This window comes from Penaeus monodon, chromosome 14, assembly GCF_015228065.2.
Source record: "Penaeus monodon isolate SGIC_2016 chromosome 14, NSTDA_Pmon_1, whole genome shotgun sequence".
NCBI lineage: Eukaryota > Metazoa > Arthropoda > Malacostraca > Decapoda > Penaeidae > Penaeus > Penaeus monodon.
In genome coordinates, this window is record NC_051399.1 from 44,560,428 (window position 1) to 44,618,563 (window position 58,136).

Here is a 58,136-nt window from a genome sequence, read left to right on the forward strand (position 1 = left end):
GGAAAACAAACAAATTACGAAGCTACGTAAGGAAAGCATTCAATATAACGATTTTTCGACTACTGCCATTGTTATGTAAATACCATTATTTACAACTATAAGTGTAATGTGTCCATTAACACACACAAGAAACTATAAAATATTCACCGTTATTTGTACAGTAAAAATACAAAGTGCTAATAAAACAAAGGGTTATGTGATACTTACCTTTTCTGTCGGACGTTTTGCCATAATTTCTTCTATATGGGTGTGGGTGACACAATTCTTTTGACAGCTTTCGACAACTTTTATTTCATATCACTTGCTCCTCATGCAATACTTCTCTACACAAAACACTGAAAGCCATACACACTGGGCATACCCGTACTAATAACGAAAATTGACTGTATACACTGCATGAAAATAAAGAATATATAAGCACTTTCTCACAACTTTTGTGATTTTAGAAGCATTTACTTTTGAGAAACCAACTATACTCCTTTTATATGTATTGTCACTTCTCGCGAACATATCACACAAGGCCTCGAAAATCACTACTTTACTCTTTTCTTTCTCAAGGACGACTGGCAAATTTTTCGTTGTAAAAATTGAAAGAAACATTGTGATTGGTAACTCGTGACTTCGACTCTCATTGGCTAGCGTGTGTAAACACTGTCGCAGAGAAACAGGGCGATAGTATCCGCTGTTGTGATTGGTAGACTCGTGATATCATTTATGAACCGCTCTCTCATTACAAAATTCATTAAGTGTTAAAACTTATACATTATCTCTTCTCATGCATAAAACTTTAAAACTGTCTATTATTAAAGAATATGCACTTACATGCAAGGATTAATTACTGCCTCTCCCTTTAATGAATAAAGGGATGTGGGAGTTTGTCACCACAACTCCTTCACTCCCCTCCAATAATTAATAAAATGCAGGTTGCCCTGTGTGTGTCATCAATTAGGATTACCTAAAACGGACTCTTTAACGTATTCCAGTACTGTAGTAGCTTAAAGATACTGAGTTCTATTCCTCGATATTACTAAAGTACTCTTGAGAGACATCAAACCTTGTGTAGGTTTAATTCAGAACAAACTGCAGAGAAAACCAAGTCGACTTAGAAAATGCCTACTGCATAGTCCTCGTATGCTTCTCTATCCTCCGTTTTTTTTTTTTTTTTCATGCTTTTCACCCCTACACACGAGCGTCAAATCACAAACAAATATTTAGAATGTCCGCGTCGCCGTGTGGTGGTGGTCACAATGCCATGAATGCCGCAACTTCACATTTGCAGAGATCCGAATATATTGCTTACGAAAATCAGGATTTTACAACTATATATTGAATTCGTTTTCTGTTATCTGTTATACAATGGTAATACGAAATTAACATGCCATATATATCTTTTATAAGATTAAGAAGCTGACAAGGCTCAGGATTTTTTTTTTCATTTTACACTTGACCTTCCTTATTGCTCACTTGCTTTGTTATATTTCTAAAAAAAAGACTAACATAGTCGTGAAGGACTATAAAAGATAACAAGTGAACGTCACTGGCGTAAAAATAATAATGAGCCATTCTTGCGAAGTAAATGTTTAATGGACTATCTTTTCGTGCCTATCATATTGCACTGCAACTGCTTGTAAAATAGATATTTGATAACAACATACAGCCTGCAATCTAAACAAGTTTTAGTAACTGACAACTCCCTCCGTGCACTGGTGTGCACAAGGAAAGAGCTGATTTATGTGTGATGCCCTTGGCCTTTTTTTTTTTTTTTCGTGCGACCTGTGTATGGAAGATTTGCTTTGGAATTTTTTAAGCTTTAGGGTACTTACTACATGCAAAATATTCCTTATAGTATCTGTATGATACGTTTATGAAGTGTTACCATGGCCATCACCAAGACTTAGCATGTCTAATTGGGTGATTAGTCCCATTATACCCTCTCTCTGTTATCTACTGACAGCCCTCATTTTGCTCAAAATGTTGTGTTTAGTGAGACAGGAGCGAGCGCAAGCGAGGAAGAGTGTGAGATCAATGCCCGCTCGGCATGTGGCGTTTTGTGTATGTGTCTGTGTTTATTTATGTGTGGTAACACCTGTTTGTGAGCGCGTGCGCGTGTGTGATTATTTATGTGTCGAGTTTGTGTCTGTGTTTTTGTTTTTTCTTTCTTGAGTGTATGTGTGTGATTATATGTCTGTATGTGTTTGTTTGAGTGTGCGTTTGTTTGTACCGGCGAGTTTGTGTGTGTTTATGTGATTGTAGGTGTATGGGTTTGAACGCGTGCGCGCAGCCTATGCGATTTGGTGTGTGTGCGTGTGATCGTCCGTGTGAGTGCGTGCTTGTAAAATAATTTTATATCGGCCCCACTCTTCGACTCGGTCCAGAAATTCTGATCTGGTTTGTGGCAACGAATAAGTTATCAAATTGGCAGATTAAGTTCAAAGTGAAAAATATTTTAGTCCAAGGAAGTACTGAAACATATGTTTGTTTTTTTGTCAGATATTAAATATTCGGCTATGGAGAATTTCTCCTTCTTTCAAACAAGCATTGCGGCACAACAATATACTAGTGTAATCTGCTATGAGTATCATTGTGAATAAGATGGCCACAGTCACCATGATTGTTATTTCTTACCATGATTACTAACATTAATTTCATTGAAATTTAAAAAGTTCCTAATCATCATCGTTTTGGTAGGATAATCATTATCATTACCAACATTAATACTGTTTACATTTCGTTTAAATTGTCATCAGTAACATTATCACCAGTATCTTTGATATGATGCTAATAATGATTTACATTAATCATAATAGCAGCAGTATTATTACCATGGCCATGACAACAACAACTATGTTGACGGCACTAATTATAGACTAATAACAATAATAATGATAGTGAGAATATAATGAAAATAATAATAATCATAAAATAGAAATACAACTAAAATACTCATAACAATAGCGGTAAAAGTGTATATTAAAGCACTCAAGATTGAATAATAATCGCCATTACTGCTTATGGTTAGCTATATCATTTAACTCTGTGCAAGAAATAATAAAATAATGCACAAAAATAAAATAGGTTATAGTGATGGAGATAATTATTATATAAATCTATTGTTTACCTTTATTAATTTTTATATCTTCACACACTGGTCACAGCTAGAATGCAATAGTATTAAGTTTAACGCACAAACAAAAGATACTTATATGCATGAAAAACGACAGAAATGTGTTTAATGTTCATCTTCCTCTGCCAACCATCATAAAACGTTGAAAGCACCGCTTCTTCGTCCGATCAGCGAAGCTAAGCAACGTTGGGTGTGGTCAGTACTTGGATGAATGATCGCCTGGGAACACCAGATGCTGTTGGCATTTTGTTATATATGCATGTATGTTTGGGATATTTAGTGGTCAGTGGTGTTTTCAATGTATTCTTCGACATACTGCTTAATAAGAAAAGTTCATACTACATTATTTGAGATTTAAAAACAAACCCAAAAAATAGACTGATGGACGTATTAATAATAACAGAAACTTATGTTTCAATAAAACAGTAAAAGTAAATTTACCGCTGCAAAAGATCGGGAAGGGTAGACCAGAAAACAGATGGAAACAATTTTAGTGGTAAATAATAATAAAAATAATAATAATAAATAATAATAATAATTAATAATAATAATAATAATAAACGATATCTGCAAAAGAAAAATAAACATAAATGATAAAATGGATATCAGTCTCCAGGAAAAAACGATTAAATTTACCAACATTCGAAGCAATATTTTTATCAAGTGCAATATTAAAGTTTAAGATCCAATGAGCAAAGTTAAGCAACTTTGATTTTGGTCAGTACTCGCATGGGTAACCACCTGAAAAACAGATGGTATTTTCATTTTACTATTATTAATGCACGCTCTTTTACTTATTCCTTTTCTTGCACTAGTGTAGTATATGTTACCCCAAGCGGCGGTTCACTGAGGCCATCTTGGTTCTGATTAATTAACTCGTGGTAGGTCGGGTCATTTATAGAAAACAGATTTACTTTTTTTCGGTGGATGGGTAGAAAGCAATACAATATATTTACAGGATAACCACTAATAGAAGCACACAGTATATCTGAGCCAGATAAAACAGATTTAGAAACTCTGTATTTTGAAACTAGTTCAAAAAAACATAGACAACAGGAAACTACATATAAGTGAAAAATCTCGAAAACATGTCCACGGCCTTGTAGCTTAATAATCTATTCGTCATCCCTATCGGCAAATGATTTTGCTATAATTATCATCCTGATCATAGAAATCTTAATTATTTTTTATCATTAAGATGCTTGTGATCACAATTACTATCATGTTTTCTTCTTTACATGATCGCTATCATTTATTTTATCTGATTATTGATTTACTAATTCTCATTGGTAGTACGATTATAACCACTATTATCAACATTATTTCTATTAAATTTTTATTTAAATTATCATCAATATTAATACCAGTATCATAAATATGATCATTATGATTTACTTTTATCATTATAGTAGCATCATTATGATATCATCGTCGTCGGAGAGAATTATGCATTCTAAACTTTTATTAAAATTCTGATACTAAACAGATTTTTGCGGCAGTTTTTACAAAGAAAAAATAAGTTAAGTTGTAATAATGATATTAATTGTGTTAACAATAACCTTATCGGTAATGATATCTATGAAAGAACAATCGGTATAAAATGGTTGTAGTAAAGAAATCAGTCTAATGAAGAAAAATAATTAATATATACATATCACGATTAGTTTTTTAGCAATATATTTTGGCATCAATTTAGATGTCTTTGCTCTGTAGGTCGGGTGATTTTCAGAAAACACATTTATTTCACTTTCGGTAGATGAATGTTATGATTTATGTGTAATGGCACATATATAAAATACATTTGCTTACAGAGTAAATTATACATGCCAGTAGATTGGAGATACTAATCCGTCCACGCCTGACCATTGTGCTTATAGTTAGCTATATCATTTAGCTCTGTGCAGGAGATACTATTGCATGTGTACACATTAAAAATCATAAAAATATTATACTAATCAATATCTTGAGCATTGCTGGTACAACCTTCCATGTATATTTACATTATCATCACCTGCTGCTATCAACATTATCATTATCATCATATGATGTAGTCATGATGACTACTATAGTGGAAGAATGTATATCATAATGATGACCATATCAATGATACTACACATAAGTAGGCTTTAAATAACATTTATAACAATTACCATGAGTATAGTGATCGGACGAAAAGCGGTGCTTTCAACGTGGTATGATCGTTTCCAGAAATATTAGCCAGCTTTCTGTCAGTAACTCATAGTTTATATATATATATATATATATATATAATTATATATTATATACTATATATATATATATATAATTTCATATAGTGTATTTTTTTCCTTTTGCAACAAACTTCATTACCATGATATTCCAGTCACATCACTGAGATCTGCTCCATATTATATGCATTAATAACAATCGACCACTATCGGTCATATAGCTAATTCTACTCAAATGAAATTAAAGAGAATGATTATGATAATAAATAAACTAACATGGTGACCATGATCATAATGACAAACATAGTAAAACCAATTACGGATATGGATAACTAGTTTATTGTGCCTTACCGCCACGGGCCACTCGTGTTTAAGCTTTTGCAGAGTCGGACCTCTTTTTAAACGCAGTAAACAAACAAACTAGAAAGTCCTTGTGCCACAAGAGTTACCCTGGAGCCCGGGGCCTCTCGTCTCGCTTGACATTGTTGTTCCTGAATTTGTCTTAACGTAAATTAAAGTAAAGTAAAATCTTGTAATTACACATCATTTATAGTGCTTTGCCAGCACCTCAGTGCTCTGTTTTTGCAGGTGACACGAGACTACAGTAGGCGTAGTCAGCACCCCCCTCAGACTCGCAGGTCTCTTTCTACACCAGGGTAGCCCTTTGGGCTTTGACCCCTGGGTAGGAGGCCAGTAGTCTGGGGCGTCCTTTGGGCGCACTTTTTTCCCTCTAATTTTTCCTCCTAATGTGACTTTCCTGAGCCTGCCGGAGTTCCTCGTGAGCTCCCGTATTCGCTTGAGGGTGGGCATCTACTTACCGTCCTTTCGCCTAGGCAAGTTCGCGGTAGGGCAGTGTCCCTACACATGCTCGTCCCTCTGTGGTACTGGCGAACGCAACCAGGCTTCCACTGGGGGGGGGGGGGGTAGAGGACGAAAAACTGCCTTACTCTCTTAGCTATTGTTGTTAGGTTCATACCAAAAGTTAATGAGTTTTGGATCCTTCAGGACAACAATTTTAAGCAAAGGGGGTCGGACCTGGTCCGATGCCCAGTATGGATGCTACCCGGCTACCCCTTCTCCTCCTCAAGGAGGAGGGCGACTAACGACCGTCCTAAGACAAATTCGACCCTGAACAACGGAACCCCTACTAATGACAAATCTTGAAGACCACTATTCAAAATCCCTACCGAGAATGCAAGGTTTCGCGAATGTAAAATGCGTAAATGAAAATCAATCGCTTTTGAACGTGAAAACCCCTTTATTCATCAAAAAGGTCCTTGATGGTCAAGTGGACGGCGATTTTGATTTTGTCAAAAAATTGCGAGATGGAAGCCTCCTTGTTAAAGTACAATACAACTCCCAGATTAAGGATTTACTAAAGCTGACGCAAATTCATGATCTTCGAGTTAAAGTAACTATCCTATTGGCCCAAATACCTGTAAGGGAGTAATCTTTCACAGGGATTTGAGGACGATGGAAGAAAGTGAAATTCTTGAGAGCATGAAGGACCAAGACGTAGTGGACGTTAATTGTATGACCAAGAAGGACGGGAATGTGCGAACGAAAACTGGACTGTTTTTTTACCTTTGCTTTGAATAAAATTCCAGAGTATGTCAATGTCGTTATGAACGTGTTCAAGTAAGACCTTATGTCCAAAAGCCAATGCATTGTAATAGATGCCAAAAATTCGGACACACCTCATTAAGATGCATTGATAAAGACTCAAATAAATTGGTTCTGCCGTAAATGTGCTGAAGCCCATGACACCATCACTTGTACTAGCCAAATCTCCAAATGTGCTAATTGTGGAGGTCCCCAACAGTCAGGATCTGCTGATGCAACATCCTGAAGAAGGAGACCGAGACATTAGCATATATGAGGAAGCATGAAGTTAGTTTATACTGAAGCTAATAGGAAAGTGGAAAGTTTGACACACAAACCCGATACTTCCTATGCCGAAGCAGTAACAAACATCACCCCTAATGCTAGTAATGTCAGTCAACACCTTGCAGCTAAGGATAAAGAAATTGCCGACCTGAAACAAACCGTTAAAGAATTAAATATTAAAGTTTATCATTTGACTAAATTGGTCGATCAAATGGCTGCATCAACCCAGCATAAAAATCCTAAGGAGGCTGTACCGAATCACAGTCCGAGCGCACCTTCCCGTCGGGCTACTCCTGTGAGGACTTCGTCTGGCTCGCGATCGGCTTCTCGGGGAGAGAAGCAGATCGCAATCTGTCAAGTCGTCTCTCTCGCCAGGAGGTGCAGGACATGGAGCCTTCTGTCTCCAAACCATCCCGAGAGAGGTCCCGGGAAGCGAGGGAGAGGAGGTGTCTCCCTCCCCCCCCAAAAAAGAAGAAAAAAAAATGGTGGACAAGGCACTTCCAAACCCCATAAAAGGTAATCTTCGCGTCGACCATTATACAATAGAACTGTCGAAGTTTTATATCTAAAGTAAATGACCTTAAATTATTAGCCTCGTCCTATGCTCTCGATATTATAGTTCTCCAAGAAACGCACTTAGCAAACCTCGTCTCTGACGAGGTCGTTTCGCTGAGGAACTACCATTTATGTCGAGAGGATCGTGAGGGTAGGGGTGGAGGTGGAGTCGCCATGTACATCCACCAAAGCCTCCCTTTTACAGAAGTGACTATTGATTCTACTTTGGAATTTGTCGCATGCAAAGTAAAAATTAATGGCACGTATCTGGCTATATTGTTCACTTATTGTCCACCTGATGCAGTGATAGCCTATGATGAGCTCTTTGCTCTTCAGGAACGTCTGCCACAAAATAAAGTAATTTTAGCTGATTTTAATGCTCATCATACGTTAGGGGTTCCCTGTAGGTGGATGGTAGAGGTGAGCAAGTAGTTAAGTTGATTAATGAGTCAGATTTAATCCTGAATGATGGTAATCCGACGCGGGTGGACGATAATACCGGTAATTTGAGCTTTATTGACTTATCACTGGTCTTTTCATCAATAGCAGCCAAGTGCCTGTGGCACACCATTGACGACTCGTTGGAAGCGATCATCTTCCTATTTTGATTAAATATTCATGCGACACAGTGAGAACGAATTCAGCGCCTAAATTTAACGTAAAACGAGCAGACTGGGTCGCCTTCACAAGGAGCGTCAAGCTCGAACTTGTTGGAGAAAACCATTGATGATAAAGTAAACAATATTCAGAATTCGATTATAGAAGCAGCATTGCCATCATTCCTAAAACTTCGACAGATAGCGTTAAGCATAGAGTTCCATGGTGGACACCAATTGCCGCAGGGCACTGTGCCGACGCAATTCAACGCTTTTCAAAAATAACATCACTAATGAGAACTTTTGCAATTACAAACTAGCAAGAGCTAGGCCTCGTAGAATAATAAGACAAGAAAAAAGAGACTCCTGCCGGAGCTTTGTCTCTAAATAAATAGCAATACAAAACATCAGAGGTTTGGTCCACTATTATAAAAAAAAAATCTTTTAAATTAACATCATCACTGAAGAGGGCACTAATTTCGATTCACCTTGAGACATTGCTAATGCACTCGCCAGCAGTTATCTCATACAAGCAGCTCAGCTAATTACATCCTACCTTCCTGACCATCAAAGAAGAGGCTGAGCTGCAACCAATTCACTTTGCCACAGGAGATGACTTTGATTACAATAAAGTCTTACAATGGATGAGCTTGTCCGAGCCCTAGAAGCCTGTAGAGGAACATCCCCAGGCCCCGATGAGATTCGATATGAGATGATGAAGCATCTTAATCATGATGACATGATTAAGTTGCTAGAAGTGTACAATGAAATTTGGAAAGCCACCACTTTTCCAAACTCATGGCACTTCGCCCACATCATTCCCATATTGAAAGGAGGGGGTAATCCCAGACTTGCCATCTCCTACCGCCCTATTGCGTCATGGAACGAATTGTTAACAGTAAGCTATTGCATTTTTTAAATTCCAGTAATTTACTAGTTGACGAGCAGTGCGGCTTCCGCAAGGGACGCCAAACTCTCGATCAGCTAGTAAAGCTGGACAGTCATATTCAAGAGGCCATTGCCAAAAAAAGATTTTTTGATTTCAGTATTTTTAGATATAGAAAAAGCCTACGACATGACATGGCGATATGGCCTACTTAGAAAACTTTATGCTTTTGGATTACGTGGAACTTGCCTTGTTTTATTCAAGATTTCATTTTCTGACAGAACTTTTGCTGTCAAATTATTTTCCGACAATGTCACTTTTTGGACAATTTTGTCCAGGCAAGGAAGGAAGTGTCTTTGTCACCAACATTATTTCTATGTATGATTAATGAACATCTTACCAACTCCTCCTCGGAATCTTAATAACTCACTGTACGCTGATGATTGTGCATTATGGCATTCCAGCAATAATGCAGAATTCTCAGCAAATCGCATCCAATTGGCACTGGATATGATTCATAACTGGGCCTCCAGTGGGGTTTTAAGTTTTCCACTAGAAAGAGTATTGGGATATTTTTTTTTTTCACATAGGAGGAAGCCAAACATAAGGCTAACCTTAGACAACCACCCAATACCTATTCAAAATTCTGCTACATTTTTAGGTCTATTTGTTTGATAGTAGACTAAATTGGAAAGACCACATTGGTCAGTTAAAAAATAAATGTCAAAGAGCACTAAATTTATTAAAGTATAGTTTCTGGTAATAAATGGGGAGCTCATAGACAGTCTTTGCTAATGGTATATAAAGCCTGATTAGGTCTAAAGTAGATTATGGGTCAATCGTGTATGGTTCGGCATCGAGAAACAAGTTTGAAAGGTTTGGATGCTGTGCAGAATGCTTGTTTGCGTGTGTTGTCTTGGAGCCTTGAAGTGCACTCGGATCGAGCGTCTTGAGGTAGAGTCAGGAGTACCTCCCCTCCGACTCAGACGCAGCCAGTTAGCCCTGAACTATGCCGCAAAGGTGGCTCAGACCCGAGCCACCCTAATGGCAATAGTGGCATTAGGACCTTTTGCCACGAGACTCCGACCTCGTCGAGAAAGTCGGTATAGATTTCTCTACCATCGATACCCTGGTTCAGTCAAATATAGCGCCATGGGAAACTCCCAATTTTTCCATCATGGAAGCTTGGCTTCCATCAGCTAAGGCCATGGCGCCGGAGGTGGAGGTGTGCCAGAGGTTCAGAGAGATCCTTATTAAACACCTCCCTTTTCATATATATATACCAACGGCTCCAAGACAGAAGGTGTGTGGGTGCGGGTGTATGGTCGACTGAATGTGAACAAAGTTCAGACTGCGAATCATACATCGATCTTTCTTGCTGAACTTCTTGCCATTGATAAGCCATTGATTTGCACTATCGACGACCCACGATAGAAAAGTATTTTTTTCAGATTCATTAAGTTCACTTAAAGCCATTAAATCATTAGAAACCACCAAAAATGAACTTTTGGTAATATCATCGTAAGCTAAATGGTGCCAACAAATCAATCAAGCTAATATGGGTACCAGGCCACTCTGGTATCCATGGCAATGAGCAGGCTGACAAATTAGCCGGGTCAACTGGTGATCTTGACCTTAGCATAGTCCGTAAGATCTCAGGTGTTTTTGTGTCTCTTATAAAATCAAAATACATCTCCTGTAGCAAAGTGAGTGGACCAGCCTCCAACTCACCAACAAATCAAACCACAATAGAACTGTGGGATACAGCCCACAGGAAAATCAGAAGGGAGGAGGTGGTGTTGGCTCGACTCAGGGTGAATGCCACTAAAATAACACACCTCACTCCCTACATTGAAAAAAGATTCCCCCCACAATGTCACCTCTGGAACATTAGCCTTATCATTCACCACATATTTATAGTCTGCAACAAATACATAATACAAAGGCAAAAAATAAAAAATTATTTCCAACAAAAAAATAAAGATTTTACATTACCAAATATATTATCAGATGACGAAAATATCATCAGTAAAGTAATCACTTTTTAAGGGAGACAAAACTTTATGACCTTATATAGATTGATAGAATAAATAGGATCCATTGGCTTAATAACCTTGGCCACATGCCGCTGGTTGATAGCCAAGAAATCCAACAAAGAAAGAAAGAAAGAAAAGCCACGGACATGTTATTGAGCTTGAGGTCCCTTTTTAAAGATGCACTTTCCTATTGTGCAAGTTTTTGTTCGGAAAATTTTCTATATCTTTCTACGGCACTTAGACTGGACCTAATGTTGTGCTGAATGCTTGCGTTTGTGCTTGTTTGCCGCTTAGGGTAATAAGTTATACTAGCGCACGGAAGGGAAGGCTTGTAGAAAAAACATAGTCCTTTATGCAAACACAATTATACTGCTGAAAACTCTTGAGAAATGCATATATAATAAACGCCAACAGCATCTGGTGTTTCCCAAGCGGTCACCCACCAAGTACTCCCAGACCAACGTTTGTTTCAGTTCGCTGATCGGCCGACAAGCCGTGTTTTCATCGTGGTTTGATCGTTGTCGTACAACTTAAAACATTAACCAGCTTTACGTCAGTGATCACAGATTTTTCATACAAATATAATTTATCTTTGTTGTTGCATCAAACTTCATTAAAATGGCATTCCAGTCTAATCACTCGGATCTGCTCCACAGTGCATCAATCATCACTGTTGGAGTACAGACAATTGTCCACCACTTTAAAGCACCTGTCGTGAGCCCATTTACTCATTTTTGAGCTGTGCAACTATGTAAAAGAAAATGCACGATATACAAGTAATATATTAGATATTGAGTAAAATGATCTTGAATACGGTTATAAATCTGTGTTCACATGCAATCAATTTCGGGCACTTCTTGCTGTTATCGTTTTGGTTTTATGTTGGTATTACAGCTTCAAAATATCAGTTTTCGTAAAATGGTTTTTACTATTTAATTTATCATCATTATCACCATCATTTATCAATCCTTTAGAATGTTATAAAAAATACAACATCATCATTGCTTACTCTTTACATACCATTTGCAAATTTCAAAGCCATGGCATCAGAGTCACATCAATGAGATTCATACAACATCAAAACCCGTCCAACACTTAAGGGAGTAAATCCCAATAATGGTTAATGATTTACCAATTCTGCTAGACTTCTATCAAATCTTTTGTGCCATAATACTCTATAAAGAATTAATGGTTTGCAACTATTACTCAAACACTTGGGGAAAGGCAAAAAGACATTTTTACATTATATATATATATACAAACAAATATACTTTTGTATAACAATCCAATTAATGAAACTACAGCCGCGACTTTTTAAAAAATTTTATTTGCTGTCCTGGATATTGATATTATCTTTATTTCTATCATTTTTTCCACTGTTCTTTTGCAGATATCAGTACTTGTATTTTTACTATTATATTCATGCGATTACTACTAAATTCGTTCTATCCTTCTCCCTCTTTGCAACGGTAAATTTGCTTTTACTGTTTTGCTGTTGACTGAAGCATAATTTTCATTGAGTTCTTTAGGCAAATATGTATGGCTTATATAGCATATATATAATAAATGCCAAAAGTATTCGAATGTATGGGTGACATAAAATAACTATCTACACTGTTGACTTTTTCTCCCTTTTGTTGGAAATTTCTTTACTCTCCATGCAGTACCACATGATCACTAAGGCAAGCAAATCTAATTTAGGGTCACTATTCATTTATGCAAACTGGAACATGCGATGATTACTCATGATGATTCTCTTTTCCGTAAATAAATCTCAGTCATGCTTCTAGAGATATATGATAAAGATCAACTAATCACAGGAATGGTGATTTGGGATTCAAATCCTGTTTGCAATTGTAACTTTAACAATTCTCTAGTCATATTTTTCTCTTTTCATCACCGATTCCTACATAATAAGCGATATAAAACAAATTTCTAATCAGTGTTGCCAACGTAGGTCCAGAATTTTCACTGTGACCTGAGTTTCTGTGTTTGTTAATAGAAATCCATAAATCTAGTATTTTTTACCTCAATTAATCTAGTATGTATTTTTTTTTACTAAGTATGTTGACCATCAACTCGTAACACAGACACGTCTATTAGCACGGTGCATTCGTTCAGTGCATCAGTCGCATCCTAGCTGTTTTTCTACTAGAGCCCTTTCGCATAGCCACTCTTAACTTGCTCACACACGAGGGAAAATAACTTCTGAGGATAAGGAACCCATTGTGGATGGAGAGTCGAGAATACTCCGCCACGAAAAAAAGGCTAAACCACTGTAAAAACAAATGTTCTTATTTGTATGATCTTAACTACATATAAGAGGGCCTAAATGACTTCTTTATGCGGTTAGTATTATCATTTTACCAAGAGACAGTGATATTACCATAATTGCTATATTTCATTTTGTCGAAATATTAATTCACTAATCATCGTTACTGCTCGGGTAATCATTATCAACAATGATACTACATTTTGTTCGAATTATGATCAATAATATTATTACCAGTATCTTTGATATGATGCTAATTATGATTATATTTTACATTTAAGTATCGTTATTACCATTATCATGACAACAACGACTATGTTAATGACAGTAATTATCATAATCTAATAACAATAACGATGATGAGAATAATATATTGAAAATGCTAGTAATAATCATAACGAAACAAATAAAAAAAAAGATAATAACAAGAACAATAGCGGCAAAAATGTTTTATGAAAGCACTCAAAATTTAAGATTCAATAATAATCGGTATTTTTGCTTATGGTTAGCTATATCGTTTATCTCTGTGCAAGAGATGCAGTAGAATGAGTACACATTAAAAATCATATAAAATATCATATTACTCAATTTCTTATCATTACTTCTACATCTTGTATTCTTTACAAAGTTGCACAGCCCAATAATTAGTAAAAGCTTACAGCAGGTGCAAAAAACTGGTGACAATAATTAGAATTGCCAATACTCCCGATAGTAGTCGATTGTGACTGATGTTTACATTATGGAAAAGATCTCAATGTTATGATTGGAATGTCATTGTCATGAAGTTTGATGCAAAACTAAAATATACATTATATTAGGATGTATAAAAATGACGAGCACGACAGAAAAGGTGGCTAACGTTTATCAATACTTTGCCAACGATCATACCACGTTGAAAGCACCGCTTCTCGTCCGATCAGCGAAGTTAAGCAACGTTGGGTCTGGTCAGTACTTGGATGGGTGACCGCCTGGGAACACCAGATGCTGTTGGCATTTTATTACATATGTTAAGTATGTTTGGCACTACTCGGATGGGTGACCACTTGAAACACAAATGTTATCTTCATTTTACTATTTTTCAAGAACGCTCTTTAACTTCTTCATTTTCTTGTACTAGTATGTTATATGTCACCCCAAGCGGCGGTTTACAGAGGCCATCTTAGTTCTGATTAATTAACTCATGGTAGGGCGGGTCATTTATAGAAAACAGATTCTTATTTTTATCATGGTAGGACGGGTGAATTATATAAAATAGATTTATTTCTTTTTTCGGATGGGTGTAGAAAACAATACATCATATTTACGGGATAATCACTATGAGAAACACACAGTATAACGCTGTCTAATATCCGAGCAAGATAAAACAGATTTAGAAACTATATGAAAATATTCAAAAAAGAAAAAAAAGAAAAGAAAAGAAAAAAAAAAAAAAAACATGCACAACAGGAAACTACATATTAAGATAAGTGAAACAGCTCGAAAACATGTCAACGACCTTGTAACGTAATAATTTACTCTTCATCCCTATCGGCAACTGGTTTAGCTATAATTATCATGATCATAGATATCTTAATTATTTGTATCATTAAGATATTTTTGGTCACAATGCTATTGTTTTTTCTAATTATTGGTTTACTAATTCTCATTAGTAGTAGGATTACAGTCATAACCAGTATTATCAACAACACTTTTATTATAACTTTTTAAAAATTATCATTAATATTGTCAGTACCATAACAATAATGCTTTTGAAAGCAAAAATTATCACATGTTTAAAGACTGATTAATGATAGTGATAATGACAAAATTACTAGGAAGAAGAATTATACAAATACAATTACAAATATTGATAATACCAACAAAAGAAGAGACACAGTAATAGCAAGAAGTTATTTTGAAAGCACTCAAGATTCAATAATAATCTGAATTTCTGTTTATTATTATCTATAAAATTTAACTTTTCCTACTAACAGTAACGATTTTGAGAGTTAGGGATGCGTGTGTACACAAATTTATTTATTCAATATATTATGTATTACTTGTGTACCCTGCATTCTTTACAGAATTGCACAAAAAAAAAGGAAGAAGCTTACTAAAGGTGCTTAAAAGTTGTGACAATTGAGTTCAAATTGCCTATACTCCAATAGTGGTGATTAATGCATTGATGACTAGAATGTCATTGTAATGATGTTTGATGCAAAAACAAAGGATACATTATATTAATATTCATTAGAAATGAGTATTGATTAAAGCTGGTTAATGTTAAAACACCACACGCCAACGATCATACCACGTTGAAAGCACCGCTTCTCGTCCGATCAGCGAAGTTAAGCAACGTTGGGTCTGGTCAGTACTTTGATGGGTGACCGCCTGGGAACACCAGATGCTGTTGGCACTTTATTATATAAACTAAATATGCTAAGCATTTCATTACTATTTTAGCAACTCTTCTTACATTTATATAAACAAATCAATTGAAATTATACTTCAGTCCATGGAAATTAGAGTAAAAATCATCGCCGTCGGAGCGAAGAAAACGAATAGAACTCATAGATGTAACAAAAGCAAATGCAATTCTCCATTCTAAACATTTTATTAAGTTTCTGATACTAATATATATATATAATATATATATCACAATTAAATTTTAGCAATATATTTGGCATCAGGTTTGAAGATTTGGTTCTGTAGATCGTTTGATTTTCAGAAAACACATTTATTTCACTTTCGTTAGATGAATGTTGAAATCAATGTATTATATTTACTGGATAACAGTCACAAAGAGAAGCACACAGCACAACATTCTCGTATCTCCGCGCCAGACAAAGCAGATCTAGAAACTGCATATGATAATTTTCTAAACAAAAACTTACACAATAGGAAACTACATATTTAGGACCAGCGTGCACAAAGAAAGAGCTGAACCTAGTTAGAATTGCCTGTACTCCGCCAGTGACGATTGTTACATTGATGGCTTGAACGTCATTGTAATGAAGTTTGATGCAAAAACAAAAGACGCATTGTTTTTATGAAAAGTCAATGAACACTGAAATTAAACTGGTTAATGTCAAAATATATAATCGCCATCGATCATACCACGTGAAAGCCACAGCTTCTCGTCCGATCAGCGAAATAAGCAACGTTGGATCTGGTCAGTACATGGATCGGGTGACCGCCTGGGAACACCAGATGCTGTTGGTATTCTATTGGATATAAGTATGTATATTATTTCAATAAAGTTATAGCAAACTCTTCTTATATTTGTATAGAGAAACAATTGATATTTACTTCAGTCAATCAGCAAAATAGTGAAAAGTTATCGAAAGAGGGAACGAAGAAAACAGAAAATTGTAGAGTATGAATCATAGAGTAACTAAAGTAAATGCAATTCTATTTTAATAAATTTCATATAAACAAAAATTTTGTTTTAGAAAGGACAAAAAAATGATGAAGCTGTAACAAGTATATTAAGTGTATTAGTAAACAATTATATTAGAATGATATATACAAAAGAACAATAAGAATATGATCGAATCAAAGACTAGTCTAAAAAAAGAGCTTTGGTTCGGTCTTCCAGGGCCGAAAAAAATTAAAAAATGACTGAGTTCGTATGCGTATAATCTATGAAATGAAAACTGAAAATGTATGTCCACTGCCAGAAATATACAAACTGCTAATTAATTCGCCAACGATAGTAAGCATTTGGTTGGAAATTACCACACGCTTCTTTTTCGTAGAAAATCAAATAAAATTATATCAAGGTTAACAGCAACAAACACAAGCATACAAACCAACCACTAGGGCCGTCTCCGCGCTAGATAAAATATAAAGAAGATATATGAAATATTCCAAACAAAAAATTGCACAACACGAAAATTGCCACAGAAGTAGTGACAGATAGGAAAGCTCGAAAAATGTCTATATGGAAGGAACAACAAATATTCCCTATTTCTAATTGGTTTCTCATAATTATCATTATGGTTATCATTACCCGTAATTGACGATATCATTAAGCTGGCCATTATTCACGATTATTAAGTATTTTCATGTTAATTTTAATCTAATTAATAATTTATGATTAATACGGACATTTTTGGTAGGATTACAATTTCTAATTTTCTTAAGATAATTATCATCCATACTATAACCAGATCATTGACATGTCAACAGACAGATAAAGCAAATGTAGATATTGGTAAATGAAAATATTCATGCAAAAACTTTCACAATAGGAAAACTACATCATAACGAGAAGTGACAGATAAAACGCTAATAACATGTCCACGACACTGAGGCACAATAAATCTACGTTCTTCCCCATCCGTGATTGGTTTTGTTATAGTTATCATTAAGATCATCGTTATCGTAATTACTGATAGATAAGAAGGCATTATTAACCATTATTACATTTTTGATTCCCATGATCACTATCACTAGTTTTATCTATTTATTTATTTACTAATTATCAGTACTAATGGGTAGGTATTACAAAAAAAAAAATTATGATTATTATCAGTATGCTTTATAACTATCATCAATAATATTATCACAGTATCTCCGATATCATTATGATTTACCATTCATCATTTTAGTTAAGAGATGGCAGTATCGTGATAAACTATATATCGATCGAGGCTTTTGTATTGGTTACCTGTATCCCTTAGCGATTCAATATCTGCATCGTTTTATCGGTATCGCTTGGGGTGTTTTTCTCAAAATGTAACGAAAAAAATGGTACATCGATACATTTAAAATGGCAATTTTTTAAAAGGACGATTCTTTGTATTATATAAATATTATATATATATATATATATATATATAATATACTATATACATATATACATATAATATATATAGGTATATATATAAAGATATTATATATAATATATATATATAAATATATGTATATATATACATATACAGCTTTGCATGTTCACATCTATTTTGTCATGAAATGCAATCAAAAGGCATTGCCTTCCATAAATACCCATAACGGGTTAGCCCCAAAAAAACCTGCATATAGCTGACAGAGTACTAAAAATAATTTGTTAATGCTAGTATGAATTATACCATGATAATGACTGAAATTTTCTGTATTTCTAGTATTTTAACTCGTTACGAAATAAATATATATATAATCGAACAATTATATGTAAAATTTCCAATGGGCTGGTTGTACAAATTAACCAAATATATAGAAGAAAGAGATGACTAGGTTAGTCGCCGACCCGTGAGTTCGCTCATGCGAAGCGAGGAATGCCATGACAGGGCAGCGCGAACCACCGATGGCGCCGGGCGTCCCTTTACCGACCTTTGTCCCCTTCCTCCTCCTGTACGCTATGCCCCAACTTTTACCCCGCATGTTATAGGTTAACCCCCAACTCTTTTCTCTCTTACCTAAATCATCTTCTCGATCCCACCCTTATCCTTCCCCTCTCCCATCTTGTTTCCTACCACCGTCTAAACGGGTCTTTTCTTTTAACTTACTTACTTACTAACTAGACTAGGTGGACAAGGGATCTAATAACACTTTTCCGTTAAAAAATTAAAGGTATAAGGGGGATACGCGGAACGGAGGTCCCCCCGATTACAAAAATTGCGCACACATTTGTTATCGCAAAGGTCAGCGACACCGGAGTGCAATGGTGAGCCTCGTCTTTGGAGAACCGCTTCGTGATTCACGGTATCTCCTGTGCCAAGGTAGAGTATGTAAAACTACCCACCCGCCGACCCACCATCGCTCACACTCGAACCTCACACCAATCTACAATACTTTATAAGATAACAATATTCACCTTTGCTTTTCTAAAGGAAACTCCAAGTGAATGACACAATTACATTTCAAAACTAAGGGTAGAAACAAAAACGTTCACATGCAAGCATTATATGTGAAACTAACCTTTGTACATATCGTAAGGTGAATAAAAAAGTCCTTCGGCAATTAATTATATTCATTCTATATGACATTTACCAAAGTCCGCGTTTTTTCAATGTTCGTACGCAATTACTGATTTGTGCGTACACACACACACATATACACATATATCCATAAATACCGATGGATATACATGTTCGCATCATAAATGTAATTTCAGACGATTAAAGGTACACGGGATATAGCTATTCAGATCTTAATTATATTTATACGTAACACAATATCACTCTGGAAGGTATATTCTAATTAGACTATAAACTATTTTAGATATATTTACCAATTTTCTGAAATCTGGCAAGTGCTATGCATGCTCTCAAATTAGCGCGGAATCAGCCCGGTATTATGCCAGTACCTGCGGGATGGTCCATCCCTCCAGGAAAAGTATTCCAATTTATTAAATCAAATTATTAACTCTGCAGGATACCAAACGTCCCTCTGTAATAGGAGTAGGTGAACGCTTGTACGGCCATTCCTACACTGTTGTCGGAAATCGACAAAGTAATTACAGTAATCCAAAACTGATCATTCCCTCCAACGGGGATTGTTAAATGTTTGGGTTTCCATTTATGTCTGTGCATTGATTTCTGCTCGTCAAAAATTAATAGTGTCAAACTGGGTCCCTACTACATCCGGATTAAATATACTCATAATCAAAATATAACAAATTCATCAGATGCCCTTAGTGCCACAGGTATATTATCTATAATATTACATACTCATATCAAAGTATGTGTCTGTAAAAAAAACTCTTTTTCTACTCGTGCCACCTTGACTCACATTACAGTGCGCATATCAATGTGCAAGATCAGAAAACACATTTTAAAACATTTTCTAAGAAATGCAAAAACAAGGGCTTGAACCACTCTGTCCACAGAACACCAGAACCATAATCTACACTAGCTTCAGAGAATGTACATTGGTAATTGTTTCAGTCTCTTTGAAGAGGATATGAACTAATTGAAAAATTTGTATGCATTTCAATATTTGACATTAGCTGACTTTCTAATAGCTGATATCAAAAAGGCTTCCACAAAAGAGGTGACGCTTTCCAGATTTGTTCCTCGTTGCCGATCGGTGAAATAATGCATTTCAATTTAGGACAATAGTAAACATATTGTGGAGTAACCCCCCCCCCTAAAACACATGATATTAAACGGATTTCTGAGAATGGAGATACTAGGGTCGTCCTTTACCTACACCATGGATCGGGGTATTGCAGTACCTCAATGGTTGATCTACAGTTACTGCCTCTAGGCGCAATTAACATGAAATTGATGAAATAGTTGATATTGTAAAATCAAAAATGTTAGTATCACCTTGAAAATTTGGAGTGTGTGGTGAAAGACCTTACCACTCCATGAGACATCTAAGCCTCCACAAAAACTTCAAGTGCATAACATGAACGTAATGTAGTAATGGATTTTTAATAGGAAATAAGAAATACCCTCAATTACGAAGACTTCAAAACACTGCGTAGTACTCAGAGAACCAAACCACTAGATCACACGATCCTCTAAAACAGAATCGTCAAGCTTGATATGCTATGATTGTACCTAATGTTTCAACATTGAACATTTGACAAGTTTAAGATTTTATATTACTTTGCCTGATTGGAGTTATTAGTATCCATGCTATTTTGTAATGTCTATTAATCTGTTTTACACAATTATTTCGTATTCCAGACGCATGGTATATATATTCGTGTCCGTTGTTAAGCACCGATTTCCGGAATCATCAGACTTCGCGTTACTTCTGCTACCGTAGTCACATATTTACATGAAGTTAAAAGGGGTTACAGAACTCAACGGAAGGTAATTAATAACTGCACATAGTAATACAACAATAACAATGGTAGTGACAATGGCATTACTGATAAAACAATGGCATCAAGAGTAGACAAAACATGTTAAAACAGAAATTTGGCTTAAACACTCAAGTCAGTTCTTGGATTTTGAAATCCGATGAAGAAAGCTTACACCTTTTTTATAATAAGAGTTTCCTCCTGTTCCAGGAGTTGTCAAAAGTTCAGAACACTTTCTTGTGGATTGATGTTAACCAATCAGCTTCTGGGATCCTATCTCAACTATACGGTAAAACCGAGTCAGAAAACGGTTCATCAAAATCTCTTCAAGCAACAAAACTGAGAAACCGCTTCCCGCTAGAGGAGGTACACTAACAGTCCTCATCGTGGGTTTGAACATATTCCGAGAATCTCGGCGAAGAAACCCGGCAACTCGCACTAGAGAAGTGATCCTATAAAGTAGGATCTATGCCTTTAATTAATATACATTCATTCACACACTACATTTTACGAGGGTCTTTGTTCAATACAACGGGTTTTTACGTTTTCGTATCGTTGATGTACTATTGAATGTAATATGTGGACGTAGTTTGCACATAAAAATAATTACATAATCTAACTATTTGATCAACTGGTATACAGTAAAAGTATAGTGGGGAAACTTAATGCATACACTATACATAGTTAAAACAAGACATGCATATCAAAATAACGTGACACAGGGACTAAACTAAAACTATATGAATACTGAAGCTTTTTATTACATATTGTCTATTCCACTGTATCTCCAATGGAAATATTTGCACATTTCTAGGTACTACAAGATAAATCATAATACGAGAATTAAAAGGGTCGTGTATCTTCAAAACCGTTATTCGTATGATGATGATTTAAGGGAAAAATTATTCCTCGTCATAAGCGATCTTTTCAAATTTCATTTTGTTAAGTTCGTTATGTTCAAACTACCTGGACTTATATTTTGGTTAACGAAATATCATAACACATTTACTTTAATGGCGAGCTAATCCTTATTAAGTAAAATAATAGCGCTTTATTCAAGATACGCTTTCTTGCCCTTATACACATCGCTCTACGATCCGCAGTCTACCTTTGTGGTCAATTCGGTTACCATTTATTTGTAACTCTGGTTTCCCTTCAAAACGCATAAATCTTTCCGCCTTGACTAAAGATTCCGTGGAGGGAACAACCAATGAGTCCTTACTCAATTTTTTCTATAGCCCAATCGGGGGGTTCAAACTCAACTTGAACATAAATATATAATGATTAAATAAAACCTATTCTTATAGTAAGGAGAATGTCTTGATCTGCTATATATTCATTATTTTGGTTTTCAATTATTTTGGGTTAATAGGATTTAACCCTTCCATCCTCGGCTATAAAAAATGATTGTTTTTCCATTTTATATAAGTTATACATCATTTGCCCATCAAAAAGCCAACATTTGGTGTTCGACGTAAATCATTAAAGTTACTATATTTTTACACAATTCTCATCATAGTTCACTTCATCCTATTTTTCATTTACTTGGTGGTGAAAAGGATTATCTTTATTATAGAAATAAAATAAAGTGTAACATTAGCTATGGCTTCAAATTGATTTGTGTGCGATTTCGATGTGTGTGAGGCGCGCGCGCGCCGTGCGTTGTGTATGTGGGCATGTGCGTGGCGCGCGTGCGTTGTGTCTGTGTGCTGTGCCTGTGCGTGTGCGTGTGTACGTGTAATACAATAACACGCTATGGGTCTACCTACTATATTTACATTTAGATCTACTCTGAGATACACTCCCACCCTATATTATGTGTGGTGAACATTACAATTTCATTAATCAAATATATGATAATGATAGCATAACCACGCGAGAAAACCGTTTTCATCCGTAACGTTAAAAGCATAGGAAACGACTGACAACCAACAGTTACGACAAATTATGTCCACCTTACTATATAGCGGAAACTGCGTATGGGAAATCGTAATTGTAATTAAAAAATAACTGTTACTTTTTGTGTTCAGAATATTTTTGATGAAATAAAAATCCCTTAAGTGAAGAAAAACATGCACAATTAGATTAATATTGCCAAATGTTGCTACTTGAAGCTAGTCTTCATAAAGTAAACAACATTTAACTCAATGTCGCCAGGAAATACTTTTCGTGACCTATTTTATTATTGTTATTGGTATTGTTATTGTTAGCTATTATTATTTGCTACGCAGTGGGTCTTTCGGAGACTGTCGAAACATGTGTTAACATGAAAGGAACCCTGGGCCAAAACATGACGCGCTGGCTGTGAGCGGAGGAACAAGCCAAGAGACGGAGGTTGGGTTGGATCATCCTGTGAAGACCTCGTGTGTGCACTTGTCTTGTGACCTGATATAACTTTGTGTTGCCCGTTATAAGCAGTATCGTGCAGTGTGTGACATGCTGGTTTCCCCCTGGATTGTGCCTATAGAAAGTGTACGGGTAAATAAGGTAAATAAAGGGAAAGACTGTCATTTGTGTTTACTTCGTGCCATGCCTCGGCCACTGGCGTTTCTCTCCTGGGTTCTGGACGCTGTGGTGTTCGGTGCCTCTTGAGTGTTTCAGTGTCCCGACCCTGTATATAAACCGTTGCCTAGCCTGCTTTGTGTTGGGGCAGAGGACGAGGCGACCGGCGTACAAATGGTGTCAGGAGTGGGGATTTGTGATATTTGATCAGTGACGCGCGATTATCATGTAGTCCAAAGATGGCGGCAGCCATGAGCGAGGAGGAGGCTATGCTGAGGCAGGGCACGAGTGAGGTGGAAGCCGAGCCAGATGGGAACCTGATCACTGCCATGCTGGCCGGTATGAGGGAGGAGGAAATGGCACAAAGGGCAGGAAGAGCAGGCACAGAGGGCACGCGAGCAGGCGCACCATCTCGTCAGATGCAGGCAAGGAAGGCAAGAGGAACGTTTGCCAACTTGTTGAGGTGCTACAGAGAAAAATCTTGCATCTGTGGAAGATGGAAACGCAGCAGTACACCGACAAGGCCTTTGCAACGCCGTGAAGAGTGAAATGATGGAGGAGGTGCAGACTCTGAGGGCGAAGGTCAGGGCCTGAGGGAGGAAGTGAAGGAGATAAGCGGCGTCACGACGGTAGTAACGCTTGCAAGCAGAGAAGGCAGACGAGGTTCTGGCAAAGATGCCAGAGTGTCAGGTTTAATGGGGTCTGCGTGGGGTTCCGTGGAGGAAACCCCCGGCTAGCAGCGTCGTGTCGGAGCAGTGGTCGACTGCAGAATTTTGGGGACCCATCGGAACGCTCCCTTGGATATAGGTGGCGGCAAATCGGACCGGTCAACCCGCCTCGTTTCCTCCTACCCCTTCATCCCCCCCGGGAGTGTTAGTTCACGGCACGCGTCTCCACCCGCAGCCCCTCGGCCTCCAGACATTCTGTGAAGCGTAAGTAGTTGAGTACGACGAAGGTGGGCCTGGGAGGCATATGTCGACCAATTTGAAATACTGGAATTTGCCCAGGGCTGGAGCCAGGAAGAGAAGGCCCTACAAGCTGCGTAACAGCGCTAAGGGGCCCCGCGGTGGGAAGGGTGGGGATCTGCCAGCAATCCCCAACATGCCTCTTACACCAGCGTGGCGGGAGAGGCTTGAAACGCCGTTTCGGGCACCACCACCAGGCGAGGTATATCGGGCCCCCTGAAGAAAGCGGAATCGTTGAGCATGGCGAGACACTGTCCCAGCTGCGCAGGATGTGGAGGGGCGCTGGTAAGGAGGTCGTACCCTGCGGCTGCGGGAAGATATGATCGTGGTCCCTGGACCGCGATTTCTTTGTGACGCTGGCAGGACAAGCAGCTGCAAATCTACATTGAGAGGCACACCCTGAGGAACCTGCAGGTGGCGCTGCAAAAGGGCCTCCTTGGAGTTCGAGGCCTTTCCTGAAGGCAAACCAGTGAGCCTAGGCCCAGCTTGCTCAGCCCCGCCGTGACCTCCGGGCCGGAGGCTAAAGTGGAGAAGGTAGCATTGAGGAAGGTGAGCCCTAGAACCATTCCAAGGCTTGTGTTGGGGCTGCAGTGAGGAAGGGCACCAGACGTAGTCAGTGTCATAGGGAGCGGAGAACACGTCCTACCAACTGGAGGATTCTGATGCCTTCCAGCAGTGCTGCAAGGACGTGGTAGGTATGATTCACATCCGAGTGCATGTCCTAAGGCTAAGGAAGTGGTTACAGGCGGAAAACTCGGACAGGCTGGAGAAGGGGGCCGAAAACCCAGCCGTCCTTCGGTTTCGGGCCCCGACTTGGGTTAAGTGCCGTCGAACCAGCACGGATGCAGGTGGAGGGCTCAATAGATGGGAAGCCCATGCCGCCTGACAGTGGACACTGGGGGCTGAGAAGAACCCTAGTGCGCCGATATGTTGGCACTAGTGCGGACTTCCGACGCACCACAGAGACTGTGTGAATGTCACGGGGCAATTGTGCGCAGCTCAGGGGCAGTTGGAGGCTCGTATTGGCGGGGCAGCACGGTGCAGCGGCTGGCGGTGTAGGTGGCCGATCTGGACGAGCACGCTTGCTAGGGGCCTTACTACCTGACGCAGAGTAAGGGTGTTGTCGACCTGGGATGGAAGCTGGTGAGGTGCACGGTGAAAGATGTGACCTTTGATTCCAGAGGTTTGGCTGTGCAGAGGTAGTTATGGCTGAGCGACTGCACCTGCCCCCAGGACAGAGGTCTATAAATCCGGTGTCGACGGTCAGTAGTGAGCGTGGAGTTAGAGGGCTGTGGAGCCATCCAAAACCATGCAGCTGGCTGTGGCGTAGCGGTTGGGTGGAGCATTGTTGGACCAGGGGAGGGGTTAGTTACAGTTTAAGTAGCTAAATTCGCTGATAAGGGACCTGAAGGTGCCAAGCTCGGTGCAACGCTGGGCACTTGTGTGGAATGGAGCGTCCAAGAAGAGCTCGCGTGAGCGAGGAGTTGGTTGGTGTGGGCATTGCCTGACTTCCTCGAGGGACTTGGCGCACCGGCGGCTGTGGCGTTACCATGGGCCAGGAAGCTAATCAGGGGCCATGGTGAAAAAGAGATGACGTTAGCCCAGTAGCGGCGATTTGAGGGACGTGGGCAGACGCTGAACGAGATAGGGGACGAGCATTGGCCGGTGGAGGGCGATCAGCAGACGTCAAGTGGTGACCATGAGCAAAGGTCTTGGGGCAGAAGAATCCTCTGGGTGCCACTGCCAAATCTACCTCCGCCCACTCCTTCCTCCAGAGGGCGACTCAAGAGAGAGCGAAGAAAGCCGCGCTGGATGAAAGATTTTGTGTTTGAGAACTGATTTATTTAAATTTTCTGTCGTTTGTTCATGTTTTAGGTATGTCAGAGCAGACGGGTGTATGCTTGATAGGGGGGGATAGTGCTACGCCTGTGTTGTCTTTCGGAGACTGTGGCGAACATGTGTCGAACATGAAAGGAACCTGGGCAAACGTGACGCAGCTGGCTGTGAGCGGAGGAACAAGCAAGAGACGGAGTGGGGCTCCTCCTGTGAAGACCTCGTGTGTGCCCTTTGTGACCTGATATAAACTTGTGTTGCCCTGTATAAGCAGTATCGTGCAGTGTGACATGATGGTTTTCACCCCTTGTATTGTGCCTATAGAAAAGTACGGCGTAAATAACTTGTGGTAAATAAGGAAAGGACTGTCATTTTGTGTTTACTTCGTGCCCTGCCCTCGCCACTTGGCGTCCTATCCTGGTGTTCTGGGACGCTGTGGTGTTCGGTGCCTATTGAGCTGTTCAGTGTTCACGACCCTGTGGATGCAGCCGTCGGGCCTAGCCTGCCTTGTGTTGGTGTGAGAGAGACGCGGCGGTCGGCGTAACATATTATTATTATTATTATTGCTCTGTAAGTGTTGTAGCCACAAAGGAGTCTATAGTAGACCTTGCGCCTTACCTATTTCACCTTTGCTTGAATTTGCGGGAAAATGGTTTCTTTACTTAATGCTATGAATATCGATGGTGTTAGTTCTTAGTATTAGACATTATATTATGGTACTGATCTTGGTACGAACATCTAAAATATTTCGAAAAACAGGGAAAAGGGTAAACAGGGACGAATAGGAAGTACTTGCAATTGCCTCATAGTGACTTGTAAAAAGGTAGCCTTCTATGTGTAACAAATATAATAATAATAATATAAAAATACAAAAGAAAGTAAACGCACAGGAGCATGCATGTTATTAAATGCATGCCCATCCGGTTTTGGGAGTAAGTAAATGTAACATTACATTTTTCAAAAACATATTACTGATACTTACCACCCATTATAAGGTCAAATCTGTTTCACTACCCAATTCTTTGTACTTGTATATATAGTGGGATATTTTCTGTTTTGTTACAACCTCCAATGTTCGAATATTCAGTAGCTAATATCGGAATACAAATCATACATTTATGAAATGGGGGTTGCATAATACTTTACCAGCATAAAATAAGAATCGTCAGGCAAGTTTTCTTCTTTGGGGCAAGTTTAAATGAAAGCACTGGGGGGGGGGGGGGGGGAATATATCAAAAAACTGAAAATAATTTAAGGAGCTGGTATACCATCATAATTTTGACTTATACAGGTGGGTTTTCCGAGGAATTCCTTCCGCATAACGATAAGGCAATAAGGGGGATAGCGCGAACGTGGTTGTGGTTGCCATATAATTTACAGGAAGTAAACAGAGGGGGACAGAATTTACAGGTATCTAAAAATTGCTAGTAGTAATATAATATTCACAATAATAAAAGACGTGGCATGCATAATAATATCAACTGTAGATAAAGAAGTCGTATGGTTAATCAGTATGTTAATAGTTCTGCTAGTAGCAAGTATCAGGTGGCTATATTTATATTTCGAACAATAGTTGTTTATAATGAAATTTTCATGTAAACATTTAATCCCAATATTTAGTGAAATGTTGACTTACATTTTCTGTTCAAGTTTTTTCTATAAGTGGCAAGCTCTCAGTTTTGTTAATTATGTTCTTTTTTTGCCTTGGTTAGGAGTTACTATACTTCAGACTTGTGGATTGTATCCTCCTCTGAGCATCGGTAAACCGAGTCAGAACGGTAATCAAATCTCTCAAGCACAACACTGGACAGCGCCGCTCCCGCTCAGAGGATTACACTACAGTTCCTATCGTGGCGCGATAAAAAAAAAAAATTTTTTTTTTTTAACAAAAAACTTTTTTATTTGTCCCCGGGGGGAGCATCTCGGCGAGAAACCGGCAATCGCCACAACTTATAGTCTGTGGTCCTATGAAAGGATGATCATGGTTTCGAGTCGATGTTATTCACAGACTACTTTTTACTAACAACTTCGTTCTACTACACCGGATTTTCACGCGATATGTTGGGTACATGTATGATGCAATATGTGGGCATAGTTTGACCATTTCAAAACTAATAAGCCATAGAGGTGCAAAATAAACTAAACCATATCTACTAGGAAAGCATATTTCTTCATGATATTTCCAACGAAATTTTAGGTGCATATAATATATTAACTACTCCTAGATGATTTTGTTTTTGAATCCAAAGATTCATGAATCTTTAAAAAAAAAATCGATGTTGATTGTTTATGATAGTAACGGTATTCATATGCGAGTTTCAATTTCAAGTGTTTTTATCTAAATTTAAGGGAAATCTGCCTGACAATTATACTTGGTTAATTTGAACATCATGATTAAACATTTGCTTTTAAGTGTGCTAATCCTTGTAAGATAAATATCTATTTACTTCACATAAACCTTTCGGGGCTCTTTATTTATCTTTCAAAGTTTTTCCCCAGCCTCCCTTTTGTGGTTACTGGTGCCCTTTTATACTAACTCTGGTTTCCCTTTCAAAACGCATAAATCTTTCGCTTTTACTAAAGGTTTTTCGGGGGAGGGGAACAACTTAGTGTTCTTATCAATTTATTCTATAGCCCACTCGGTGGGTTCCATTAAAATGATATGTTAAGACTATAAACATTTGATTAATGTATATAGTTCAAGGGATTCAGTTTTTAATAAACTGTTGAATGCCCATTCCATTCAATAGACCCTAAAAATTCATACACTTTCTTCTCATCTAAAACCCACATCTTGAAGTTTTAGGAATGTTAAATTTATATTTTCTGAAGGAAAAAATAAAACAAAATTCTTAAAACAAATATACGCTAAATTGATACGCAAAATTAGCAACTATTTGATCAACAACATTTACTAAAAGGGAAAAAAATCAATGTTTTCTATATATTAGGGTAGTTAAATGAAAAAAAAACTAATAAATAATAATAATAATAATAATAATAAATAAAATAGTTGTCAAGTCTTCGTATTGTATTTTTTTCGCAATGGTATCTCCAATCGTTCATAACGGATAGCTAATAAGGGATTACAAGATCTGTAGTCCGGTATGTAAAAGAAATTACGAGATAAATATACCACTCGACATTTTTTTCTATTGATTTGGTTTATCATATATATGTAATGGGTTTTTTTTTTATTCAAACATAGCTTAAGAGATGCACGCCATTTAAGAATCTTTCCCCTCGCCAAACACTTAAGAAGCTAGTTCTAATGTAATACTTTGTTATAACGATATGTAAAAAGGGGATTAGGGATTTTGTTATAACGATATGAAAAGGGGATAGCGGATATTTGTATAACGATATGTAAAAAGGGGGATAGCGCGAACGCAGTCCCAACTAACAAAAATTGCGCACTCGAGTAACCCCAAAATTTGGGTTAATGCAAAGGGTCGCGCCACGGAGTGCAATGTGAGCCTCGCCTTGGAAAAACCCCCTTAAATGATCACGGTATCTCCTGTCCCAAGTAAGTATGCTAATACAACCCCACCCGCCGACCCACGCTCACACTTATGAGAAAACCCCACGCGCTCTATAACACCTAATACAATATCAAATTGGAATTTCTTTTGCGAAGATTTTACTATGAAACTACAATTATGTTCATATTTTAAAACTGTATTTGGGAACAAAGATGTCAATGATCAACAATCTTATTATTTCCTAAATTATAGTTATATAAGCTTTTTTCAGCTGTACTTCCGTTTATGTACTTTTATCTTTCTCCGTGACATTTTATGGAAATTTTCGTAGGTTGCTATATATATATATATATATATATATATATATATATATATATATATATATATATAAAATATATATAAAATTATATATATAGATTTTCATTTTTGTTTGTTTATATATATATATATATATATATATATTAATATATATTATATAATATTATAATATATATATATAAACCCCCATATGCACACTCACACAATTCATAAAAACCCTTCGTAAATCTATAAATACAGATGGATACACATGTACGAAAATATTTGTAAGAAATGTAATATTAAACATGATATAAATGCAAAAACAGGGATATGCATTTTAAATCTTGGTTATATTACGTTAGACTAATATCAAATATCGCAATATCTCTCTCTCTTCTCCCCTCTCTCTCTCTCTCTCCTCTCTATTATATAATATAATATATATATATATATATATATATATATATATATATTATATATATGCATAATAGTAAACGATAAGAATGTTTACCAAGTATACCCAGAAAAATAATTTTCTTTCGTTAAGGTTTCCATATATATATATATAAAATATATATATTATATATATATATAATATATATATTATGTATATATATATATATATATATAATAATTTTAATATATTTTATATATATACACACATTTTCTTGTATAATGCAAATACAGAATATGTACGAAAGTGTTCGTGTGCGTGCGTGTTAGTGTGTGCGCTTACGTTTTTACGAGTACATACATACACATGGACGTCAGTGTGTGCAGAATATACAGGGTCTAAATATTTATATACAGTAGTAATAGGCCTTGGGCATATATATATATGTGTGTGGTGTGTGTGTGTATGCAGGCAATGTGTCTGTGGGTGTGAAAGTTGTGTTAATAAAGAGGTTTTGTGATAGTTGGCTAAGAAGCTACAAGTATTTGTCCGATAAAGTTATCCTTGTAAATCCCCGCAATAGTTTCTGGGAATTTTCATACAGGAAACATTTTCATATGCCAATCAAGATTTCAATAACTTCCAATGTCATGTCGCTTAAATCCTTATATCTATAAAGAATATCACTAGCAAGTCTTCAGAAACATTTTCTCGGACACGCACACAACCTTGTTTCAGTATCGCTTCTCGGCCTTTTGGCTAAGATCAAAGTGTAGTATCTGTTCTTATCAGCTTATATCTGATACGATCCCCATGTGGGATCTACGATATTAAACTGATTTTTGGAAAATGGCGAAGTGCTAGGGCTTGCTCCCCCTTTTGCCGCGGATCGGCCCGGTATTGCAGTACCTCCGGGATTGTCCACTCCCCCCGGGGGAGGATATCATCTAATTATATTTATTTGCAAGTAATAACAACCATTAAAGATTAACCCTTCTTAACAGATGGTATTACACTAGCTTCAAAAAAATATGACTTCAACGGTTACCTTTCTGCAAATAAAAACGAAATTTAAATGATTTCTGAGAACTGGCCACTTTTTGCAGTACCTCCTAGACTGATCCAATCTCTCTGGGAAGCTATTAATTAATAAAACATTCAACTAGTTGACGAATATCACAGGAAAGGCTACAATCACATCAGCTCCAAGTGTTTTAAAACACCAGTGCCGTCCCACTCCATGTGAACCTTAGTGTAGTAACTTTTGGTATACTAACATGAATTTGTCATTCATTAATTAATCACGATTGCACCTTCACATTCTTTGACTTTGGTGTTACCGTAACATTAAGAAACAAAGGGGGTACGGGAAAACTCGAGTATAATAATTATACATGGTGGCAATACTAAGAATAGTGGCATCAAAAGTAGACAAAGCAATAATGATTATATTAATAGTTTTACTTGTAATAGAAAGCACAAAAGTATCTACATCTGCGAGAAAATTTAATTTGGCTTATTATTTAAAATATGGTTTAAACATTTAAAAACTGATGAAAATTACATTAATAACAAGTACTGACACTTCCTATATTTTACTGGCAACACATTAAAATTGAAAATTTTTGTTCTTAACATTTTTCAAAAGTTTAACCAATCGGCACGGATGGCAAGTTTACATGCCATACCACTGTAATACAAGTTTTATTTATAGTATTACACAGATGGCTCTACAAGTGCTTAATCACCAAGGAGTCAGTCTTTAGTATACCTAGCTCACCTGTTTACCCTTTTCATTGACTTTTAGAAAGGGTCTTTTGCATTATATCAATTGTTTTAAATGTTACCAAGATTCAATAACATTTAATACCATAAACCACCAGTAACAATAATAACAGCATTGATATCAATGTATTAAAAAAAAAAAACCTTTTTCTCGCCATTTAAAGAAATGGGAAAATCGGGATCGGTCACTGGGGCACATGTGGAACCATCGGTATGTTAAAAAAAACTAATGGGGACAGACTTATACATCTTTTGGTGGTTGGGTTAAGATACTTCTTGTGGATTGATATTCAACCGTCACAAACGGTCATCAAAACTCTCAAGCACAACACTTTCGATCCGTTTTAAGCTCATAGGGTTACATTAACAGCCCTCATCAGGGTTTGAATAATTCCGAGGATCTTGGTGAAAAACCCCGGCAATCGCACTTTTGAAGTGATCCTGTAAAGTATGATAATACTAACAATTTCAAAATTCAATGTCACATACATTTAACTTAGGACTTTATTTTACTACACCGAATTTGCACATTTCCTATTGTTATATGAATGACGTAATATGTGAATTTAGTTGCCATATATAAAATGCTTGCATGCTTTTACACAAATATGGTAGGAAATGTAAAGTTTATACTGTACATGGTAAAATAAGTATCAGAGCTTTCTGAAAAAAAAAAATATAATAATAAATAAATATAAAAATAAAAATATAATAATAATATAAAGTACCATGAAGATAGACTAAACTAAAACTATATGTACTATGAATGCATTATTTCTTCAAAGAACAATTTTGGCCCTAAATGCTTAGTTAACAAAACATCATGACTACAACATTTGCTTTAAAGCATGCTGATACTGAGGATACCGCTGATGCTGTCCGTAACATGACTGAAAAGTATAGATGAGTAACCAATGAATCAGTAGGAGACACTCAACATCTCTGTGGGTTTTTGCACACACCAATTCTGGTGGAGAGTCTGGGGCTAAGCAACCCTCCCCTCACTGAGTCCCTAGGCTGTTGTGCCCAGATCGCAGCAAACGAGGGGTAGATTTTTCAATGGAAATTTAAACAAGTGAGATGAGGACTCTGAAGCTTTTCTGCAGAAAATTGTGACAGGGATAAAATTGGCTTGTACCAGTAGGATCCTGAGGATAAAATTCAATCAAAGTAGTGGCTGCCCAGGGGTGGAAGTGGATCAGTCAAAGCAAAAAATCAGAGTGTTCAGAGGAAAGGCCAACTGTCTTCCGAGATGCAGAAGGAGTTTTGCTAGCTGACTTCCTCAAGAGCAAGAAAACAATTACATCTGCTTATTATGAATGTGATTTGAGATAACTGTCACAAAAAAAAAAAAAAAAAAAAAAAAAAAAACAACCTAGAAAGTTACATCAACACATTCTCTTCCACCACAACAATTTCACCGCTCATGGCGTCGGTAGTTAAAAGTTGTGCTACCTGAATTTCAATGGGAAATCGTCTAACATCCACCTTACAGCCCCAATTTAGCCCCATTTCTTTCTGTTTCCAAACTTTAAAAAAATATTTGAAGGTACCAATTTTCCATCGGTTGAAGATGGAAATGAGCTGCTATATCAAAAAATAACAAAAATTAGATTGACCTTAAATGATTAAGGCCATCTAAGCTTAAATGGCCTTAAAGGCTGGTATCAACGTCTGCAGAAGTGTATTGACCTGAACCCAGCATATGTTGAAAAATAAGCATTATAACTGAAACCATTTTTCATGCTGTTCTTTTTTCACAAAACTTTTTGAAGCCCCCCCGTATATATAAACATATGAAAAGCCCAAAAAGAAATTAAAATAAATTGAGACATTTCAAATTTTTTCTCATATAGACAAATACCCTATATATTTTATATATGTTTATATATATATATATTATATATATATATATATATATATATATATATATATATTTATGTATGTGTATGTATATGTATAATATATACATAATATACATATGGCTTTACTTTATTTTTCTATTTGCTTAGTCTGTCAAAATTTGGGGGGGCTGCAAAGAAGTAAAAAATCCCTGAATCAGGCATAAACTTTCTGGGTACCAAGGAATGAGCCAAAAAACCCGGACAAAAACAACTCTTCTTTCGAAGCAGAACACCATCTTGTGAATTATGTAACAGGTTAGTTAAGTGGGCCATCCAGTTACAAAAGCATATGTACTTAATGCTGTAAAGGCCATCCCCCAGGATGGGAAGAATCAATGAAGTGCAAGAGTTTCCCCATACATTTACTGGAATAGAACCAAAACAATAATAGTCCCTTTTCTGAAAAAGATATCTGGAGCTAAAATTTCCCCACACTAGAATCATTAACATGAAAAGAGGAGACTCTCTTCATTACAAGACCAACATAACATGGGTTGCATTTGTGTAGAGGTTTTATCCCACCACCTATGGCCAAGATATTTCCCTTTGGCTACAGCTGTAGGAAAGCACGAGAAAGGATAATTACATACTATACTCTTAATGAATACCTCAGCAAAGATTTCAATGACTGGCTCCTTCCATCCCCACAATACAAAAAATAATTTTAATATATATATATTATATATATTATTTCTACGCCAGTGGGTCTTTGTCTCTGTGCAAAACATGTGTTAACATGAAAAGGATGGACCTGGGCATGTGTGAACATGAAGGGACCTGGGCAAAAAATGGGCGCAGCTGGCTGTGAGCGGAGGAGCGGAGGAACATGCCAAGAGACCGAGTTGGTGCTGCTCCTGTGAAGCCTTGTTTTGCCTTTGTGACCTGGATAAACTTTGTGTTGCCCTGTTATAAGCGTATCGTGCAGTGTGACATGCTGGTTTTCCCCCTGTATTGTGCCTATAGAAAAGTGTACGGGGAAATAACTTGTGTAAATAAAGGAAAGACTGTCATTTTGTGGTTTATTCGTGCCCTGCCTCGCCAAGTGGCGTTTCCCCTCGTGATGTTCTGGGACGCTGTGGTGCTCGGTGCCCCTTGGAGCTGTTCAGTTTTTCACGACCCTGTGGATAGCACGCCGTCTGCCAGCCTGCCTTGTGTTGGTGGCAGAGAGACGAGGCGGTCGGCGTAACACTATTATACTGAGGGAGAGAAGCAACAAAAGACCGGAAGAGGAACCTATAGAGAAAATACAGTAAGGATCAACTTATCACAGGAATGGTGATTTGGGATTTCAATTGTTGCAATTGTAACTTTAATATACTTTGGTAAATTGTTTGTCTTTTCATCACCGATTCCTGATATATAACCCAAAACTTTAGTCAGTATTACAAATCCTGAGTTTTCTAAAATAGATCTAGAATTTTCACCGTGACCTGAGTTTCTGCGTTTTTTTAATAGAAGTTTTTTAAAAACTCAATTAATCTAGTTATGTATCTAGTATTTTCCTTACTAAGTAGTATGTTGACAGCAAAAAGTAACACCTGTACCAACACGTCTATTAGCACGATGTATTAACTGATACTTTTCGTTCAATGCGTCAATCGAATCCTAACGTTTTTTTCTACTAGAGCCTTTCGCCCTAGCCCTCTTAGCTTGCCCACACTCGAGGGAGTTCTGAGAATGAGGGTAATCATTATCATCAAAATGATACTACATTTTGTTTGTATTATGCCCGTAATATTATTACCAATATCATTGATATGATGCTAATTTATGATCACATTTACATTTAAGTAGCATCCTTATTACAAATTTTCATGACAATAATGACTATGTTAATAGCAGTAACTAAAACAATAAAATCATAACGATACAAATACAACTACAAAAGATTGTATATAATAACAACATAGCGGAAAATGTGTTTTTAAATCACTCAAGGTTTAAGATCAATAATAGTCATTTCTGCTTGTGGTTAGCTATATCATCTAGCTCTGTGCAAGAGATGCAGTAGAATGAATACACATTGAAAACCATATCAAATATTATATTACTAAATTTTTTCATATGCTTGTAAAACCTTGTATTCTTTACAGAGTTGCACAGTCGATAATTAGTCAAAGTTTGTGGCAGATGCAAGAAAGTGGTAACAATAGACTTAGAATTTCCAAAACTCCCGATTGTGATTTTGCTTACATTACGAAGCAGATCTCATCGTTATCACTGGAATGTCATGGGCATGAAGTTTGAAGCAAAAGTAAATCACGCATTATATTAAAGTATAAAAATGACGAGCACTGACACAAAACTGGCTAACGTTTGTCAACCTTCGCCAAACGATCATACCCCCGTTTAAAGCACGCTTCTCGTCCGATCAGCGAAGTTAAGCAAACGTTGGGTCTGGTCAGTTTCTTGGATGGGTGACCGCCCGGGAACACAGATGCTGTTGGCCTTTTATTACATATAATAATTATGTTTTGCATATTATTCAATTTATAACAGCACTTTTTATATTTGTATAAAGTAATCAACTGAAATTATGCTTTTGGTCAATGGGAAATAGAGTACAAGTTATCGCCGTCGGAAAGAAGGCAGAAAAACGAATAGGATGAATAAAGTAAATTCAATTCTGCATTTTAAACATTTTAAATTTCCAATTCTAAACAGATTTTACTTTTTTTTAGGAATATACTTGGACCTGTAATAATACTGATTGTCTTAGTAAGAATAATCTTAGCAGTGGTATCTACAAAAGAACAACAGGTATAAAGGAATGCAATAATGATAATAAAAGAAGAAAAATCACGATAAAGTTTTAACCCAAAATATTTGGCTTTAGTTTTGAAGCTTTAGTTCTGTACCCTTCCTTGTAGACTTCCAGGGCAGAAAAAACGGTAAAAAATGAACTGTCGTCTGTGTAGTGACTAGTGAGTCTAAAGGAAAACTTAAATGCATAAGGTATTGCCATAGTATACAGACCGCTAACAATTATATCACGGTGAAAGAACCATTCTCGACTCGATCAGCGAAATTCAATAACGTGGGTATGGATGGATGATTTCTGGGAACCCAGATGCTGTTGGCATTTTGTTTGTATGTTCATAAGAGAAGTGTTTCCACTTGCTAAATTTAGAAGACTCCACATGGGCTGCCAAAAACTACCTAGATTCCGTAAAAATTCCCACAGATCACTATATAATATTATAATAATATATATATATATATATATATTATATAATATAGGTGAATTAGTATTACTAACCAATAAAAAGGTTATTTAGCTTACTTAGGGATAGTTAAGATCATATAATTAATACCCTTTGTTTTTACCATGGTCTAGTTTTTTCGCGGCGGAGTATTCTCGACACTCCACCCGGAAACTCATCCTCAAAAATCATTTTCTCGAGTGTTAGCAAGCTAAGAGTGGCTTTGCGAAACGGCTTTAGTACAAAAACAGGATGAACGAGCACTGAGGCACTGAGCTGTTAAAACGATCAGTTGTTACACCGTGCTAATAGACGTGTCTAGTACAGGTAATACGCTTTGATGGTCAGTGGTCTGTCTTCAATGCATTCTTAATAAGAAAAGTACATAGTGTATTATTTGGGATAAATATATGTATGTGTATATATACATGTAAAATATATATACACACTACATATATGTATATAATTAATATATATATTAAAATATATTTTATATATATATATATATATATATATATACATACATACATTGTGTGTGTGTGTGTGTTTTTGTGTGACAGGGAAAACCCCAAATCATTGTGAAAAATACCTGTTCTCGGTTAGAAAACTCGGGATTAGCAAAAATCAATTAGGAATTTGTTTTATAGTGTTTTTAAAGTAGGAGTTGGTGACCAAAAAGATAAAAAATGTACAAAATCTATTGAAAAAACCAGATGCTATTGATAGATGTTATATATTGCTGGTATGTGTTTTACAATTTCTTCAAGAGTTTACAGCAGTTCCTTATATATTTGCACAAAGAAAATTATGCTTCAGTCAAAGCAAAACAATTAAAAGTAAATTTACCGTTGCAAAGAGACGGGAAGATAGACATGAAAACAGGACAGAAGAAATTTAGGGTAGTGGTAAATCCATAATAACAATAATAACAGTATATTTGCAAATAAAATTATATAAAGTAAAGATATGCTACGCCAGTGGGTCTTTGTCTCTGTGCGAAACATGTGTTACCATGAAAAGGATGACCGGGCATGAGTTAACATGAAGGGACTGGGCAAACATGACGCAGCTGGCTGGAGCGGAGGAGCGGAGGAACAAGCCGAGGAGGACGGAGTTGGGTGCTGCTCCTGTGAAGCTCGGTGTGTGCCCTTTGACCTGATATAAACCTTTGTGATGCCCCTGTATAAGCTGTATCGTGCAGGTGACATGCTGGTTTCCCCCTGTATTTGCCTATAGAAAAGTTTACGGGTTAAATACTTGTGTAAATAAGGAAGACTGTCATCGTGTGTTATTTCGTGCCCTGCCTCGCCACTTGGCGTGTCTCCTCGTGGGGTTCTGGACGCTTGTGTGGCCTCGGTGCCTCTTGGGAGCGTTTGTTCACGACCCTGGTGGTTAACACAACCGTCTGCCTAGCCTGCTTTGGGTTGGTGGCAGAGAGAAGACGAGGGCGGCCGTACACAAATGGTGTCAGGAGTGGATTTGTGATAATTATCAGTGAGAGCGGCCGATTATCATGTCGTTCAAAGATGGCGGCAGGCCATGAGGGAGAGGAGGCTATGACTGAGGCAGGCACGAGTGAGGTGAAGCCGAGCCGATGGACCTGATCACTGCCATGCTGCCGGTATGAGGGAGGAAATGGCCAAAGGGCAGAAGAGCAGGTACAGAGGGGCACACGAGCAGGCGCACCATCTCGTCGAGATTGCAGGCAAGGAGCAGAGAACAGTTCGCGAATGTTGAGGTGCTACCAAAGCAATCTTGCATCTGTGGAAGATGGAAACTCCAGCAGTATACCGACAAGGCCTGAAACAGCGTGAAGACGTTGAACTGATGGAGGAGGTGCAGATCTGAGGGGCCGAGGTTCAGGGCCTGAGGAGGAATGTGAAGGAGGAAAGGCCCCCTTGCGTCAAGATGTAGTAACGTTTGCAAGCAGAGAAGGCAGACGAGGTTCTGGCAAACAGCTGCCAGAGTGTCAGATTTACCTGGGTCTTTTTTGCCTGGGGCCGTGGCAGGAAATCCCCGGGCCTCGCACTGTCGTGTCGGAGGCCAGTTGGTCCTACAGAAGGCTGGGGGACCATCGGAACCGCCCATTGGGTATAGGTGGCGGGCAAACTCGGACCCGGTTAACCCCCGCCTCGTTTTGCCTCCCTTCCCCCCTTCCTCCCCCCCGGGCGTTAGTTCACGGCACGCGTCTCCACCCCGCAGCCCCTCGGCCTCCAGACATTGCTGTGAGGCATAAGCCAGCTGAGTATGACGGGAAGGTGGCATGGGAGGAATTATGGTCGCCCAATTGAAATGCTTGCATCTGCCCAGGGCTGGAGCCAGGGAAGAGAAGGCCCTGCAGCTGGTAACAGAGCTAAGGGGCCCCGAGGTGGAAGTGTTGGTGCATCTGCCGCATCCCAACATGCCTCTTACACCAGCGTGGTGGAGGCTTTGAAACGCCGTTTCGTTTCGGGCACCACCACCAGGCCGAGGTATATCGGGCCCAACTTGAAAGAAGCGGACGCGTTGGGAGCGTGGGACGACACTGTCCCAGTGGCGCAGGATGTGGGGAGGCGCTGTAAGGAGGTCGTACCCTGCGGCTGCGGAAGAGATGATCGTGGGTCCTGGCCCGCATTTCTTGTGACGCTTTTACAGGACCAGCAGCTGCAAATCTACGTCAAGCAGGCCACACCCTGGGGACCTGCAGGTGGCGCTGGCGAGGCCTTGCCTTGGAGTTCGAGGCCTTTCCTGAAGGGCAACGAGTGGTCCTAGGGCCAGCTGCTCAAGCCCCGCCGTGACCTCCGCGGGCCAGAAGGCTAAAGTGGGAGAAGGTTAGCATTGATGAAGGTGAGCGAGCACTTTCCAAGAGACTGTGTGGTGTCACTGGGGCATTGTGTGCCAGGCTCAAAGGGGCCAGTGAGGCTCGTATTGCGTGGTACAGCACGGTGCAGCGGCTGGCGTGTATGTGGCCGAATCTGGACGAGCACTGCTTGGGGGGCCTTGACTACATGATCAGAGTAAGCGTGTAGTCGAACCTTGGACGGAAGCTGGTGAGGGTTGCACGGTGCTGAAGAATGTGCCCCTTGCTTCCAGAGGTTGCTGTGCAGAAGGGTAGTTACGGCTGGACCGACTGCACCTTGCCCCGTACAGGAGTCTTAGAATCGGGTGTCGGACTGTCAAGAGTGATGCATGGAATAGAGGGCCTCGGGAGGCCCATTCAAAACCTGCAGTGGCTGATGGCGTAGCGTTGGGCGGAGCCTTGTTGGACCAGGGAAGGGTTAGTACAGTGTGGTAGCTAAACTCTCCGATATAAGCCAGAAGGTGCCAGCTGGTGCAAAGCCTGGGCACTTGTGAGGAAGTGGAGCGTCCAGAAGAGTCTGTCGGGAGCGAGAGTTGGTTTGTGGGGCCGTCGCCTGACTTCAGTTGAGGACTTGGCGCACGGCTGTGGTGTTACCAGGGCCAGGAAAGTTACTCTGGGTCCATTGGGAAAAAGAAGGATGAAGTCAGCCCCCAGTAGCGGCGATGAGGACGTGGCAGACGCTGACCGAGATTGAGGACGAAGCATTTGGGACGGAGGGCGATGCAGCAGACGTCAATGGTGGAACCATGAGCCGGGTCTTGGGGACAGGAGATACCCCTCTGTGCCCACTGCCAATTACCGCCGCCCACACCTCCTCCAGAGCGGACCTGAGTGAGAGCGAAGGAAAAGCCGCAACTGGATGAAAGATTTTTGTCAGTTTCTGAGAACTGATTTACAATTACAGTTACTTTGTTTGAAAGAATTTTGTTCGTTCCTGCGGACTAATTTTATTTAAATTTTCTGTATTTTGTTTCATGTTTAGGTTATGTCAGAGCTTGATAGGGGGGGGGGGATAGTGCTACGCCAGTGGGTCTTGTCTCTGTGCGAAACATGTGTTAACATGAAAAAGGATGACCTGGGGGGGGCATGTGGTAAACATGAAGGGACCTGGGCAAACATGACGCAGCTGGCGTGGAGCGGAGGAGCGGAGGAACAAAGCAGACGGAGACGAGTAGTTGGGTGCTTGCTCCTGTGAATGACGTCGTGTGTGTGCCTTGTGAACCTGATATAACTTTGTGTTGCCCTGTTATAAGCTGTTATCGTGCAGTGTGGACATGCTGGTTTCCCCCTTGTATTGTGCCTATAGCAAAGTGTTACGGGAAATAACTTGTGTAAATAAAGGAAAGACTGTCATCGTACTGTGTTTATTTCGTCCCTGCCTCGCCACTTGGCGTTTCTCCTCGTGGGGTTCTGGGACGCTGTGGTGCTCGGGGCCCTTGGAGCTGTTCAGTGTTCACGACCCTGTGGATAGCACGCCGTCTGCCTAGCCTCCCTTTGGTGTTGGTGGCAGAGAGACGAGGCGGCGGCGTAACAGTAATAATAACATAATAATGATAATGATAATAATAGTAGTAATTATAATATTGTTAATATTATTATATTGTTATCATTATCATTATTATTATTTTTATTATAGGTATGATTGCAAAAATGCTTATTATAACTAATAATTACAAGAATATCGATATAATTAGAATAAGATATAAAATAATCATTATAAAAACGTTATTTTTGTTGTTTTATTATTAGTATAATTGAAAAAAAGGCATATTATAACTGAAATAATTAAAATAATGGTGATAATAATAAAGATAATGATGATAATCATAATGTGATTGATGGAAATGATGATAATGAGGATAATAAAGGTAATTTGTCCATTTATAAAAAAAAAGGGAAAAAAGAAAACAAATCCTAAAAGTCGAAAAAGCGGCAAATCTAGGAAAAAAAACCATTTGAGAGATTATCCAAAATGACATTTTTTTATTTCAGTGATGATTTGGCAATTATTAGGGAATTTTTCATTTTGTATTAATCATGACAGTAATGATGATATAAATGAAAATTATTCTTAAAATTATTATTATCTTTATCATTACATTACATTATCATTATTATATTTTATTATTATTATTATTATTATCATTATCATTATTATTATTATATTATCATTATTTTTACTTATAGAATAGTATTATTACAAAAAGATATATTATAACTGTAATAATAATAATAATAATGAAAATAATAATAATAACAAAAATTTGATAGTAATTATAATATTGTTATTATTAATTTTGTTGTTATTATTTTTATTGTCATATTATTATTATTATTATTATTATTATGCATTGGTATAATTACAAAAAAGCTTATCATAACTGTGATAAGTACAAGAATATCGATAATAATTAGAATAATTAGTAAAAAATTTCTTATAAAATCGTTGTTATTGTTATTATTTGTTTTTATTGTTGTTGTTGTGTTATAATTAGTATAATTGCAAAAAGGCATATTATAACTGCAATAATTGCAATAATAATGATAATGTGACAATAATGATAATAGTTGCAATAGATATGATAATGATGATAATAATGATGATGATGTAAGATAGTGATAATTAGATGATGGTAATGATGATAATGATGGTAATATTATGATAATAACAGTAATTTTGTCCATTTATATAAAAGAAGGAAAAGGAAAAAAAGCGGAAAAATCTAGCGAAATAAACATTTTAAGAGTATAATCCAAATGAGTTTTTTTCGATTGCAATGATTATCTGGCAATTATTAGGATAACTATCATAACTGTATTTATCATGACAATAATGATGATATAAATGAGAATTATTTTATTATTATTATTTATTATTATTTTTTATTATTATTATTATTTTTATTGTTTTATTATTAGTAGTAGTAAAAGTAGTAGTAAAAAATATATAACTGTAATGATAATAATAATGATGATAATAATAATAGTAGTAATTAAATTTTGTTATTATTGTGTTGTTGTTATCATTATCATTATTATTATTTTATTATTGGTATAATTGGAAAAAAAAATATTATAACTGTTATAATTACAAGAATATCGATAATGATTAGAATAATGATATATATAATTATTATAAAATCGTTATTATTGTTGTTATTATTGGTTTTGTTACTATGATTAGCATAAATGCAAAAAGGCATATTATAACTGCAATAATTGCAATAATAATGATAATAATGATGATAATAATTGCAGTAATGATGATAATGATGATGAGAATGATGGTAATGATGATTATGAGGATAATAATGATGATAATAACAGTAATTTTGTCCATTTATAATAAAAAAGGAAAAAATAAAAATTCCCAAAAGTCTAAAAGCTGAAAAATCTAGCGAAATATAGCCTTTGAGAGTATACTCCAAAATCACGTTTTTTTCAAATTCAGTGATAATTTTTGTAATTATTAGATTAATTATCATAATTGTATTAATCATGACAATAATGATAACATAAATGAGAATGATTATTATTATTATTATTATTATTATTATTATTATTATCATTATTATTATTATTATTATTATTATTATTTATTATTATTATTATTATGATAATAATTATATTAATGATATTAATGATATAATGATAATAATAATAATATTAGTAATTATAGTATTGTTATTATTGTTATTGTTATTGTTATTATTCATATTATTATTATTTTTATGTTTGGTATAATTGCAGTTAAGCTTATTATAACTGAACTAATTACAAGAATATCGATAATAATTAGAATACTGATTTTTTTTTTTTTTATAAAATCGTTTACTGTTATATTATTGTTGTTATTATTGCTGTTGTTGCTATTATTAGTATAATTGCAAAAAGGCATATTATAACTGCAATAATTGCAATAATAATGATGATGATGATGATAATGATGATAATAATTACAATAATGAGAATGAGAATGATGGTAATGATGGTAATGATGATAATAATGATGATAATGATAATGAGAGTGATGGTAATGATGATAATGATGATAATAATGATGATAACAGTAATTTTGTCCACTGATAATAAAAAATGAAAAAAAAATAATAAAGAATAAAAAAGCGGCAAAATTGAGAGTATACTCCAAAATTACGTTTTTTCGATATCAGTGACAATTTTGCAATTATTAAGGTAATTATCATAATTGTATTAATCATGACAATAATGATGATATGAATGAGGCTTACTGGAATAACTTCAACATCTTTCATTCTCCACATACTTGCAATTTCATATTTCAGGTCGCAGTAATTGTTACACTTTTCTTCTTCTTTCTTTTCAATACGTGTGTCAAATGGGCATGTTGGGTCGATGGTCTTTTCTCAGTTACAGTGATATCAGGTGTAGTGCTCTAGTGTCTTGTCGGTCTGTATGGGAAATCCCATAAAATCTTGCAGTCTTCTGATTCTAGCACTTTCTCAGGCTTGTGTGTGTACCACTGATCAGACTCATTTCTCACAAAGGTTCCAGTGGACTACTTTTGCAACATTATCATGTCTCACCTATTTATATACTTTCTGTGCTAGTTTTTTGCATTCTGACAATATGCGCCCACTGTTTCATCTGCAGAACCACATACCCTACAAGTTGAATCAACGTTCTCTCCATACACCGTTTTTCTCATATTCCTTGTACAAAGAGCCTGATCTTGTGCTGCTATAATTGTATTTTCTGTTTCTTTCTTCAAATAGCCCTTTCAACCACTCCCATGATTTACTGCGTTTTACTTTTCCTATAACTTTTTGGAACTGCCATGCAATGCTTTACTCTCATATTCCTCTTGATCTTTCTTCTGTATATCCTCTTTGCTCCTCCCATACTTTTTGTTTCAGGGTACTACTGAGGCTTACTTCTTTCAACATTTTTTTCCTCTGATGCACCTAGGTGCTTGTCAAGACTATTTACTTCTGCCTGCACACATTCTTCAGCTCCTATCAAGCCTCTCCCACCGTCATATCTCTTCAAATATAGCCTATCAATATCTGCTTTGGGGTGGTGCGCACCATACATTGTCATCAATTTCTTGTTTTTCTGTCCAATTCTTCCAATTCATTCTTTGTCCACTTTATGATCCCGCCCCATATATGACGATTGAAACCGTTCTTGAATTGATGGCTGAATTTATGTTTCCCCCATTTTGCTTTGATTTCAGTACGTTTCTGACTCTTCTGATGTATTCTTTCGTCAATTGTTCTTTCATCTCGTCATGTTTAATGCCATCCGCTTCCAAAATACCAAGATACTTGTATCCACTTTCCTCAATATTTCTCATCATTGTATCATCTGGCATGCACAGGCATCACTTTCAACTATCTTCCTCTTTTCATGATTAACACATCACATTTTGATAATCCAAACTCCATTTTGATGTCTTCTGAGAATATTCTTGCAGTATTACTAAACTGTCTATTTGATCCTCATTTTTCGCAAATAGTTTTACCATACATGAACAGTAAGTGGTTGATTCTCTCGCTTTCTTCTTGACTTCATAGGAAATGTTTGTCTTCCTCAGCATCAGTGTCAATGGATCATTGTCATTACAAACAGGAGTGGGGATAGGCATCCCCTGAAAAATTCCTGCTTTATTTCACACTTCTCTATCCAACTGTGGGTCACCATGTCATATGCTTTGCGGTAGCCAATCCATGCAACAGCCAGTGATGTTAAGCATATCTTACAATTTTTCACTCATTTTATCAAGAGTAGTTTTTGTCCCTCGGCTTCCTTTCTACATCCCTTTGTTCCCAAGGTAATGTTGGTTGCTCAAGATGTTCATACAGTTCTTCCGCTAAGATCCCTGTCAGCAATTTCCACAACAGAGGTAAACATGTGATGGGCCTAAATTTTGCTACTGCGTTTCCTTTCTCCAGTTCTTTCACACACATTAATGTTTTCCCAGGACCATCCATGACGGCACGTTTTCTTGGAGACACTGTCAAGTTGATGTGCTATGCCACCATGCAAATTACTTAAATTCTTTATCCAATACCCCTGCACTCCATCAGGCTCTGGGTTTTCCAATTAGCATTTTTCTCACCTACTTCTTCAATTTCGTCACTTCAATGTGTATGTCATCTTGTACCCTTGCCATGTCAACTCTTCCTCCATATTTCTCAGCCATTCCGGATTTTCCTGTGTTTTACTGGTTTGTCCCATATGTCACTCCAAAAGCGAGTACTTTCCTCTGCATCAGGCACCACTGTTTTCTCTTTCTACTCCGTCTAATTCCTCAAACAATTTCTTTTGATTTTATTCAAACAAGCAATTCTGTCTGTACTGCTCTGTCCTATTGTCATATTTTCAAGCTTTGCCCAATTGCAACTAACTTCTGTATACTTCTCATGGACCACATCAATACCTTTTTCAACTATGCGATATTTCCTTTCAAGCTTTGATGTGGTACCCTCATTTGCAGCTCATTTCTTTCATCTTTTTAAAACGTCCTAAATCCTTGCATAGTGCCTTCTGTTTTCCAAATTCTTCCCCTCCAATGTGGGTGTCCTTCTTTCCCTTTGGATTCATGATTTTGTGCCCCACGATATCTCAGCAATAACTTTCCCAGCTGCCCGTAAAACTATTTTTGTTTCCGTTATGATTCAGTTCGATAAGAGCTATAACCTTATGACCTTCACTGTAGCTGCTTTTCCCTTTCCTTCTGTCTTTGTATCTGAGATTTGGTGGGATTTTGTCTGTTTTTTTCCTTAGTCATTCAATACTTTTTTATCACTCTTTTTTCCTTTTCATCACACGCTCTTCTGACCACAACTATCATCGTCTTCTGGAAACACTGTGGTCCCTTCTCTTTCTTCCGGGGCCTCTTCTTCCCTGCTGTTCACCATGTCGTGTACTACTCTCCCCTATGCATTCCTGATCAATTTCTTTTTTTTGGTCTGTCAGCCACTTGTTCACCCGAATTTGCCTGGCTTGATCCGCCAATCTTTGCTCTGTGACAGGGAATACTCCTATTTCATCCCAAATTTTCTTCATTGCTGTCGATACTTTTTTTTTGATGGTTCACTTTTTACCCAGCACTCAATTACAATCTGTTATTTCCCTTTTTCCCATTTCATTCTTGGTTTGTCCGACCTGTTGCTTGATTGTTTTGATGATTATTAAAATTTTCTGCTGCGTCAACAGCTAAGGTCATTAGCGGCGAACACCTTGTTAGATAGAAATATTAGAATATTTAAAACTTTTAAAAATCTATCAATAATATCCTACAAATAACAATGAATATATTAGAAATCAAAGTATAAATATTATGCTCTAAATATATAAAGTTATGCATAAATTATGCAAATTTAAATTTTATTGAAAATTAGCCTCCTAAGGAACTATTAAGACCTCTGTGTCACAATCCTCCCAATACATTTTTCAGTGTATATGGGGGAAACAAGAATACTTCTTGTCTGAAAGTTGCACATCTTTTCATACATGTGCGACCGTTAATGGACTCTTGCATCCCTCACAAAGTGCTTTGACTTTTAGCCATCATCGGTCATGAGTCAGTCTGTGTGCCGATTCTTAGTCTTGTTTAATACAACTTCTACTTTTCAGTTGGGATGGATGCTGATCACCCTACTGCCAAGATCATCTCTAATCTCTACGCAGTTTGTTTCTAGAGGTATGCCTCCATTGTTCCCTCCATCTATCACGAAGACAATCCCTATGCTAGGTTTCAGTCAGTGTGTGGGAGAGGAAAACGAGCATCACAAGGCTGAGTGGCAGCTGCCTTGGCCTTCTGATCAGCTCGCTCATTCTCACTGATACCAACATGTGCTCATATTGTTATTATTATTGTTGTTGTTGTAACTGCAAAAAGGCATATTATAATTTCAATAATAATGATGATATTAATTGCAATAATGATGATAATTATGATAATGAGAATGAGAATGATGGTAATGATGATGATAAGGATGATAATAACAGGAATTTGTCAGCTTATAAAAAAAAAAAAGGAAAAAGAGAAAAAAATCCCAAAAAGTCGAAAAAAACGGCAAATTAAGCGAAAAATACCTCTTCAGAGTAAACTCCAAAATTACGTTTTTTCGATTTCAATTATCATTTTCGCAATATTAGGGTGATTATCATAATTGTATCAATCATGACAATAATGATGTTATAAATGAGAATTATTATTTTATTATTATTATTATGATCATTATCATTACTATTAATATTATTATTACTTTTATCATTAGTATTATCACAAAAAGATATATTATAACTGTAAAAATAATAATAATGATAATAATAATAATAACAATAATAATAATAATAATAGTAAATATAATATTGTTATTATTATGCTGTTGTTATCATTATCATTATTTTTTTTTATTATTGGTATAATTGCAAAAATGCTTATTATAACTGCAATAATTACAAGAATATCGATAATAATTAGAATAATGATTATAAATAATTACTATAAAATCGTATTATTGTTATTATATTGTTGTTATTATTGTTGTTGTTATTATTAGTATATATTGCAAAAAGGTATATTATAACTGCAAAAATTGCAATAATAATGATAATGATGATAATGATTAAAATAATGATGATAATAATGATGATAATCATGATGATGATAACGAGAATGGTGGTAAGGATGATAAAGATTATAATAATGATGTTAATAACAGTAATTTTGTCAATTTATAATAAAAAAGAAAAAGAAAAAATCCCAAAATAATAATAATAATAATGCTATTAACATAAATTGTAAAGGCCATCATCCTTCATACAATGGTGGCAGAGGGGTAGTTATACTGTTAACGGCATTCACTTCTTTATTTCTAAGAGTTGACACCGCAGTATAAGAACACACGAGACATGTCTAGTTATGGGTATGGCGGTATGCGGGTCGCAACACAGCTGCACGCGTAGGGAGAAGGGGCGGTGCTGACCTTACCGCGCTGGTCGCTGGCGACGAACTCCCAGTCAAACAGGTGAGATATAAAATGTGACCTCCACGTCAGTGGGGCGGATGGTTCCATTTTGGGACTTTGGATCCGCGTGGTAACCAACCACGTGGTCCACGGGTAACAGAAATAGAATTATGCCCATCCATATATTTGTAAGAGGCTATGTGTATTCTAGTACAGGTGGCGACAGGGACTCAAAACACACGTAAAGGGGTGAACAACACGCTACGACGACGCTACGATTTGCTAAAGGGGTAAAAACGCCGCGGTGTCGGGGCAGCCCCCCCGGAGGGGGGGCAAGGCGGAGCTGACTTACCGCGTCGGGTGCTTAACACGAACTCCCGGTCAAAGGGGGTGAGATAAAAAAAGTGACCTCCCCCCTCACTGAGCAGAATAGGTTCTTGTTTGGGACTTTGGATCCGCGTGGTAACCAGCCACTTGGTCCCCTGGTAACAGAAATAGAATTATGCACATCCTATAATAATATTTTATTATTATTTTTGTTATTATTATTACATTATTAATATTTTTTTATTGGTATAATTGTAAAAAAAGCTCTTTATAACTGTAATAATTACAAGAATATCGATAAAAATTAAAATAATCACATAAATAATTATTAAAATCGTTAGGTTATTTTTATTTTGTTGTTTGTTATTATTAGTATAATTGCAAAAAGGCATATTATAACTGCAATAATTGCAAATATAATGATAATAATGATGATAATGATAATTGCATAATGATGATTATGATGATAATAATTGCAATAATGATGATAATGATAATGATAATGAGAATGATGGTAATGTAATTAATTTGATGATAATAACAATAAGTTTGTCCATTTAATAATAAAAAGGTAAAAGAAAAAAAATCCCAAAAGTCAAAAAACCCGGCAAAATTTAGCGAAATATTGAGAGTATACTCCAATATGAAATTTTTTTCTTTTTCAATGAAGATTTTGGCAATTATTAGGGTAATTATCATAATTTATTAACCATGACAATAATGATGATATAAATGTAAATATTATTATCATTTTTATTGTTATTATTTATTTATTATTATTTTTTTTTTATTATATTATTTTATTGTTGTTATTATTATTATTATTATTATTATTATTATTATTATTATTATATTATTTTTATTATCATTATTATTGTTTTTATTATTATTTTTATTTTTATGTTTAGTATTATTACAGAAAAGAATATTATTACTGTAATAATAAAAATAATAATGATAATGATAAAAGATAATACTAATTGTAATATTGTTATTACTGTTACGAGACCGCCTCGTCTCTCTCTGCCACCAACACAAGGCAGGCTAGGCAGAGGGCGTGTATCCAAAGGGTCGTGAAAAACTGAACAGCTCCAAGAGGCACCGGCACCACAGCGTCCCAGAACACCACGAGGAGGAAAACGCCACATGGCGAGGCAGGGCTCAAAATAAACACAAATGACACTCTTCCTTATTTACACAAGTTATTTACCCGTACACTTTTCTATAGCACAATACAGGTGGACACCAGCATGTCACACTGCACGATACAGCTTATAACAGGCAACACAAAGTTTGTCCCGGTCACAAGGCACACACGAGTCTTCACCGGAGCAGCATCCACTGCGTCTATCGGCTTGTTCCTCCGCTCCTCCGCTCACAGCCCGCTGGCATAGCATTAAATTTGTTGTTTTATTATTATCATTTATTATTTTATTATTTTTAACATTGCAAAAATGCTTATTATAACTGTAATAATTACAAGAATATCGATAACAATTAGAATAATGATATAAATAATTCATTTAAAATCGGGTTTTTATTGTTATTCTATTGTTGTTATATTGTTGTTGTTGTTATTAGTAGAACAATTGCAATTGCATATTTATAACTGCAATAATTGCAATAATAATGATGATAATGAAGATAATTGCAATAATGAGGAAAAGGAGATAATAATGATGATAATGATCATGATGATAATGAGAATGAGATGGTAATGATGATAAGGATGATAATAAGAGTAATTTTGTCGAGTTATGATTTAAGAAAAAGGAAAAAAATCCCAAAAGTCAAAAAAAACGGCAAAATCTAACGAAATAGCTTTTGGGGAAGTATACCCCAAAATGACGTTTTTTTCGATTTAAATGATGATTTGGCAATTATTATGGTAATTATCAAAATTTTAAATTAATCATGACAATAATGATGAAAAATGAGAATTTATTATTATCATTATTATGATAAATGATAATAATGATAACAATAATAATTGTAGTAATTATGATATTGTTATTATTAATGTTTTTGTTATTATTATCATTATTATTTTTTTATTATTAGTATAATTGCAAAAAAGCTTATTATCACTGTAATTACAAGAATATCGATAATAATTAGAATAATCGTTATTATTTTTAGTATTATTGTTGTTGTTATTGTTATTACTGGTTATTTTTTGTAATAGCAAAAAGGCATAGTATAACTGCAATAATAGCAAATAATAATGAGGATAATGATGGGTAATTGTTGCAATAATGATGATAATGAGAATGAAATGATGTAATTAATAATGATGATAATGATAATGAGAATGATGGGAATAATGATAATGGTGAACAATCCAGTCATGGCTGTATTTACATATGAATAATATCCCTTTAAATGCAGGTGCTATTTTCATCTTGGCAGCGGCAGCAAAAGGTCTTTGCAAAGCATATAAAACATCAGTATTATATTTAAGGATGTAAATTCTGGATCATTTAGCCTAGGCTTTAATGCTACGCATATTCCACGATATGAATTTGTTGTACGTTTATCCATATGTGAATATTGTTTTAGTAGGCAACCTGTACTTCATTTCTGTTATATTCTCTAATATTACGAATTATAGATTCACATAAGAAACTATATACTTTATGATTATGGATTTCATTACAATGGTAATCGTGGACTGAAAATTACTTAGCTTTGTTCCAAATTCTCAGCACGTCCCTTCCGTTTTTGTGTCGATGCACCTGAGGGCTGGTGCGTCCTGGACTCGACGTCAAAAGGGGTCCTGATTTTGTTCGTGGCTGCTGTCAGCACTGACAGGCCCACTGGTTATCAACATGGGGGTCTGGGCCTCGATTCTCCTCGCTCGTTCTTTTATCATAATGGTTGCACTAGTATCAAGACAATGACAGTCACTTTTTATTTTTTCCCTTTCCCGCCTCAGCGACGTTATTTCAGAGTTTTCATTTCCTTTTGAAGTTCAAGCACTTTACGTCGCCTTGGTCAGCTGGCGTGACGTCACTTCTGTCACATGGTTTGGGGGGATTCCCCCGCCAGTCTGCCGGTATCCCCTGCCTGAGGGGGAGGGACGGGTTGCCTCGACTGTCGCCTGGGGAGGGAGGGGGGGGACGTTGTCTTCAATCAGAGAGCATGTCAGCTTTGCGGCCCGAGATACCCTCTGTGGGATCACATAATCTTGTCCACCTTCTCCTCCAGCTGCGTAACCTTGTCGCGTGTTCGTGTGCCTCTTCACCCCACTCGCTGGCCAGCCGCGGGAAATCTCTGCGATGGTGACGTCACACAGGGCACGGTCGGGCGCTTCCCCGGCACGCTGGTCGCGGGTTGGCTTGGAGGGCCGCGCTGGTCACTCGCGGTGTAGTGAACACGCCTTTCGTTGGCCCCACGTGACCTCTCTCTGCCCAGGTCATCCCCACAGGAATTCGGACCACGGATACGCACGGCTTCGGACATCACAATGCTTCCGACTTCGTCAGTTCGGACGACGCTCCGAACCGCTGCAGTAGCGGTCCCGTCACTAACCACTTGTTACGTGGCGGCATAGGCTCACAACGGCCTATGTTCCCGCCGCCAGGTCACGGAGGTGACACCAGAGAGCCGGGCCAGGGCGGTGGAGAGACGCTCCCTTGACGCTGCAGAGGCGCTACCTTTTGCTGCAGAGACTTTTTTGGTCGATGGGGTTTTTCATATCACCAAAAATAAAGTCATGTTTTCCCGTGCATACAAATTTCCCGGGCCTGTTTAAAAGCGAGTGCTACCCGATAGGCGAAATTTCCCCTTATTGAATTATAAACAAAATTTCGGTTTTTCATTCACAAACATAGTGTTTTTTTCCGTTAGTGCGTATTTATATTTTGTGTTCGTCCGTATAATTTATTGTCTGTATTTGTTTAAATGTTTGTGCATGTTCCTAACGTTGTTTGATGTTTTCCGAAATTCTTTTTTTAACTTGTTTTGTAATGTCTTAAGTAGAATAAAACTTATCAAAAAGAAGTTTTTTTACCTTAAAGACCTAAATGAAAATTAAAATATCGTCGAGAAAGATTTGAACCGAAAAGTGAATAAAAATAAAAAAGGTACAAAAAAAGAAAACGCCATATATGAACTAAGCCCCAAAGATCGGTCAGAACACCATAAGAATTTAAAAAAAATCTAAGGGTCGGGCCCTTTAGTCCCGTGGTGCGGCTACAATTTTTTTTTTTGTTTTCGCAAAAAATGTAACGTCAGAATTGCTACAACTGACATAATATAAAATGGTGCAAAAGCGGGGGGATCTATGGTATAGAAAACTATCTAAATCATTTTCGCACCCGTTCAGTGTTTTTGTACAAATTAGGGGACCAAAGTTAGGCTACAATTAAAAAGCGCTAAAAGATAGACGTCCCCGCCTATTATTTTTAGACTTGTATTCAAGTTTCGAAAAACTATTTTAGAAATTTGATGTTTATTTTTATTTAGATGTATAACCTGCAATAGCAGTTTTAAAAGTGGGGCCATTTGGGTACGGTTAAAAAATGCAGATTACTTTAAAAAAGATTCATGCAAATTTTTAAATTTTTTAATGTGCTTTAGTGTATAGCAGAGCTTTTTAAATGATTGGCTTGACTAGACACTTTTTTAAGTGTCATCGTAGTTCTGTATGGTTTTTTTTGTTCTTTTATTTTTCGGAGTGATTAGAGGAGGAGCGTTTCTGGAACACCCCTTTTTCCCCAAATTGCCCGTATACTTTTAAAATGCCAAAAATGCCAAATTTTAAAATCAACGAAAGTAGGGGAAAAGTGATTTTTAGAATCAAAAATGGGTGAACGGACAGTCGAAAAAATGGTACCCGAGGGGGACAAGCTAAAATGGGGCCCGGGGGTTTAGCCCAAACCCCGTTATTTGAAGAATAGTTTTGGGTCTGCATGAGACACAGATTGGGATGCGACTTACGAAAGTGCATGAAGAAGATATGTAGGAAGACTGGAGTGTGTAGGAATAAAGAAGCGCGAGAGGAATGAAAGAAGCAAAAAGGGTAGCCCGAGTTAGAGAGATGATCGCTTGTCAAGGCGAAAATATAAACCCCCCTTCTAACCTGACCCAAACCTTTAAGAAAAGTAATGCGGGGAAAATTCGGAAAACCAAAGTTCTAATTTATTTTAAAAAGAATGCTAATGACACAAAAGAATAAAAACCTGTCGAAAAGCGCCTTCGCAAATTTTAAAGTAAAGTGACCCGATCCCCTACTTGAGTAAAAGAGAGAAAGATAATTGTCCGTAGTAAAATTTTGAAAAAAGTGGCTTAGGGCTGACTCGTAACTCCCAAAGATGCAGACGGGCAAGGATAAAATCGCGCGCACCATTGCAAAAGGAACCCAGATCTTGTGATAAATTCTCCTGAATTTTTAAACGAAGAAGACTGGGGTCACTTTAATCATTATTAGACGAAATTTTAAAAGGGCCGGGGAACGCAGCGTTTCTTTTGAATTTTCAGCGTAAAAAAAAGAGACCCGGACGACACCGCAAAATTCTTGTTAGAATCGAAGGAAAAGTAACATGGGTTTTAGAGAAATTTCCCTAGAATGCGATTTCGTAATTAGAAGGATTTTAGAGCGGGTTAACGCAGATATCGCAGATATTTTAATAGCTTTGAAAAATTAACCCCAAAGAATAGTAACAAGCAAACAATTGTTTTCGTCGCGAACACCGCAAGCCCCCCAACGTAACCCTCGTGAACCCCTGCCCATCGCTGGGCACACGCCCCCCAACCCCTCGCTAGCCCCTCGGCCCTACTTTTTACCCTGGGTCACGAGGTCACTCAATGCAAATCAAAAAAACCCAAGGGGTTCTGGCATTGCGCGGGCCCAACCCCAGCGGTAGCGTATCCCTTTTACGAGGCTGGGAGGGCCAGGCCTCGGTTTCCCCTTGGCAAATTTTACAAAGAGGCGCGCTCCCCCGATTACAGATGCGACAGTAATTAACGAGGCAGAAAATTAATTAAGGGGAACCAAACCCTTATGATCAAGAGGAGGAAAAAAAAATGTAGGGTTTATCGAAACGGAAGTGCGGGCCCCTTTTTTAAAAGCTCGTCCTAAAATGGTTAAATTTTCCTCACGCGCACGAAAGCGAGGGCGCTTGTAGGTGAACGGGCACTTTTTTTTCTAGAGACGTAGAAGAAAAAAGACGTGGAGGGGCAAAATATCCCCTTTTAAAAGTAAACCCCAGATTCACAATAACCCCTGCGTGTCCCTTCCGGAGACATTTACTAGGGATCGACTTTTTAGAGATTCAAGTTTTCACTCGACAAAACCCTTTCCAGTAAATGTGGATTTCTATAAAGAGGAGTACTCCTGTGACGTTTACGACAAAACCCCGCCGGGATAGCCTTGGCTGAAGTAAGCCCTGTACAACGGGGGATCTTAAAGGGTTTTTTCGGACCCCCCCCTGGTATATGCTGTATAAACGCGCGACGGTTATACCTTCCCAAAACCGTAAGTTTGTCCGGTAAGAAAGTCAATATCGCACTCGGACCGATAAATTTGCACGGTTGCCACGAGGGTATCCGGGGCGATTGTCAAAACTAGTCATTAAGCGCAATCTGGATCGTAAAACTACAATAAAGACCAAAAAAACGTGCGGGGTTTTGTTTTTAAAACGTTGATTTTGCAAGAGCATGTCGGCAATCAAGTATGGCAGCGGGAAAAAGCGCCAAACAAAACCAAACAGATCTTTTTACAGAGGGGCAGCCTCATCATCTCCCCTCAAAAAAACGAGAGATTAAAATCGGTATTATGTCTCCAAAGACTCTTTGACGGAGAAAAACGTGCATAGGGGTATCGGGTTATACCATCACATCCTACGGTGAAACCCCCCACATAAGCGGCAGTGGAGATTACCACAAATGCAAAGCAGCAAAAAAGGGAGTGCCGAAAATGCTAAATAGTGGGGGGATAGAAAACCCTCCCTTCACCTTTGGGTCCCCCTATCCAGTCCCAAAAAAAGACCAGAGTTTTTAGATTCTGTAAGATTTAGGAAATTTCGCCCCACGGCCCCCTTTTTCCTCTTTCCCGAATGGGAAGAGATGACGCGACTCGGCAGAACTTTTTTTTTTTGTTCCCCTTTTAATTAAAAACCCCCGACGAACCCAAATTTTCAACGGCATTTTTTGGGGAAATTCCGGGTATGCATAGGGGCCAAAAACGGTGGAAACCAGAGAATGATAATTTCTTTTTATCACCTTTTTAGGCAGACAACCATGGCGATCTGGAGACGGGGTTTTATTAAAAATTTTGATGACACGTACGACATTAGAAGAGACCTACTTTGATCGAGCAAGAGGTTTAAGTCAACCTAAAAAATTTTTGGCGTACAAAAATTAAAATTGCTAGGGGATTTGGTTTTGTCGCAAAACCCGGGCTCCAAACCCGATAAAAAGCTTCCATAGCTATATGGCGGGGCGAACGTAGGGAATCAGGAGGTTTTTTTGGTGCAAATGGTTTCTTCCCCACCACATTGCAAATTTCGCCACTATCGACCCGTTAACATCCTAACCCCTAAAGATAAGAAATTTAGTGGGGTGGGGGAGGAAAACAAAACTTTCGGGATTTGAAAAATGATTTTTCCCCTCCGGTCCTTTTGGGGACCCCAAAATTTAAAATTCCATTTGAAAATTTATACAGACGCGTTAAGTTTCAAAAGGGGCTGCCAAGCAACGTTGCGAAGGGAAAAACCCTACGCCGTAGTATTACGTAGGAAGTTTAAGGGGGCCGAATCCGATACTGCGCCCCCGACACGGGCGCTTTTGCGGGAAAAGGGAAAAGTGATTCGACGCGAGTTTCGGCCCTACCTTTTAGGATTACGACACCGCCCCTTTATTTTATTTTTAAAAAGTCCCTAAGTCCCCGAAAAATGTCTCGGTGGATCATGAAAAAATTTTTTACGATTTTAAAATAATTACAAACCAGGGGCCCCATTGTACCGGATCTGTTATCAGACCCTACGCATGATTGTCTCGATAGACCCACATTTTAAAAAATGCAGTGGTGATCCATTTGCCCCGAGGGTAATAGAATTGTCGAAGGGGAAAGGCCTTTCCCCGGAAAGATCCCCGCCGGGTTTGACGAATTCGAGGGAAACAAGGCGTAATACCCCCGGCGAGAATTACCATTGGGTTGGAGTCAAACTCGTCTGCACCCAAAGTTCGCCTGCAGCAATGAAAAAATTTCATAATAGCAGACAGCCGGTCATCAGGATATTTAGAACCATAAAAGGGTTAGTAGATTTTTATTGTTCCAAAGCTTTGCAATACTGCCGAAAGTACGTTTAGTCCCGCCAAGTGTCAAAACGGAAAGGGC

General features: G+C 37.4%; 6 non-coding genes and 3 pseudogenes across 6 annotated transcripts; 6 read left to right on the forward strand and 3 right to left on the reverse strand.

The window, feature by feature from the left end:
• Positions 1–3,248: 3,248 nt before the first annotated feature.
• Positions 3,249–3,368, forward strand: LOC119581305 (annotated as a pseudogene).
• An 11,069-nt stretch (positions 3,369–14,437) lies between these two features.
• LOC119581295 lies at positions 14,438–14,556 on the forward strand. Its single transcript, XR_005229457.1, has one exon. It is a non-coding gene; the product is annotated as a 5S ribosomal RNA (ribosomal RNA).
• A 1,283-nt stretch (positions 14,557–15,839) lies between these two features.
• Positions 15,840–15,958, forward strand: LOC119581309. The gene has a single exon (XR_005229459.1). It is a non-coding gene; the product is annotated as a 5S ribosomal RNA (ribosomal RNA).
• A 3,162-nt stretch (positions 15,959–19,120) lies between these two features.
• LOC119581344 lies at positions 19,121–19,274 on the reverse strand (annotated as a pseudogene).
• A 2,280-nt stretch (positions 19,275–21,554) lies between these two features.
• LOC119581389 lies at positions 21,555–21,770 on the reverse strand (annotated as a pseudogene).
• A 670-nt stretch (positions 21,771–22,440) lies between these two features.
• Positions 22,441–22,556, forward strand: LOC119581414. The gene has a single exon (XR_005229549.1). It is a non-coding gene; the product is annotated as a U5 spliceosomal RNA (small nuclear RNA).
• A 6,578-nt stretch (positions 22,557–29,134) lies between these two features.
• LOC119581415 lies at positions 29,135–29,251 on the forward strand. The gene has a single exon (XR_005229550.1). It is a non-coding gene; the product is annotated as a U5 spliceosomal RNA (small nuclear RNA).
• Positions 29,252–29,974: 723 nt separating this feature from the next.
• LOC119581339 lies at positions 29,975–30,135 on the reverse strand. The gene has a single exon (XR_005229488.1). It is a non-coding gene; the product is annotated as a U1 spliceosomal RNA (small nuclear RNA).
• Positions 30,136–31,516: 1,381 nt separating this feature from the next.
• LOC119581358 lies at positions 31,517–31,707 on the forward strand. Its single transcript, XR_005229503.1, has one exon. It is a non-coding gene; the product is annotated as a U2 spliceosomal RNA (small nuclear RNA).
• Positions 31,708–58,136: the final 26,429 nt, after the last annotated feature.